Genomic DNA, 72,089 nt, shown 5'->3' with positions numbered 1-72,089 from the left:
TCTTTGATGCCTTAGGAAAAACATGAGGGTTGCAAGCACACCTTTTAGTGAAATGGCAAAACATCTAGTGGTGTTCAAAAATATGTTCATCACATTACTAGGCTTGACAAAACCTAGAGCTTTTCAGATACATTTAAAATAGTTCTTGTCACATTTTTGTAAGATAGGTTAATGCAGCGTTCAATTTTCAAAAGGGTATCAAGGATTTCCAGTCTTGTTAACTCAAGGCCAAAGAATTATGTTCTTGTAACAGAACTATTACAACTAAATCAATTTCTGACTCTGACAAGCAGCTGTTTTTCATTGCTGTTTGTATGGGACTAGCAACTGAGATATTTCTAGGTGTTTCCTGCTTGTGCCGAGACTAAGTTCTGGATTGTTCAACCATGGACAATTTGGCTCTCAACGGGATAGTTGAAGTATGTTGAATGACAGTTCACTTACCTGTATTAAAGTTAATCAAAACTTGATTAAAATGTAATAGCCTGCAATAGTTGCCTACATAGAATGCTTGAATACATGATAAAGGAAGAGGAAACCAAACTATATCTGTGGCTGCATTTAAGAATACCTTGGCCTACCAGTAATTTCCCTACACTCAGAACATTGCTTGTACACAGAACTGTTTGCTATAATTGAAGTCTCCTGGCAACATTTAGGTCCACAGCAATGCAACCTGACATACTATTGATTTGGCAGTATCACCTGTACAAGTGGAGGTATATCTACAAGTAATAATACTACTACTATACCCAGATTTTGGGTTCCTGTGTGGTATAGAGATATCCAGTTAGATCTGCAAGGTGTGAATCACTCTGCTGAGTGCACTTGAAAGCCGCCTCATTATCAGGAAACCCTTACACACTTTAAGCCCTCGTGTGTTTTGCTGAATGCCTGAATACAGGGTTATAGTGTCTTTATATCCATCTGCTCGCACTCTGTCTTTTGTGGACAGATTGCTTCCTTTTCCTCTCTATACAAGGTTGTTCTAGATAATACATCAATGGTGTGTGAGTAGTGGTTATTCCCAACCAAACAGGACAGGTGATTTTGCTTAAATGTGCCTTGCAGTGTGAGTAGTGTAACTGAATGTGATTCAGAATCTCAAAGAGATGGTCTTTAAAGGTAACCTCTATGGAATGATGACATCAATACCTCCATAGTCTCCCAGCATGTGACCATGTGCTATGACCAGGAGGAGGAGGATGACGACGACAACCTGTAGCCCTCCAGATGATGCTAGACTCCTCTTGAAGCCTCTAAAATATCAGAAAGCTGCTCCACAACAACTTGGGACAGGGCTTTCAGCGTGGCCTCTATGTCAGTGATGGGTGTAGCCTGATGAAAAGTGGGTGGAGCAATGGGTCTGACTCTCCCCTTTTGTACATTAGGCTACATTCCAATTATACAAAGCATGGGGGCTTTTTCAGTTCACACATTGAGCTGACAATCAAGTAATGTAGAAAAATTAAATGGCATACAGACGTGTGTATCAACTGGTAAAAATTCAGCTTTGATAAATAAGAGAAGTATTTAAGAGCTTAAACAGAGAACCACTCCCATGTTCAATCCATAACCAATGTTTTTAAAACTGTTTCTTCCTCTGCCCAAACCAAAATGGATAGTGATTCCTCCCACTCTTAGATCAATGAAAAACATACCCAAATACAGAACAAAACAGTTTTTCAACATTTCTGCTGCCTTGACTTTTGACATTAACCATTGTACAATGGATTGACTTCATAATCGCCACATGCCTTGCAGCTTGGAGCCAGTTTTGCAGCAGGGAAGCCAGATGGTCACCCAATGTGTTCCTGAATTGAATTCGCTGCCGCTCGCTGCACAGGAAGCAAAACAGTGCCAGCACTACCACACTGTCCCACAGTTTTCAGATTGCCTTTTGGTCCATATGCCCTCCCCCTTCATTTTCATTGCCTTAAAACTTGGCTTCTGGTATCAACAAGCACCTTCCTCCTGCCCAGAGAAGAATCACATTTCTAAAAGGGTAGGAAGTGTATTTTCATACTTCCACTCCCTTTCCCAATATTCCTGATTCTCCTAGAGAAACTACATGTTTTAACCCATTTCCTGAAATTGTATTAGCCTTTAGTGGCTGCAAGCTATGTTAGTATGCATGAGGCCCTGTGGTAAAAAACATGTGTTGTTTAATAAGGGATTCTTGCAAAGAAGGAATGTGGGTCTAATTTTTTTAATGTGGAATGCACAATAGAACATGATTATAAGGGATAGGTAGTGGACTCTGGCCTTTTTGTTAAACTTAAACCAATTCTCTACCAAACTGGGAGTTCAAAGTTTTTAATCTTAGTTTGACCTTTGCATTGTCCAACTAGTTTACATGTAGGCCACAATCATCATCATGTTTTGGCACCAAAAGGGGGACCTTTAACTCCATTGCAAATTAGGCAGGAGGTGGAGAAGTTCCAATTGAAACCACAGCAGGGGCAAGGGTTAAAGTTGTGTTTAGTCTTTTAAAAATTACATTCATCATGTTGTCCATTGACAAAGAATCAACTAATGTTCTTTGCCTTCCTTTTTTTTCTGTGGACTCAACTGCATTTGGTTCACTCTCTGGTTCATGTACTTAACAGTTTTCTGGATCCAATGTATGAGGAGCTGAGCAACAAAGAACTTAGAGATTGACATGGGGTGAAAATTAAGTTTCTTTGCATACATTGAGCTATTTTCCCCATCTGGCATTTCTTTTTAGCAGCAAAAGTTACAGTACTAAGTGAAATGACTTCTTTCAAATACAGCTGATCATTACATGTTTCAGGAAGGAACACTGTGTTTATTTTTATTTTTTAAAGAAACACTTTCAAGTGTTCAGTACACCAGGTCACATATTTTAACAGTTTAAAGAGCAGACTGATAGCATTACGGCTTACGTTAAATACATATCTCTTCCAAATGGGCTTGGGCCTCATCAGCTGCACTAGGGGGATCCTAATGGGGGACTCCCTAGTTCAGACAATTCCAGTGGGCTGAGGGGGAGCCCCCCTGCCAAAGAACAATAGGGAGTGCACTTCAAGCTCCAGATTTTTCCTTTGCAGGTATGTGTCTACCTGTCCTGCATGTGATATCACATAGGACATCAAGTGTGGGGCAGGTGGGCATGTTTGGGGGAATAAAACTGATAAAAGCATTAAACAGTTAGGAACTGAGTCTGCATGACCATTAGAATGTCAATTATTTTTTCATTTCTTGGAAATGGGTTTCTGTGCTCAGGTTAAATTTCTTAAAATCAAAGTTCATATTAGATCAGACATTTTTCTCCTCACACATCCATTTAAAATTATCATGACATGTCAGGGAGCAGGGAAATCTACTCTTCTTCTCCCTCCCAATCCTAGAAGAAAATCATGGATCTCTTTATTTGCTTTTGCATGTAACCAGTCCTTATGGAATGCCTAACAAGACATTATGATGATGGATAGGAGGTGGTGCCAAGTGAACTCTGACCTTTTCATTAAGCCGCAATTGATTTCCTTGATAAAGTGGGGACTCCAGGTTCTTAATCTGAGTTTGCCTTTAGTAGTTCTATTAATGGCTGCTCTGTCATAGCACAGTTGCCCTGTACATCCTTCACAGCCTTTGGTAATAAATCAAAGGCTATCTGCAAACCTGATAATTAATGGAGTTGTAGCTCCAGTTCAGTCTACTGATGTGTGCTTAATCTTGCTTCTTTTTGGTTACTCCCAAAGCTTTTACCAAATTGCAATAAATCTCTTGGTTCGCTGTGGTTTTGCTAACCTGAAATACTGGCCACTTAAAAAGAAAAAGTCTCAGCTGATAAAAATATTTCCAAGCCACTGAAGCTGATAAAGATGAATCCAGATTTGATCTTCAGGGCCACCATTTTCCCCACACACAATGCCCTAAGTCAGCTTTCCCCAACCTGGTGCCCTCCAGATGTTTTGGACTACAACTCCCAGCAGCCCCAGCCAGCAGTCCAAAACATCTGGAGGGCACCAGTATGGGGAGAGCTTTGCTAGAATGGTGTCACATCCAGGGCATTATGGGGGGGATGTCAGCTGGGCTGCCTAAAGAACTCTTGTTGCTGCCACAGTCTCTGGATATAATAGGGGAAAGGATGAAACCCGCCGCTGCTGCTGCTGGTGAGCTGCTTCTGATCCTGACAGCCAATTCCACAGGTATTCCCTGAAAAGCTTTGAATAATTGCTCCCCCCTTTTCAAGGAATTTGAATTTTACTACCCCCACCTAAATTCACCTGAAAGTATAAGTAGATCCTGGGGATACACAATAAATACATATAATATATTAAACACACATGTAGCTCATTTGCTCTCAGAATAAATATTTCCATCTCCATAGACTCAGATGTAGCTGTTATTTTCCCAATCACATGCCACTTTTAGCAGGAGGAAGCATTTGTGTATAGTAGTCACACTTCCCATATGACTTTTGTCTTCAGTATATCAAAGGTACAGCTTCCGAACAATTATCCTTTTAATAATTAAAAGACAATGGCAAAAGCATCTTCATTTCTTGTAGTAGGAAAATTTTCCTTTCTGCTTCCTCTGCTGAAGAGGTGACTTTTCAGGCCTTGCAGTTATTTCAGCTTGGAGTCTCTAACTTCCATCTTAGCAACATCAGCCAAGTATTTTTCACATTTACACCACACATTTTCCTCCTTAGATTTGCCTTCATGTTTAATGGTTGGTTGTGGGACCAAGCTGTACAATCCAAGGGAAGCATTTAAACTTTATTAATACCACTGGAGCCCAGGATATCCTTTGGCAGCGACGGTCTCTTCTTATTAAATAAGGGCATGTTTTCTGCACCTTACATGGTGTTAGAATGGAAGCTCTCAAAGTAAGTTAAAGGTCTCTAGAACTTTGTAAACATATTTTTGTTATATTTCATATAAACTAATTAAATTCTAGAAATTTGTTTTTCTCTTCACATCCTAATCTTAAATGAACTGATGTGTGTGTGCGCACGGCACTTCTGTGCATGTGGGTCCATGTCTGCAGTGGTTTGGTAGACAAAGTAGGTGGGGAAAACACAACTCTGGGATATTGTTTTTTTAGACCAGAAGCGACGGCATTATTTGCAGGAGTGCTAGGGTAACTGATGGACCTTCCTTGATCTGCCAAATGAATGAGGTGATCATGTACATTCAAGTTTCATTACTGTTTGTTGCAGATTACCACAGGGGAAGTTGGAGAATGAGGGAAATAAACAGAGAATGGGCAATATTTTTCTTATGGTTCCTTCTTCATGCTAGCAGTTTAAATGGTGACTCTGCTTTGCAAGATTGTTTAGGGGGTGACCGTGGGGGCTGTCACGATGGTTCCTGCACTTCAACATTTACTACTATAATACTATATGTTTGTTTTATTAGAAGTGGTACCAATCGGCAGTTTAAACAGTCATGTATCTTTGGGATGCTGGAACAATATTTTGAAAGAAACCAGATGCATGTTTGTAATCTCTAGGCATTAGTAGCTCCTGATCCCAGCTTCTTGCAGCACATCTACGTAGCTACTATTGAAGGCAAAATGTTGGACTAGAGTATCTGCTGGATCACCCAAGGCAACCATAGCTAGTTCTTATAACTATGGAGATAATCCAGTCCCTTGTTACTTTTTTCCTCCTGTCAGCTCAAGTGCAGGATTTCTCGTCTCTGATTCTCTTTTCTCCCGTCAGTCCCCTCCTGTGCATAGAATGCTGAGCGTCTATGTGTACATGCTGAATATGGGCTGGATCATACCATGGATTGGGTGCAATTTTTGCAAGCAAACATTTTTTGCTTCAAAGAGGGGCTTCTGTGAAATCCAAGATGTTTGCTGAAACTAAGGATTGGGGAGAAATCCCATTCAGTTCACATTGAAAGGTGAGTACCAAACTCCCACTAACCAAAATTCACTAATAGGCAAAAAAACCTCTTGCAGTTTAAGAACATACCTATAGCCAACAGATAGTTCTATCAAACTTTAAAAAGCAGGGATGCACCAGGGAAACAGGAGACCTAACCTCCTCTCTGAGATATTGTACTGCCCTAAAAATTTATAAAAATGCAAACAAGGGGAGAGGGAGGAGGGAGAGGGCAGATTTGATCATTTGCATGCTTATTGAGTTCAGGATTTACTCCTGTGCAATCATGCTTAGGATATGTGAAACTGACGATGAGGAGGGGAGGAAAGGTATGGGTAGGGAGGAAGTTGGAGGGGAGGGAGGGTAGGAGATAGGGTGGGTGGGCACTAGGCAGAAGAAAAGCCCCTTTCCAAAAGGAAAACGTTGTTAACAGTATTATTATTTTTTGGGTTTCCCCCCACCTTTTTATTCTACAGCAGACACATGTAGTCTACCATCCAAATTTAAATGAAAGCTGCCCCTGGCCACATCCACACCAGACATTTATTCCATTTTAAACAGTCATGGCTTCCCTCAAAGAATCCTGGGAAGTGCAGTTTGTGAAGGGTGCTGAGAGTTGTTAGGAGACACCTTATTCCCCTCACAGAGCTCCAATTTCTGAGAAGAGGGCCTGACTGTTAAACCACTCTGGCCACTGGAGCTCTCTCGGGGATAGGAGTCTCCTGATTAGCCAAACCAAACAGCTGTTACGTTTTTAGAACACCAACAGTTGGTTCTTACTAAGCATGCCTGCGCTTATCATAGACTCCAGTGTAAAATTTCTGAAATTAAAAATCAGCCATGCATTTCTTTTAACTTTTAAACTGTGGAAGATGAAGGTCAGAGTATGGGGCAACGTTAGTATTAAGATTACAGGTACTCTGTGAACATGGTTGATTTTTAATTAATTATAACAAATTATGAGACCACTAACAGAAAAAAAGTACAACGGGTCTGGATTTTTTTACTCTTGTTTTGGACTTTAAACTGACAATTGAGTGATTGACTATCTGAGTGTTTTATGTATTGCCATAAAAACTCAGAGGGTTGTTAAGCAAGCGTTTCTGAAATCAAGACTATAAGTTTTGCAAGTTTTTGTTTTGAAATGAGCATATGGGAAGCAGTAGGATGACATGGGAGGTATTTTCAATTTAACATGGTGAAATGCAAAAAATCCATGCTAGCTATAGTATACAGCCACTCTTGTGGCTGTATAGTACATGAAACAGAACCGAGCCACTCTTCAAAATTAGCATTTCTCTGAATGTTGCAGAGTTCTCAAACCAAGTAATGTGTACAAAAATGCATAAGCTAAAGAGTTCATAAAAAAGCATATACTCAAGGGAAATAACATCCAAAAATGTATTTTATTACAGAAAATTGGTTTGCAAAAATGTGTGTATTAGACAAAAATGCATACAAAGACATGTATATTGAAAGAAATTCACACTAAAATGCTGGTGAATTTTCATGAGAATGTTTTTTAAAAAAATGCAAACTGATGTGGAAATGTGGAGAATGTAACTTAAGATCTGGAAAATGAGAAACTAACGTTGACAGATCCATCCATCCCTAGCTGAAGCCTTCCAAAATCATTATTTTTTCATCTGTTTGCTAAAGCAGCTGCAAAGAGAGGCAGCATTAATAACAAAACAATATTTTTCATGCCAGCTATATGATTATCTAACTAGTGTGATTTCAGTGTCTCATCACCATTCAGATTTGGCTACATCATTATCTGCTTATGGTCTTCTGGTGTTTTATTATTTTATTACTATTGTTTTAACTATATTTCTGGTGTATATTTTAAACACCTTGATTTTCTATATACTGCTCTGATATTTTATGATGTGAGCAGTTTATACATCTTTTACAATAATGACATCTCCAGACCAACACAGACTGAACGGATTTTTAATGATTAAAAATAATTGAAGAAATTGTGATTAATTACTGTTGCTGGACTTTATATCAAAATAAACCATGATTTAGTGAAATCACATTATTTGATGGTCCCCAGAGTTAGGTGCAGTGGGGTGTCAAATTTTGAATTCAGGGGTAAAATCTAAAGGTGTCCATGTGTCTTTCTATGACCATAACTCTGTTTGAATCCTGATTGGCAGATTTAGACTCCAAACTTTTGAACGGCTAATGGAAGTTGCCGTGTTTGGCTTTTTAGTGCACAATTAAAGTTTATTGTATGTTATTTGAGTACCAGGGCTATTGTATTGAGAGCAGTAGTTCAGGTTCCTCAATAAACACTGCCATTGTTGATAAATATTTTAAATGGCACCATGTCAATGTTCATTGCAGATGAGGACCTGAAAATGAATATGGATGGTATGGCATGTTTAGATGTCCGAAAGCACAGAATATCTTTGTCAGTTTCACAATAGATATCCAGGTACTCAATATAAGAGAAGGGATGTGTTTCTCAGAAAATTGGGGAGGGGGGAACTATGATATTTTAGATAACTGCCATTTTTTCTTTAGCTGAGCATAAACTATTCTCATCACCCTCTCCATTGCCCGGTTCCAGGCACATCTATTGTACAGGAGTGTGCTTCCTTCACCACATGTGGGGCTGCTGCTTCTCTTCCCACTGACTTGTACTGTAATTAACCTGGTTCTAATTATATGCAGTACCTACTTTCACAAGGAGGCTATATGATGAAAACACTGAGGTATTAAGATTAAATTACTTCCACCAGAATCACCAGGGGTAACCTGCAGGAAGGACCCGTTTTGCCTGCAGCCTTGACAACCTGAGCTGGTATGTATCCCCCACTAGCTTGGCTGCCTATAATTCTCTGACAAACATAAAGACAAGACATTTTCATACTTACCTTTTTTCTTTCTTTTTTTGCCCCCTAGTGTAACTGCCTGATCTTACTTTTGTGGTAACTTTAATTATTTTGCTTCCATCTCATTTGTGTGCTGTAATTTAAGCCTCATCTAATTACTTGCCATTTGCATTATTTCTCTCACCCTGTCCTTCAAGCTGGGAATGACCTATCACCTGTATCTGTATATGGCTGTATATTCATTATTATTTTCTTTCTTTATTGGCATTTGTATCTTTGCCAATTTTTATAGAAAACAAACAGAATGGAAGTTAAAAACAAATATTAACTAAAACATCAATTAAAAGGTAGCAGAGAAGTAGCAGCAATCAGGAAACCTATTTTTAAAAACAGCACTGGAAAAATCCTACAGGAAAATATAAGAGGGAATCACAGGAAAATACTTTAAATCCTACAGCTTCTTTCTCTGCCTCCTAAGTATTTTATCCCTGGATTGCAAGTAGTTTCTGATCAATATCTACAGCTGTCTTCTGGTAATGGTTCCAGGCTTCATATACCATGGTTGCAGGGTAGAGTGCTTCTCCCTTTATGACCCGCTTTGATGCTTCATATTAAGCTAGAGTTTGGCTTGTTCAGACATGATGATGAACTCTGGCTTAATACAAGCCAAAAACAAAGCATTGGAGTGGTGTAAGAAAGGAGGACAACACAGTCCCAATGCTCATCCTTGGCTTCATAAACAATAGCTTATGAAATCTGAAATTATCTGCACCAGGCTTATATTGGACTTAAATATACAATGGAGAAGTGTGATCTATATGGGGTAAGGAGCAGACACTTACTATTACTAATTATACACTGCCACCAAAATACAAAAGTAGGTACAAAGTTATAGTTGTTGTGGGAGGTGCTTGTATATGCGAGTTTTCCCCAACTTGGGGCTGCTCTAGATGCTTTGGACTGCAACTCTCGTAGCCCCAACTAACATGCTAGGCCTGATGGGAGTTGTGGTCCAAAATATCTGGAGAGCACAAGGTTGGGGAAGGCTGGTACGCTTTCTAGGTGGCATGGTTCTTGTTTTGCTTAATATTTAATCTGGAGAAGAGTTCAGTAGAGCATAAAAGTCTGTTCGCTATTTTGTGGTATTTTAGTTGATTCAAATAAAATGTATTAACCTACTGTGGAATTTGTATTTCTTTTTTTCTTTTTTGATGGGCAGATAACACCTTCTGCAGTAAATGTTTGCTACATGTATTACGATGTCATCTTGAAAGAAAAATAGGTTCTTGGCACCTTTGCTCAGAGTCGGAAGGAACAGGTTTTATTTAGCCAATTATCCATTTCCTGGCTTCAGCTTCTCTAGCATGAAAAACTCCCAGGAGATGCAGGCAGTGGATGGTCTTCTTCACATTAAAGTTGCCTTAGAACATAGAAATCTGCCTTCTATGCTTAGTCAGGCCTTTGATCCATCTAACTCTCCAGAGTTTCAGACAGGGGATCTCTTCTAGCCCTACCTTAAGAAGCCAGGGACTGAACCTGGGAACTTTTGCATGTAAACTTTTTCATGTTCACTAATGCATGTACATGCATGTATACATACACACACAATCTTTTCTTGCCTACTGCAGTGCCAAGGCTTTGGCAAATAGCTCTGGGATGGGATGCTCCTCCTCCATGTGCTAGCACCCCACCGTTGCTTTATTAGGCCCTCACAGTTATGGCCAATTAATTTGGATTCAATCCATGAAACCAGAAGCGTCAAACCAACTGTAAGGGCAAGGGGTTCAAATTCTTTAAACCAGAATCCACCTCAAATAATCCATTACATTAACTGACAAAAGATAAAGATAAACTATTTTAAATATATTTGCTCAGTTCCATTTTTAAAGTATTACCCAGGCAATTGATTAATTGTTGCTTGAATTAATTGAGAACTGTTGGGTTCCCCCTCTCCCCTTAATTATCTAATCAGTAGGAGGGAGAAAAAATGCCCAGCCCCATAAGCAGAAGAAAGGAGAAGAATGTTTCAGAGACTCCCTGTGGAGCAGACTGGAGTAATTAATTGGTTTTTTGTAAAGCACACTTCCGAGAATAATAACTTCTGAACTTATTTCAGCCTCCAATTTAGTTGCATGTCCAGGGGATGAATTGGGGATTAAAGCGAGTTTAAAAGAAATCAACAATTCTGGGAGCTGGGACTCATCTCCATTTCCATGTAAACAAGAGTAAGGTAATAGCTCTATTTTGGGTGTTTTGCTCAGATGTAAAACCTACATGAGCATTCTACAGTCTGCCCCCATCACCAGCTTGTGGAAGTCTGAAGAGTCCTCTACTCATGGAGATTCCCTGTTTGATTTAGAACCTGAACCATGCAGGGTTCTCAATTGCACAGGAAGTCTCCATGTGTAGGGGAGGGGGAGGGACTTAGTGTGCTCACCCATTCTGCATGCAAGGTATGTTCTTCACCACTGAATCAGAGCTGTTACTGACAGAGCAGGGTAAGATCTCTGACAGCATGGATGCTGTTGCTGTGAAATAAATGATGTGAATCCTATGAGGATTGCAGCTAGACAAGGATATGGAAGATGGGGAGTGGGGCACAGAAGAGGAGACTAAACATCAGCAATGTTATTGGCGTGAGGTATACTGTATTTACATCAGTCAACATTAAAGTCAGGATCATTCAGACCATGGTATTCCTGATCTCTATGTATGGATGTGAAAGGTGGACAGTGAAAAAAGCAGATAAGAGAAAAATCAATTTGAAATGTGGTGTTGGAGTAGAGCTTTGCACATACCATGGACTGCGAAAAAGACAAATAATTGGGTGTAAGAACAAATTAAACCAGAACTATCAGTAGAAGCTAAAATGATGAAACTGAGGTTATCATACTTTGGACACATAACAAGAAGACATGATTCACTAGAAAAGACAATTCTGGGGGAAACAGAAGGGAGTAGAAAAAGAGGAAGAGCAAACAAGAGATGGATTGATTCCATAAAGGAAGCCACAGACCTGAACTTATAAGATCTGAACAGAGTGGTTTATAACGGATGCTATTGGAGGTTGCTGATTCATAGGATTGCCATAAGTCTTAATTGACTTGAAGGCATATAATGACAAAAATTCTAAATCTCATCCCAGTTTAACTGTATAGATTGGAATAGTTTGCCACTGGCAATTCATCCAGTATACTAGTTTTAGCTTTGGGTTAGTTTATTATTTGTATCCCACTCTTCTATTAAAACAACCACCAGAGTGGCTACAGTTATAGAATAAAAAGTAAATTTGCACAAAGGTGCCTGATGCATCTTAGGAAGAAGTCTCTTTTGCTAAACCATAGCCTAAAGAGAACAAGGAAATATATGGTAGAAGGGAAGAACTTAGCCAGCAGGTTCTATAACAGCCTTAGTTTCTTTCCATCTTAGGCTGGGTGAAGGTACTTTCTTGCAGCCTAATTTTGGGGCTGCAACCTTCTTTGCATCATTTCTATCCATCTTCAAAGAGGCAAAAACAAAAACAAATCATCACAAAGGGCATTTCCAGACTGTCGATATTGTCAGGTGGGGTTCAGTCACATACTGGCAAATTTGAGTTGTACAGTTATAGTTGACTGGGAGGCCTTGTAACAAATGTGCTTCCCCCAATATTGGACTTTTTGCAATAAGGAAAGTGATGGGAAAATGCAATGGAAAGAGTTGCTCTGACACGTCTTCTAACCCCCCTGCAAACAAATTACAGCTGTGCACAACCCTCCTGATCCACCCGACGGCCCCAACCTGTGAGCCCCACCCTGGATCCATCACCAAAGCCATTTGTGGGGAGATACAATAAGTTTTAAAAATCTTATTCAACTTAAAATAGAGTTTAAAAATATGGCCAGGAATGGGGCGGGGGGGGAAGACATTGCACCACGTTCTCCTCCTCCCCTTGAGAGTAGGCGGGTGATACAGTACTGGTCACTGCTTCTTCACAAGTGGCTTCTCTGCACACAGAAGCTATCCTTGAAGGAATGGTGACAAGCACCTCCAGGATGAACCCTCCTGCTTACCAGCTGATTAGTGGAAGGATTCCATCCTCCTAGGTCCTGCTCCTTTTTGAGTGGCTTCACTGCACTCAGGGAAGCAGCTTGCAAAGGGGACTTGGATACTGTGTGGGACTTGGTGGGAAGAAGAGGTTTGGGCAGGAAAGCCACCTACCTTCTCCTGCAAAGAGGTGCCTTTTTCCACTTGACCTCCTCCTTCCTGCCTCTCCTTTTGGCCTGACACCCTGCCCCCTGATAGCCTTGGGTCACTCTGGGCTGCCCAACCCACAGAGATCTGGGGCTGTTTCCACCCTGCTTGGCCAGGGCCCAAATGTCTAGGCCCAATTTGGCTCAGGGCTCAGCTGAATCCAGTGCACAGCCCTAAAACAAATAGGGATGAATGTTCATTAAATGGCGAAGTTGCCTATTCTTGCAAAGACATCAGGATGAATACTCAATACACAGGCCATCTGGAAGTGTCAAAAATGGATGCAATTCTAACTAATCAAAAACAAAATAAATTAAGGTTTCACATCCTTGATTTGTTCTCTTCCTTCCAAACACAGGTAACATACAAAACTACCATTTCTACCCAGCAAAACAAACAATGCTCTCCAAGACTTCTTAGTAGCTATTGTATGTATGTAATTGCTGGCACACAAAATAGCAAGGAACCCTGTGGGTCTTTTTCATAATGATTGTATAATTCCTTGTAAATGTGAATAAGCAGCTCAGCATGTAAATTAACCAAAGTGTTCAGGGTTGATGTTGTTGTTTGTCTTCATTAACACCCTTGAACAGGCTTTATATTAAACACCAATTGCCCTTGCTATGCAATACATCTCGTGGTGGTGGAACCATCCCTTTAGTTCACCCTGGTCTACTGTGACTACTTTGCTGCTTATTCACAGTAGTATAAATCTTGGCCAAGCTATACTTTGCTGTTTTCTCTACTGAATTATTTACTTGCCTCCAGTCTTTATTTCCTCATTTGAAATCCCATATTATCCCCTATTCATCAAGGAAACTGCCTTTATTGTATAGTTTTAAAAACTTCTGGCTCTTGTACTGATGTGTGTGTAATTTCCATGATTTATTGAAAGACAGAGGTTATGGAAGCAAATGGTTTGCCTATTGTTTTTCTTATTATTTGTGTATTTAGCCTGAATGGACAGCCAAAAATCAGCCAGGTCAGAAGAAGGATCATAGAACAGTAGAGTTATAAGGCCATCAAGTCCAATCCCTTGCTCAATGCAGGAATCCAACTTAAAGCATACCCAACAGTGCCTGTCCAGCTGCCTCTTGAATTTCTCCAGGATTGGAGAGCCCACTACCTCCCTAGGTAATTTGTTCCATTATCGTACTTCTCTAACAGTTAAGAAGTTTTTTCCTGATGTTCAGCTGAAATCTGGCTTCCTGTAACTTGACCCCATTATTCTGTGAAATTCTTTCAACTAGGCTTAAAAAGAAATGCTAGGAGCTCTTAAAACACACCTCATATAGGAGGTAAGCCTTTAGAGACCTCAAATTTTTCTTCAGCTTGGATTAAGATATTAACTTGTTTCCCCCTCCCCCGGATCTGTAGCAGTACCTGGGGAAGATGTGGGGGGGGATTGCCAGGCTACAGGGTTTGAGTTGTTCTTGCCTTGGGCCCCTGGCCAGCTAAGCTGACAAGATCTCACAATGGCAGAAGACGCTCTGCCATCTCAGCTGCACAAATCTCACAAGATTTTGCAGTGAGATTTGTGAGACCCTCTTAAAGGCCTCATGATCTGGCCTCAGTTGGGCGGAAAGAGCAACACGAGGAAGTCACATTTGGTCTGCTTGAAAGATGGATCAGGCCTATTCAGCAGGCCATGTGTAACACTCGATGTGACTAAGCTGCTCACCACAGCTCATTTGCCATCAGCAAAAGGATTCTTGCTCACTTTCCCGATCCCCGGAGCAGCTTCTTCTGAAAGCGTAACTTGCCTTGGCATGGGAGCAACTTTCAGAGAATGTGGAGAGAGATGAGGGAGAAAGGAGGTCTTTTCATTCTCCAACCTACTCAGCATCTTGGTGCCAGGGCATGCTGACATGCTATGTATCACCACACCTGACGTAGTAGATGGCATGGGGTGGCTGGGGCTCACTTGAGGTGGTACCCTCCAATCCACCCACCCCCACCACGAAGGAGGAGGCAAGAGAGGAGGACTCTGCCCCCAGGCTGAATGTTACAGCAGACACCTCAGCAACAGCCTCTCCAAGTGAGGCCAGACCACAGAGGAGGAACAGGAAGAGGAGGGGCAGGCAGGCAGGGCGACCAATGGGGAACCTTCTCTGGCAAAAGACAAGGAAAAGGCAGCCACCCACTGGCTGCTACTGCTGCTGCTTACTTTAATGGCTGTAGCCCCAGCTGGGAAGCCTCTGCTGGTGCAGGTATGTCTGTTCCCTCCATATCGAGGTGGCAGCAGCGTTATTACCGCTCAAGGCTTCTTGGGGATTTGCCTCCCTCCTGGCACTCTATCGCTCGACTGGGAGGGGTGCTTCTCTCCTACCTCCTCCTTCTCTGTGGTGGTATGGGGGGTGGGGGTGGATCAACAGCACCAGCAAATCTGGGGTGTGTGAGAGAGGCTATGGGGGCATGGCCTGAAGAGACCCTACACGTCTAAATTTGCCACTACGCCACTGGTCACTGCTAATTCCTAGATGCCTGACAAGGGGAGAATAAACAAAACTCCTTCCTTACATGTCTGAGCTGCAGCCTTGCCATGAGGGCTGGGGTGAAATTCAATTCAGAACACACTTAAAGGTGAACCTACCAAATTAGCACTTTCCAAACAATATGTAAACCAAAACACAGCCATCTCTCAACAGGGCCGGTTCTAAAGGGTGGCTAGGTGGGCCTCTGGCCAAGGGCCCTTGGGGCTGCAGGGCCCCTTCGCTCCCCTTCCGCAATCCGTGGCAGGACTGCTGCCACAGATCACAGAGCAGGAGCTTCCGCCTATCCACCATTCCCTCGCCCCACCTACCTGTCTCCTGCCTTTTAGCATTGCCCTTAATGAAGATGGCGTCTGAGGTCTGAGGCGCCTAAGGTGCTGAAGCCCCTGCCGCCATCTTGGTTGATGGCAGAGATGCATGCGCATAGCCCGCACTCGTGCCATCAACTAAGATGGTGGCAGAGGCTTCATCCCCTTAGGGAAACTGTGGCCGCCATCTAGGTTAATGGCAATGCTAAAAGGCAGGAGACAGGTAGGTGGGGATGTGGGGGGCACATGCGCACACACGCTGCAGCCCAGGGCAAGCTGATGCCCAAGGGCCCCGTCTCAATATTTGTAGTTTTCCCAGTTTTGCAATATAATTTTCCAGCCAAGTGATGTTTACAAAAATGCATATACTATGGGAAAGTATGCATAAAAATGCATGTATTAACAAGCAAAATGCATTGTATTAGGGGAAAATTTCAGACACAAATAAGTGTAGTAGGAGAAAGTCGCACTAAAATGATGATGAATTTTCATGAGGATTTTTTTAAAGCAAACTGTTGAGCAAATGTGGAGAACTGAATTTAAGACTGGAAAAACAAGAAACTAAAATTGACAGTTTTGCCCATCCCTACTTGCCATCCACTGTGCATGCTTTGTATGCTGAAGATTTAATCCTTGGCATCTTCAAGTGGCAAGTCATAGAAAAGTTCTATGTGGGCTGGAATGGTAAGAACGTCTGATCTGGTATAAGGCAGCTTCTATATATTTAAATAGAGCAATGGGATTAGCTTTCATATTTGCAAGCCACTCAAGATCTGTTCATCGTTCTTGCTCATGAATGTGAAAACTGTCCAAGTCCTAGTTTGGAAACCTATACAGAAAAGTGGGCTGTTCTTGAAATCTGGAGTAAATTTTGTAGTTCATATAAATAATGTTAGTGGAAATTCTAACAAATGCTTTCAAACGCCAGGCACACATTTTAGAGTGAATGACTCATTTTCTGTGGCTGTCTTCAAAAGCCTTGTATTGATGTCAAGACACCATGTTTTGTCTGATACTATTTGCAAACTGACTGGGAATCAGTTGGTGAAATCTCAATTTCAAAATCAAAGGAATTCAGAAACTTAATTAAAAAAAAAGAAAGAACAGCAAATTAGATCCAGAAGCTATGTTTATTGAACACTCTTACCCAGAGCCTGCTTCTGCACAAAAAAAGAGAAGATCCTGATTAGTCATTTCTATTCAACTCTGGTGAAGTATGTTGATTCATGGAACAAGCAAACTGGACTGTGGTACAAGCAGAATGTAACTGGACAGGAAATATCAGGGTTAGTCATCCTTGAAGAGGCGTGTTAATGGCTATAAGAAGCTCAGTATAATTTCACTGAAACAGTACATCTTTAGTGATGTCAGCAAGCTGTGCGAGGGCTATCTTTTCTGTATTAGGTAATGAACTAGTGGTTGCATGTGGACCAGAAAATGGATTCACATCCAGGCTAGAAGAAGGTGCATATGGTTGTTGCATGTGTTTGGATTGGGGTTTAGTGGGTTGGGTAAGTATTACCTCCTGGTGATTTTTTTGGGGGGAGATGTCTTGGTCAAAGCACCTTCAGTGAGCTCCCCTTCTTCAATCAAACTCCTCACCACCATTTTCAGCAGATGCTGCATTTACCATTGCTGTTGCTGCTCTCTCGCCCACAAACCACTGAGTAAGCAGGTGGTAGTTGTTGTGACTCAGGTTGGGAGGGGAGGCTTTGAGATGCCAGACTGTGACATTGAGGACTGGGATGATGAGCTGGGGAAAGGGATTAGCAGCAGGGATAGACCACAGAGTTCACACATCCTTGTCACTGACAGCTCAACTCCCCCGATTCTGCACCTCCCACACACACTGAAGAGCAACCAGAGCTGTCAAAGACTGCCCATTTGGAGACTGCTCTGTTAGACACACCCCCAGTGCCTGCTTCCCTGCCAGGCACCCCACAGCTTCCCACGGTCAATTAAGCCGACTGCCCACAACTCTCAGGGGGAAGCTGAGAGCCAGCCTCCTTCACCCCACACATGGCGATGGCTGAAGCGAGAGATTCAAGAGATGTTGGAGAACAGCCAATGTTTACGTGTGAAAGCCAATCCTACTTAAGTTGACTCAGGAGATGGGTTCATTGCTGAATCAATGTCAGAGCACTACAAAGACATGCTTAGTCAGAGTTAGCCAGGGCAAAAGTTCCTAGAAAGCTTAGCTAGGTTAATGAGGGGTACTGCTTTTGATATAACTGTAACTTTAATAAAAAGATAAACAATTGCAGCCCCATCTGAGACTGAAACTCTCAACTTTGGGCAGCCCAGTAGTAGCTGCTGATACTGCTACTCTTCTGCCTTGGATCTCACTGCCATTGTTCAGATCATCTTGGAAAGGAGGGACATTGGTGGTGCCACCCCAATTTCAGTGATCATAGGTAGGGGGAGGTATAGCCAGGGGGAGGTGATGGGCTACCATAGAACATGAGAGCAAGAATATCTATGCCATGCTCCTTGTTCCCACTCCTCCCATGGACGGGTTCCTTGTTGCTCATCTGCTGTGCCCACTGGGCTGTGTGTGCTGTTGTTTAACACCAGATCAGTACACAATAAGACCACACTCATCCATGATTTGATCATGGATGAGGGTGCCAATTTGGTGTGCATTACAAATACCTGGGTAGGTGAGCTGGGAGGCGTTCTGACTCAGCTTTTTCCACTTAGATACTTGGTGCAACACCAGCACAGGCTGCAGGCACGCAGGGTGTTGCTGTAGTCCATAGAATTTCCATCTCTGTCACCAGGAAACCACTCTGTCTTGGAGCTGGCTATGAAGGCCTACACCTGGTGTCAGACCAAGGAGACAATAAACAGGTTGCTGCTGGTGTACCATCCACTCTGCCACCCAGCAGTTTCTCTGACTGAGCTGGTGGAGGCCTTCTTGGCTGTGATATTGGAGGGGCCCAGAATGACAGTCCTGGGTGATTTCAGTGTCCATGTTGATGCTGCCTCTAGTGTGGCTCAGGACTTCATGGCCTCCATGATGACCATGGGGCTGTCTCAAATTGTCACCAGTCTGACACATAGGGCACAGCATACCCTCAACTTGGTTTTTGCTCCAGATGGAGGAGGGAGTGGTGTGGAAAGAGGGGTGGTGGATATCGCTCCATTCTCATGGTCAGACCACTCCCTGGTAAAGGTTAGACTTATGGCTCCAATATCTCCTTGAAGGGGTGGTGGACAGATTAAGATGGTCCGCACCCAGAGACTAATGGAATCCACAGGATTCCTGAATGCCCTGGGGGGATAGAGCAGGTGACCCTGTTGAAGCCCCTGTCACACTGTGGAACAACAAGACGCGTCAGACTCTTAACATGGTTGCCCCTGAGTGCCCTTTCCGGCATTGTGGAGCCTGGTTTGCACGTTGGTACACTAATGGCAATGAACAGGCTGGATGACAGCTAGAGTACAAATAGTGAAAGACTGATTGGACACAAGTAAAACATCATAACCATGCCTATTGTGTGGCAGTGAGGGCAGTGTAGGAGGCCCACTTCTCTGCCTCCATCGCATCCTCAAGTAGACATCCAGTGGATCTTTTTCATATTGTCATGGGTCTGTTCACATTAACACCAGGAAATGGAGTTTTAGATCCTTCAGAGGTGCACTGTGAATTGTTTGCAAGGCGCTTTGAGGGTAAAGTTGCTCGCCTCCACAGCAATCTTGATGCCCCATCTACATCTATTGTAGTCCCCAGTGAGGTGTCCAGTGCAACATCTGCTGCATTTTCTTGGGATCAGTTTCAGTTGATGTGACCTGATGATGTGGACAATGTGCTTGTGACGATGTGAGCAGCAACATGTCCTCTCGACCATTGCCCTTCTTGCCGAAGGAGTATGACCGAGAGGATCCAGGGTGTAGCCAACCCGTCTTTGTGGCAGGGAGTGGTTCCAGCCACCCTGAAAGAGGCAATGATCCAACTGCTCCTGACTGAACCCATTGGTTTGTGACAACTACCACAAATACCCTCTTTGCAGAGGAGGTGATTGAGAAGGTTGTGATGCAGCAATGCAAGTACTCTTGGATGAAACGGATTATCTTGACCCATTCCAATCTGGGTTCAGGCCTGGTTATGGGATTGAATCAGCCTTGGTCACCCTAATGGATGACCTTTATCGGGAGGACAGGAGGAATGTGACCCTGTTGTTCTTACTTGATCTCTCAGCAGCTTTTCATACTATTGACCATGGCATCTTTCTGAGCCGACTTACTGAGAAGGGTATCAGACTAGTTGCTGCAACAATGTCTTAGCGCAGTAGAGTCGTGTCTAGTTCCTCCAAGTAAAGATGCTGAATTCTGTGTAACCTGATTTATGAAGCTGATTTATGAAGCGCTCTGAACTGAAACTTTCTTATTAAACCTACTAAAGAAAAGCACTCTGCCTCGTTTGTGTCTGACTTCAGGACAGCAACAGCCAGGCTGGCTCATTTCACATAAATCACTTAGAAAGATACCTGCACGGTGCCATGGTGCCCATAGGCAATGGGTTGGCAATATCCTGTTGTAGGGTGTCGTACCATGAGTAGAATTTTTCCAGATGATTTACGTGATCTTATAGGTCTGTACAGGGCAAGTGGTCTATCAGGTAAACTGATTCTGAGTTGTTCAGGGCTTTGTATGTTAAGACCTTGAACATGGCCCAGTAGTTGATCAACAGCCAGTGAAGTTCCCTCAGCACAGGTGTAATGTATGCAGGTCCAGATGCTCCACTCCGCAATCTGGCCACAGCATTCTCTACTAGCTGCAGCTCCCAGACCAATCCAATATAGAGCCATTACAGCAATCCAGTCATAAGGTTACCAACATATGAATCACAGTGGCCAAGCTATCCTTGTATAGGGAAAAGTATAGTTGGAAGTTTGGTTTGCACTGGTTTGGCTCTCCTGCATTGAGCATATTTCCTTAAACATGCCCACGCTTCATTGTTTGCCAGGATTTGACATCCACCCTCCCTTTCATTCTGAACAGAGGAGAGATGCAAAGAGCTTCTTTCTGTGAGTGAATATAGCACTGGCTGATGTAGTTCCCCATTGACTGGGATGTATGAATGAACACAACCATTTTGGGTTCCTGTCTCTTTTTCCACTCTTTTAGATGTATCAGCCATTTTGTGTTATATCATGCCTCCCTCCACAGCCACCATTTTGTGTTATGCCCCATGGCAGCCATTTTGTGACTGATGCTCAACAATTTCTCAAAATTCTAAATGTGCCCTCTGGCCCAGAAAAGTTGGTGATCCCTAGTATGGAGGCAGCAGGTTAATCTGAAAGTAACAACAAGGGAAGCACACTTTTTGGTACTTGTTCTTGTTTTATGGAGTTTATGGTCTGATATTCATGTTTGCTGGGGATCATTTCTAGGCAAGTTATGCGCTGGGGAAGAAAACAGTAAAAGATAATTTGCAGGAGAGTTTAAAGAACAGGGAATTAGTGAATAGAAGCATGAGCCAAATGTCTCAAACAACATGCAGTTTCATCACACTGGTGTTCGCCACAGCAGTCAGGCTCTATACATACAGCCAGGAAAATTAATAACAATTTCATTTTCTACAAAGGTTAATTTAAATACACAGGGCTCTTCTAAGAAGAAAAGAAAGATGTTAAAGAGAAAAGTTAATCATGCTCACTGACTTGCCTCATTATGCAACAGCTGTTGGACTCTGTTATTTAGTTTCCACTGAAGGGGGATTATAGAACTTCTCAGCTGCATCTGCTTCTGTCCATTTTGGAGATGTTCCTTTATTATCTAGGGACCATTTTTGCCATGATAGAACCTTTTGTGCTTCTGTGATGTCTTTGCATCATTAGGATAAGCTATTTTCTATAAAATAATATAGAACACAGCCTGTGTGGTCCAGTGAGGAAGAGATTTGGGTTGGTTGGCAATACAATGTTATGCATTCTACCAGGGCCGGCACCAGGCATGACTGAGCCTTTTCATGTTGTTTGTGGTGAAAAACTCAAAAGACTCCCTCCTTTCATGATCTGAAGTGGTACCCTCCATTCTCTTATCCCATTTCCATCTCATACTGCAGTAGGTGTAGAACCAGCCTCAGTGGCTCCTAATCAACTCTTAAGCAACCCAGTGGCTCCTAAGTGGTAGCCTTGGAACAGGAATATGGGAGGGAGGAAGATGGAGAGATAGATGGTTAGTCACCTACAGTGTAAAAATATGACATCATAGGGATCAATCAGTTTTCAAGAAGCATGCTGGAGTGTGTGTTTGAAGTTTCCTCTTATACCAGAAGTAATTGTATGATGACTGACAACACAAGTTGAATATTTATTTTATTTATTTATTATTTAGGTTGGTGGGTTAAAATCTTCCACAATGATAACATGACTTCTTCATGCTTCCCTCACTCTGCTCTGTTCTTGCTGTGTCTGTTTCGAGCTGTACACAACAAATAGATGCCACATTTCATGAGGGCCACAGATATAATAAGTAATGTACCAGCTATTTTGCAGCATATCCAGAATACATGGTTTGTTGAATGTCCCATTAGTGACACGTGGCTAAGATTTGCCCACACAGGAATAACATACCTTCTATTTCAGGAAACTCTGCTATGATAAAGCTGCAGGGTATTTACAGTTCCAACTTCTGAAACATCAGTTCTGACATCTGAAATCTTTATAGTGCAAAGTGAATTACCACAGAATGATATGTAGACTGGGAATTATTCATTTTTTCAGCAGGTAGTAAAACGTATATAAAGCTCTCCTCTTTTACAATTTTACCTCTGTAGATCATGAAGCAACCAAGAGACTTGTCATCCTTCTTCATGGGTAACTATCACTTATGAATTACAACAATGTCACCCAACATGGTGCTCTTCAAATGTGGTTGGAGCTGAATCCAACAATATCTGGAGGACACCTGGTTGGAGAAGGCTGCACTACAGCAGAGATATGGGGGTGTGTGTTGGTCTACAACTCCCATCAGTCCCAGCACCATAACCAATGTGACGATGGAAATGGTAGTCTAGCAACATCTGACTACAGGTACACAGAATCATAGAATAGCAGAGTTGGAAGGGGCCTATAAGGCCATCAAGTCCAACCCCCTGACCAATGCAGGAATCCAAATCAAAGCATTCCCAACAGGTGCCTGTCCAGCTGCCTCTTGAATGCCTCCAGTGTCGGACAGCCCACTACCTCTCTAGGTAATTGGTTCCATTGTTGTATGGCTCTAACAGTTAGGAAGTTTTTCCTGATGTTCAGTCGAAATCTGGCTTCCTGTAACTTGAGCCCATTATTTCGTGTTCTGCACTCTGGGACGATCGAGAAGAGTTCCCGACCCTCCTCTGTGTGACAACCTGTCATGTACTTGAAGAGTTCTATCACATCTCCCCTCAGTCTTCCTTTCTCCAGGCTAAACATGCCCAGTTCTTTCAGTCTCTCCTCATAGGGCTTTGTTTCCAGTCCCCTGATCATCCTTGTTGCCCTCCTCTGAACCTGTTCCAGTTTGTCTGCATCCTTCTTGATGTGCGGAGACCAGAACTGGACACAGTACTCAAGATGAAGCCTAACCAGTGCTGAATAGCAGGGAACTAATACTTCGCACAGTTTGGAAACGATACTTCTGTTAATGCAGCCGAATATAATATTTGCCTTTTTTGCAGCCACATCACACTGTTGGCTCATATTCAGCTTGTGATCAATGACAATTCCAAGATCCTTCTCACATGTCGTATTGCTGAGCCAAGTATCCCCATCTTACAACTGTGCATTTGGTTTCTTTTTCCTGTGTAGAACTTTGCATTTAACCCTGTTGAATTTCATTCTGTTGTTTTCAGCCCAATGCTCCAGCCTATCAAGGTCCCTTTGAAATTTGTTTCTGTCTTCCACGCTGTTAGCTGTGCCCCTCAATTTTGTATAATCTGCAGATTTGATAAGCATGCTCTATACCTCCTCATCCAAGTCATTAATAAAAATGTTGAAGAGCACTGAGCCCAGGACTGAGCCCTGTGGTACCCCACTCGTTACTTCCACCCAGTTTGAGAAGGAACCATTGATAAGCACTCTTTGAGTACGATTCTGGAGCCAACTGTGGATCCACCTGATAGTTGTTCCATCCAGCCCACATTTAGCTAGCTTGCTAATCAGAATATCATGGGGCACTTTGTCAAAAGCTTTGCTGAAGTCGAGATATATTACATCCACAGCATTCCCACAGTCTACTAGGGAGGTTACCCGATCAAAAAAAGAGATGAGATTAGTTTGGCAGGATTTGTTCTTCATAAATCCATGTTGGCTGCTAGTAATCACTGCATTGCTTTCAAGGTGCTTACAGATTAACTGCTTTATAATATGCTCCAGAATTTTTCCAGGGATTGATGTTAGGGTGACTGGTCTGTAGTTCCCCAGTTCCTCCTTTTTGCCCTTTTTGGACAACCAGCCAGATGGGCGACTAATAAATTTAATAAATAAATAAAGATGGTCCGCCTCCAGAGACTAATGGAATCCACAGGATTCCTGAATGCCCTGGGGGGATAGAGCAGGTGACCCTGTTGAAGCCCCTGTCACACTGTGGAACAACAAGATGCGTCAGACTCTTAACATGGTTGCCCCTGAGTGCCCTCTCCGGCATTGTGGAGCCTGGTTTGCACATTGGTACACTAATGGCAATGAACAGGCTGGACGACAGCTAGAGTACAAGTAGTGAAAGACTGATTGGACACAAGTAAAACATCATAACCATGCCTATTGTGTGGCAGTGAGGGCAGTGAAGTAGGCCCACTTCTCTGCCTCCATCGCATCCAGTGGATCTTTTTCATATTGTCATGGATCTGTTCACATTAACGCCAGGAAATGGAGTTTTAGATCCTTCAGAGGTGCACTGTGAATTGTTTGCAAGGCGCTTTGAGGGTAAAGTTGCTCGCCTCCACAGCAATCTTGATGCCCCATCCACATCTATTGTAGTCCCCAGTGAGGTGTCCAGTGCAACATCTGCTGCATTTTCTTGGGATCAGTTTCAGTTGATGTGGCCTGATGATGTGGACAATGTGCTTGTGACGATGTCAGCAGCAACATGTCCTCTCGACCATTGCCCTTCTTGTCTTATTAAAGCTTGCCGAAGGAGTATGACCGAGAGGATCCAGGGTGTGGTCAACCCGTCTTTGTGGCAGGGAGTGGTTCCAGCCACCCTGAAAGAGGCAATGATCTGACTGCTCCTGACTGAACCCATTGGTTTGTGACAACTACCACAAATACCCTCTTTGCAGAGGAGGTGATTGAGAAGGTTGTGATGCAGCAATGCAAGTACTCTTGGATGAAACAGATTATCTTGACCCATTCCAATCTGGGTTCAGGCCTGGTTATGGGATTGAATCAGCCTTGGTCACCCTAATGGATGACCTTTATCGGGAGAAGGACAGGAGGAATGTGACCCTGTTGTTCTTACTTGATCTCTCAGCAGCTTTTCATACTATTGACCATGGCATCTTTCTGAGCCGACTTACTGAGAAGGGTATCAGACTAGTTGCTGCAACAATGTCTTAGCGCAGTAACCTTCCGGGAAGGGTTGCTTTGCCTGTGCTGCCTCTGAGCCGAGCTCTTGTCTCAGAAGAAGCTTTTTCAGCTTTAAAATCAGTCAGAACATCTTTTTTGACTGGTAAAGATTTTCTCCCGGTCAGGGAGAAACGTGAGATTAATCACAAAGCCTGTTTTTGTGGGGAGGACTGGATTTCATTTATTTATGAGAAAAGGTTCAAACTGCAATGTCGGACGGACTTTCATCAAGCTCTAGCTGATTATAGTGACACGTTTATCTTTTCTTCAAATAAAAAACGGATTTTAACAGGCAAACAAGCATCCTTCTTTCTTTTTTCTTTTTTCTTTTTTCACTTGGTTTAAATTGGTGCAGTTAAAAAAGAGATTTGTCAATGAATCAGCCGTGAAGAATTCCTAGGTGAGTTATGGCTTTTCTCATTCACTTACAAAATTAAGGAGGAAAGAAATCAAAAAAGAAGATAGGGACAACATTAGCTGTCCTCCAGTCATCCGGCACTACCTGTCCTCCATGATTTTGCAAAGATAATAGACAGCGGTTCTGAGAGTTCTTCAGCCAGTTCCTTCAATACTCTAGGATGCAGTTTATCGGGCCCTGCCAATTTGAACTCGTTCAAAGCGATTAGGTATTCCTTGATTGTTTGTCTATCCATCTCAAGCTCCAGTCCTGCCCCTTCTACTTCATGATTCCTGGGAGGGTCATAGACCCTTTTTTGGGAGAAGACTGAGCCAAAATAGGTTCACCATTCCTGCATTAGAAGAGAGATAAAACTACATGGGAGAACTCCAAGGACAACATTATGTACCGATAGCCATTAAAAACACAGGTTTGAAAGACTAGAGAATGCATGCAGCTACTGTTACCAAGAAGCTTGGTTTGACTGGAACTCTTCACGTGCCCCAGAACTATTTTATTTTGGCTTTGCTCTAAGCAATCGGTGCAGTGCTATTACAAGGAAATCAAAGAAAGCTGTGGTGGTTCAAGATGAGCATTGTCCTATCAAGAGAAGCCCTAATGGATTCCCACCAAGAATCGTCTCCATAGTAGCTGCTGTACAACAAATTTCTCTACAGTAACAGATGTGCACAAGGAACTTCTGGATGACGTAAATGAAAATGTTTAAGTCCTCAGAACTATCACCATAGCTAATGTATGTAGACACTCTCACTCAGTTATTCTTACTTAACTCCAGGAAATTAACAAAAGGCATCCTCCAGCAAACATCTTCCATTGGTAATTGGATTAGGTCTAAATTCCCATTTCCTTGGAAACACCTCCACTGTCTCCCACAAGGGACATCTCAGTCATCTGGCTGCTACTTACGATTGACTAGAAACCCTTCATAACCTTCCTGTCACTCTGCGGTGGGAAAATTGTGTTGTGATGCCTACTAACAGCTCAATCCCTGTCCTTTTTTCCATATAATATCTCTTCCATCCACCCCTTTCCTAACAAGATAACATTTTATATTAGAGCTAACACTGGTAAGGACATCTCTTTCTTATAACTGGGTGCCTCTCCGTTCCATCTTTGTTCAACCCTTTGGGTTCTCCAGAAGGCTGCCTCACATCACTTTGGTTCAGTTCTTTGAGTCCCCTGGACTGTTCCATGTCTCTTTTTCAAGCCCACTCTGACTCTGTGGATGCCTGAACAGGTTCCCCAAGTAATTCCATTCCCCCAATAACTCCGTTACATTCCTCATCAAAGGCCCTTCTCCAAGTCCCCTGCCTTCTGAGGTCCCCCAAGTGGACACTGGAAAGACTGGCGTTTTCAGCGGTGACACACCAGCTTTGGAATGCTCTTCCTAGAGAACCTCATCTGGCACCCATTCTGATGTCTTTCTGGTCCTAGGTGAAGACATTTTATATTCCAAGGTTTTTTAATATTTCAACTTTTGTTGACATGTTTTATTTGGAAGCTGCTTTTATAGAGTTGCTGTCTTATTTTAATGTGTGGTATTTTAAAAGTTTTATTGTAATCTCCCCTGACAATGTATGTAAGTGTGAAGGATAATTCTAATCAATCACTCGTGTGTGTAGCTAGCACAGTGGTTCTCAAACTTTTTTGGTTCGCGGCGCACTGTAAAACATATGAAAATTTTCTGGCGCACTTCGTGTACAAAATTAAAAATATATTAATATATTTTAAACTATGAATAAAAATAAACTATAGAAAACTATTACTTACCCTATACAAATGGGTTTCTTCTCATTTTTAAAATATACTTTCATAATATTTGAGGCACACCTAGCCACCTGTTAGGGCACACCAGTGTGCCTGGGCGCACCGTTTGAGAATCACTGAGCTAGCATTAACATAGGACCTTAAAACTGGGGAGACGGTGTGGAAGGGGAATTTGGTAACGTGCCTCTGAGTATATGGTGAGTGGTGGCAACACCTGCCATCTCCAAAGATGGAGAACGCCTTCATTTCGATTGTCAACACTCCTGTATAGTTCGCTTCTGATAAAGCATGGTGATTGTCCAAAGCCTCTGGAAATGTTTGGTTGTGTCACACTATGGGCAAACAAAGGATGGTAGCTCAGTGATAAGAGCATTTGCTTTGCATGACAAAAGTCCTGGGTTCAATCCCTGGCATCTCCTGGTAGGTCTGGAGGAGATTCTGTCTAAAATCCTGGACAGCCCTGGCCAATCAATGTAGATGACTGAGACAGATCGAACCAGGGTCTGACTCAGGCTAAGGCAGCTCCCTCTGTTCCTGTGAGAGTTTCCACAACTCTTGTGCTGTGGGGACTTCCTCCCCCTCTCATCCGTCAGCCAATTATGACCTTCCAGATCTCAAGGATGGAGCATGTTTTCCCCATCCATCCAGCTTTGGTGGTGCAGAGTCACCCTGCTTTATAAAATCCGCAAACTGGGCTACCTCTTCATTTTGATTGTCAACACTCCTGTGCAGTTTGGTACTGATAAAGCATGGTGATAAAAAAGTGTTTTAATTTTTTTTATGCCTGTCTGAAATGTCTGACAAGAAGATAATTAAATGACATGTTGTAAAGATGACATACTGTGAAGGCAGTGTGTAGGAGGCTGACACTGAAGCAGTCGGTGCTGTTGCAGACCCACTGACAAGAATACTTGAATCTCATTTAGCTGTGCTGATCTTTTAACCAAATTAAGTCACTGTACTTAATGTGCTTGGAGGTGGTAATTTTTAGATAATGAAGAGAGCCAGGCCTTGACTAAAACTGGAAATTGTTGTGAAACATCCATCATTGCTTTGTATTAAATTACTTCCTCATTTGTAGAAGTCCTTGTGGATGCAGTGGCTAAGGTACCTCAGACTTCATGTTTTCTATTGCTTCAAGCTCCCAGTATAGACTGGGGAGTATTTTCTCCTATATGAACCTCTCCATTCTCTGAGATCAGCAACCAGAGTCTTACTCATGCACCTTCTGTACAAGGAATTAGATCTACTGGAGCTCATAGCACAGTCTTATCAGTGATAGCATTGAAGTTATGGAACATAACCGGGAAAGGGTCATAGCTCAATGGCAGACCACATTCTTTGCATGTAGAAAGTCCCAGTTTCAATCCCTGGCATCTCCAGGTAGGGTTGGGAAAGACTTCTGCCTGAAACCCTGGAGAACTGCTGCCAGTCAGTGTTGATAATGCTTAGCTAGATGGACCTGTGATGTGACTCAGTATCAGGCCACTTCTTAGGATCCTACATTCCTAATATTGCATTTCAGAAGGCTCACAATGCTTACCTGTTGGCTGAAATGTCCTTTTCCCCTAGCTTTCTTTACTGTAGCTTGGACAAGGCTTGTACTGTATCTTTCTAAGTGTGTTTCTGCTGTTGCTTTTATGGCTTTGTGTATTGGCCTTGATGGCAGCAGTGGTTTCAATTAGGGTTGCCTCCAATGCTTGTACTTTTGCACTGAAATCTAGATGTCCAACAAGGGCGAATCTTTCTTCAACCAGGTATGCAGAAAGCTTGAACATTGACAGAGTTCCTGTTTTTCACCCAAGTCCTGGACATCAAGTACTGCTCAAAGGATTATGCAAAACTGAAATAGTGCCACTGGGTGTGCACTCCACTCCCCCTAGATTGGATATTTATATTCAGTCACAAGACCGCCTCAAAAATAAGTAGAAATAGCCCACCTGGGCTGAACTCATAATGTGCCCTGTATCATAGGTTAGGCTTCATTATTTGTATCCGTGGAGAGAGATCCAATGTCATGCCAGTGGACATGATGGGACCTCTCCTTCCTCTTCTCCCACTACACTCCCCATCTGTTTGGAGGGAGGGAGACAGGGAGAAAATCCTATTTTCCCAAGCAAAAGACCCTTGTGCAAGTGGGATGCCACAACTGGATGTCATTTGTGTACCACCCAATGTCATCTGGGTGGTTAACAGTAATAAATAACAACAATCATGCTAAAACCAATCATGTGTACTTTAATTGTGGCAGTACAATGGGGAGGCCTAGACCCAGGTTCATCCAAACTCAAATCTATTTTATGAGCTCAAGCGGTCATGTGGATGAACTCTCATACTTCACTGCCTGGATGTTCATTGGTGCTTAAAATCTTGTATGCCTGAAAAGGAGTAAAAACAAAAGAAATAAAGCAATCAAATTATGTAACCACACAACAGCACAATAGAGTTCATTTCAGTTGTTTAGTTCTGTGAGAAGCACAAGGAGGCTCAACTAGCAAGCATGAATGAATAAACACAAATGCATTCAGTACCGTATTTTTAATAAATACCATAAATGTTCTCCTGTTTCTTTTGAGAACTAGCAGATTTGTAGCTATAAGTACTGAGCTGGAAAAGTTATGTGCTCTCTTCTTTATTCTGTGGTCAAATTTCTTGTGTAATTCATTTTATCGTGTAACTTTATAAACTGACACTTGAAATGCCACAGTCAATTGCTGCTCTGTTTGCTTTTAATTTTAGACAATTAGAATAGATTCCACTTAACTTGTTGCCCTATATTTGCTCCCTTGCCCCCTCTGTTAGGTGAAAAGATGTACTAAGTAAGTTACTGGCCTTTTGGGGGGAGGGGGAAATCTCTTGCCAGCAGCCTTGATTTTTTTATTGGTTTGGAGGGTGCAAAGCATCAAGCTATCAAATGTTTCTGTCATAAACTGTCTCAGTATTATGTTACAAAACTATCTTCTCTATTACCACGGTGTTGCTATTACCTGTCATTCAGTTTCTTTCTTTTTTTCTCTCCCCCTCCCCTACACCGTAACATCTCTGCTTAATTTAGAGAGTTGCCAAAGGAAAGAGCCTATACAGCACTTTCTGTGACCTCCAAAACAGAACAAAGGGGTACTTTCTAGAACATTCTAAATAGAATACTTCATTGTGGCTGCATGTTAATTTCTTGTACTTCCCAGGTATGAATTCGTGCTTGACAGCACCAATTTACAAAGTTGCAAGGTTTCCACATTTTGGCAACCTGTATGTATGCTGTTGCTGTTGGATATTTGAGCATTTACCCAATTTTCTGTGTCCGCAAGACATTTTACATCTGACGAAAAAGCTACCAGAAACGGTTTTGTTTGTTTGTTTTGCAGGATGACTAAGATCTGATTTTCACATGTAAGCAGCCAAGTGGATGTCCAAATGAAACACAACTAGATGGAGGCAGAGCTGCTTGTGTGAATGCTTCACTGTGTGATTTGGGAGATTTCTACCACGTTGCTGTTCTTTGTTATTTATATCGCACCATCTGTGTATATCAGGGACAGTTCATCTTTTTCAGCCTGAGGGTTGCATAGCCCTGGTGCTACCCCTCTGGCGGCTGCATGTTTGTGGTGGTTATGACTAAAAGGTGCGTGATCTCCACACTGTCACAAGCATGCACACAACACAGCACACAAACAGGCACCTCAGGTTCAGAACAAGCATAGTTAAGATTCTTAATTTTAAATGTTTTAAGGGTTTCAGGGTTGTTAAAGTTATTATTTAGTTACTGAGATCTTTTGGATAGTAAGCAGTCTATAAATGGAAATAATAATAATAATAATAATAATAATAATAATAATAATAATAATAATAATAAAATATCTTGGGTTACATTGTTTTCCTGTTTTCTTTGCCACCCTGGGCTCCTTTGGGATGAAGAGTTGGATAAATGGATTGATAGATCTGATTGGAGGGAGAGAGAAGTGTGTGTGTGGGGGGGGAATAAGGGTATGTCAGCTGCATTGATAAGTAATGACATTCAAGTCCTTAACTAGCTTCAAAACCTCAAAAATATTCAAAAGCATACTTCCTTTGAGTCAAAGATGGCAGTGGTGCTCAGCCACTTACATTCCTGATGTTGAGAGACAAGGCAGGAGCTGTAGTCTAAAAATCTCATAGCAGATCAGAGTGCTCAAGAATCAGGAAATCTGCTATGATGTTTCCTGGGCATTCTGGAAATGCTGGAGCACATTGTTTCCTGTACTCCTGTATCTGGAGCTCTCCGATCTGCTCTGAGGTTTTCAGTGTTGCCTCTTTACACAGTGTCAAGAAAGGCCCTCCAGGCCTCCATTGCAAATGGTTTTGTCTTTACTGGATTTTCTGTACATCCCCCCCACCCGGCAGCACTGAAAGGATTGAGTCTAGGAGTTCAACCCACTTTTCCTGTGTCACTGATGATCAGATTACTTCCTTCCTTCAGCCTCACATCTGACAGTGCTGCAGTTGCCATTATATATGCCACTGTCACAGGCAAGTTGTGGGGGTGATTGGGAGGGTAAAAATGGTGTTGGGAGTTGAACTCACCCCGCCCCTGCCATACAGCAAGCAAATGAGACAGATGGAAGTATTTTAGTGTGCCTTCACAGTTGTGAGGTACAACAACCCTATGTTTTTGCTCCATAAATGGAAGGAGAGCAGCACTCATGGAAGCTCTTTGGGCTTGTGGAAGAAAAACTTGGGATTCAAATCATATACTTCTGTACAATTCAGGTGTATGTGCTGCTGCTGTGCAGTTAACTATCCCCCTAGTATGTTGGTGTATTTGGTAGAGTGCCATGGCAATACCCACCTCTGTTTCAAAACTTGTTAGTGTGTTTTGCTTTTCTAAGAAAAAAAATCTTAAAGCAAACTTGAGCACAGTAAAACTGCAATGCAGATTTTTGCTGCTGTGGGGTTTTCTTCAAAACTGACAAAAAATGAAAAGTCTATATGTCTTTTTTCCTCCTTTAATATGGTCAGTAAATTGGCATAATTTTTGAAGATGTTTTTCATTCATAGTAATTAAAGTACAGTTAAGCTTTGAAGCCTGAAGCTTTGGTTCAGCCTTCACCGCTCAAACTCCCCAGCTATAGGGCAAAAAAAGTCATCTTCAGAATTTAGCAACAGCATTATTTCCTTGAAGGCCTGTTCTTTAGATCTCAGAATAGTACTAATTAGTGGTTAGATGACTGATCTGAGAGATTGGTTGCCCACTTCTTCACATCAGCAACTTGGTGATATTATCAACGAATGACTTTCTTATTACTGCCACTATGTTACTTGATCTTAGCCAGGTTTGAAATACTAGATAATGATGACCTGCCTGAAGAAAAAAATAAAGGAGCAGAACGGTAACGAGAGAGGAAGTTCTAAGCTTAATGGACAATATAAAAACTGACAAATCACTGGGCCCGGATGGCATCCACCCGAGAGTTCTCAAAGAACTCAAAGGTGAAATTGCTGATCTGCTAACTAAAATATGTAACTTGTCCCTCGGGTCCTCCTCCGTGCCTGAGGACTGGAAAGTGGCAAATGTAACACCAATCTTCAAAAAGGGATCCAGAGGGGATCCCGGAAATTACAGGCCAGTTAGCTTAACTTCTGTCCCTGGAAAACTGGTAGAAAGTATGATTAAAGCTAGATTAACCAAGCACATAGAAGAACAAGCCTTGCTGAAGCAGAGCCAGCATGGCTTCTGCAAGGGAAAGTCCTGTCTCAGTAACCTATTAGAATTCTTTGAGTGTGTCAACAAGCATATAGATAGAGGTAATCCAGTGGACATAGTGTACTTAGACTTTCAAAAAGCGTTTGACAAGGTACCTCACCAAAGGCTTCTGAGGAAGCTTAGCAGTCATGGAATAAGAGGAGAGGTCCTCTTGTGGATAAGGAATTGGTTAAGAAGCAGAAAGCAGAGAGTAGGAATAAACGGACAGTTCTCCCAATGGAGGGCTGTAGAAAGTGGAGTCCCTCAAGGATTGGTATTGGGACCTGTACTTTTCAACTTGTTCATTAATGACCTAGAATTAGGAGTGAGCAGTGAAGTGGCCAAGTTTGCTGACGACACTAAATTGTTCAGGGTTGTTAAAACAAAAAGGGATTGCGAAGAGCTCCAAAAAGACCTCTCCAAACTGAGTGAATGGGTGGAAAAATGGCAAATGCAATTCAATATAAACAAGTGTAAAATTATGCATATTGGAGCAAAAAATCTTAATTTCACATATACGCTCATGGGGTCTGAACTGGCGGTGACCGACCAGGAGAGAGACCTCAGGGTTGTAGTGGACAGCACGATGAAAATGTTGACCCAGTGTGCGGCAGCTGTGAAAAAGGCAAATTCCATGCCAGCAATAATTAGGAAAGGTATTGAAAATAAAACAGCCGATATCATAATGCCGTTGTATAAATCTATGGTGCGGCCGCATTTGGAATACTGTGTACAGTTCTGGTCGCCTCATCTCAAAAAGGATATTATAGAGTTGAAAAAGGTTCAGAAGAGGGCAACCAGAATGATCAAGGGGATGGAGCGACTCCCTTACGAGGAAAGGTTGCAGCATTTGGGGCTTTTTAGTTTAGAGAAAAGGCAGGTCAGAGGAGACATGATAGAAGTGTATAAAATTATGCATGGCATTGAGAAAGTGGATAGAGAAAAGTTCTTCTCCCTCTCTCATAATACTAGAACTCGTGGACATTCAAAGAAACTGAATGTTGGAAGATTCAGGACAGACAAAAGGAAGTACTTCTTTACTCAGCGCACAGTTAAACTATGGAATTTGCTCCCACAAGATGCAGTAATGGCCACCAGCTTGGATGGCTTTAAAAGAAGATTAGACAAATTCATGGAGGACAGGGCTATCAATGGCTACTAGCCATGATGGCTGTGCTCTGCCACCCTAGTCAGAGGCAGCATGCTTCTGAAAACCAGTTGCCGGAAGCCTCAGGAGGGGAGAGTGTTCTTGCACTCGGGTCCTGCTTGCGGGCTTCCCCCAGGCACCTGGTTGGCCACTGTGAGAACAGGATGCTGGACTAGATGGGCCACTGGCCTGATCCAGCAGGCTCTTCTTATGTTCTTATGTTTTTAACAGCCTGTTCCCTGTCCCAATAAAAAAGCACAAGGAGCACATGTAGGGTCTGCAAAAGGGATCCAGAAAATGATCACCAAGGAAGGCTGCAATCAAGGCGGAACCAAACATACAAAGATGAACACCTTTCGGCACATTCTCAGTAGTAATAGAGAGGCAAAAAAGAGGTGGGGTGGAGAATGTTTAGTGGTGGGGGAATTAATTTTATCTATCAGGTGTGAGAAATTAAGGATGGAAACTGATTTCTCTGTTTCTCTTTTTTCCCTTAGTCTTAAATTCAGTTTGACTCATTTCAGCATCAATTTGTGATTTTTTTAAGTCCTCATAAAAATATTTTAGGCTGCAACATATTTGTGCAAGCAAATTTCCTTAACGTAAAGGAGTTTTGACTGCTATTTTCATGAATATATGCATTTTTATTCACATTCTTCCATAATATACCCATTTTTCTTAACATGTTTTGGTTGGAGTACTGCATTGAGAAACTTGGAGAAATGCAAATGTCGAAGGCTAGCTGTGTTCCAGTTCGCCTATTGTTTTGGGAAGTGCAAATTAAGTAGGTTTGCATTAAAAAGCAAACTGAACTGAATTTCTCCTCCATCCCTATGAAATGCAGACACAGTCAGAGCCTTCCCCTTTTTTAACCCCCTCCCCCACTTGCTTTTTAAAAAACCGGGTTTTTGCCTCTGCTTTTCCACCCCTGGACAGCTCTTTGAAAGTTTGGACTAAACCTTGGAGCTGATTCACTGTTCCACTGGCATCAGAGTGACCAAGCTCCACAGCCTACAGTGATCCTGCTCTGTCCATCTGGGACCTTTCTAAAATACATTGTGGGTGAGATGACTCCAGATGGAGAGAGGTAGACTGCTGTTATTGTGGGAAAGCAGAGGCAAAAAACTGTTTTAGAAAGCAAGCAGGCAAGAAAAAAAGTTTAAAAAGAAGGAAATACCTCTGATTACATGCTGCTGTCTTGGGGGGTCTTAGACCCCTTACTTTTTTGGGAACAGGGTCCCCATGTCTCCAGCATCCTATGAACATATCAGCATGAAAAGGGAGTATGTTGGCCACTGAAAATAGTCTTCTAACATATTTCCTTGTCCTCCTCTGCTGATTGGAGCCAATCAGAGTGAAAGGAAGCGAGATAGCCACTGAGAAGACTCTTTTCAGTAGCTAACACTCTCCCCTTTCATGCTGAATGCCTCCTGGGGATATTTATTTATTTATTTATTTATTGCACTTGTATACCGCCCCATAGCCGAAGCTCTCTGGATGGTTTACAGCAATCAAAAACATTAAAAACAAATATACAATTTAAAACACATATTTTAAAAACAATTTAAAACACAATTTTAAAATTTAAAACAATATAAAAACAATTTAAAACACATGCTAAAATGCCTGGGAGAAGAGGAAAGTCTTGACCTGGCACCGAAAAGATAACAGTGTTGGCACCAGGCGCACCTCATCAGGAATATCATTCCATAATTTGGGGGCCACCACTGAGAAGGCCCTCTCCCTTGTTGCCACACTCCCAGCTTCCCTTGCAGTAGGCGCCCGGAGGGGGGCCTTTGATCTTGAACGTAGTGTACAGGTGGGTTCGTATCGGGAGAGGCATTCCATCAGGTACTGTGGTCCCAAGCCATGTAAGGCTTTATAGGTCAAAACCAGCACCTTGAATCCATCTCAGAAACATACAGGCAGCCAATGCAAGCGGGCCAGAATCGGTTTTATATGTTCAGACCGTCTGGTCCCTGTTACCAATCTGGCCGCTGCATTTTGCACAAGCAGCAGTTTCCGAACCGTCTTCAAAGGCAGCCCCACGTAGAGTGCATTGCAGTAATCTAATTTGGAGGTTACCAGAGCATGGACAACTGAAGCCAGGTTATCCCTGTCCAGATAGGGACATAGTTGGGCCACCAACCGAAGTTGGTAGAAGGCACTCCATGCCACCGAGGCTACCTGAGCCTCAAGTGACAGAGATGGTTCTAGGAGAACCCCCGAGCTACTAACCTGCTCCTTCAGGGGGAGTGCAACCCCATCCAGGACAGGTTGGACATCCACCATCTGGTCAGAAGAACCACCCACTAGCAGCATCTCAGTCTTGTCTGGATTGCGCCTCAGTTTATTAGCCCTCATCCAGTCCATTGTCGCAGCCAGACACCGGTTCAGCACATTGACAGCCTCACCTGAAGATGATGAAAAGGAGAAATAAAGCAGCGTGTCATCAGCATACTGATGGCAACACAGTCCAAAGCTCCAGATGACCGCACCCAACGGTTTCATGTAGATGCTGAACAGCATGGGGGACAGAACTGACCCCTGCGGAACCCCATACTGGAGAGTCCAGGGTGCCAAGCAATGTTCCCCAAGCACCACCTTCTGGAGGCAACCTGCCAAGTAGGAGCGGAACCACTGCCATGCAGTACCTCCCACTCCCAACTCAGCTAGTCTCCCCAGAAGGATACCATGGTCAATGGTATCGAAAGCTGCTGAGAGATCAAGGAGAATCAACAGAGTCACACTCCCGACAAAGGTCATCATACAGAGTGACCAAGGCACCAGGCCTGAAACCCAACTGAAATGGATCCAGATAATCGGTCTCATCCAAGAGTGTCTGGATATCTGTTGTTGTGGGAGAAGACATTAACAAGGATCTCATTCTCAACTCAGCAGCAAAAGAAGGGGGAGGGGTGTGACTGTGACTATCAGGAAGGGACCCTGCACTTCTGAATCTGGCACTACATTACTGGGTAGAACCTGATGTTTATTTGAATACAGTTTGGAAAATCAAATTGTGTGCACTTCCTCTCCCCTCTGCCATCCCCACAGGGTTATAGTTACCAGGGACTGGTGCTCTGACTGCTAGATGGCCAGTCTAGGAGTCCAGAGTGAGGAGGAAGGGATAAGGCTATGGCCTTAGATGCTTCATCCTCTCTTCAATCTTGCCCAAAGGATGCTCTCTTCTGTCCAGGCTCTCACATGCTTTCCCCAAGCTACCAGGGGATCAGCTGCTCAGGCCTCCTTCCACTCTCTTTGTTATCTAGTCTACAGTCTGTCAGTACACAGCCAGAGAGACGTCAGACCTGCAATACCAGTGATCAGATATGTGCCGATATTGGGGGTTCTGAGATCACACTTACAGAAGCCTGACTGCACGTTGTTGCTTGCCGTTTGGAGGAGATTAGGTATCTGAGGCTTTGAAGTGTGCCTTCAGCCAGTTTTGTTGTGCAATATTGAAATACCAAGCTTTGTGATGAATCCAGCGCTGCCTGTTGGTGTATTCCTGATAGCACAGTGTTCTTTTCTAAGCTAAACACTCATTCCTCACTCACACTATTTACAACTGATTCATATAGCAGCGAGAGCATTAAAGACTGGTATCCTTTGAGGAGACTAATGGACTGATATTGTAGAAATGAAAGGTAGTTTATAAAGGAAAGATAAAGAATTTATACTAAGACGCTTGACTGGAGGCATGAAAGGAAAGCATCTGCATGATTACATACATCATACAAACATTTCTAACATTAAAAAGCATAACATTTTGGCTAAAAATATAAATCCCCTGCCCACCCAAGTTATCTGAAGATCTTCTGCAGCCCACCCACAGATGTGCAGAAATTGACACCACACCTTCTCACTTGAGAATGGGATTGCAGAGGTAGGAAGGCATTTTATCATCAGCCCTAGTTAGAATAATCTTTTCATCTTTCAGAGAGAAAATGGGAGAAAGTAATTTGTTGCACAGAGTTCTTTGCTGTAGATGGGAACTGGCAGATTGAAATCAGACTGCAATTTGATCTTAGAAATGAAAACAACATGATCAATTGGCTAAAATACAACAGCGAATCAGCAGTAACAAAACACAAATTGATTTTGTGAAAATCACAGTTGATTTTCATGACAAGGTTCATATCTTAACAGCCATGAAGCTCACTGGATGACCATGAGCCAATCATGCTTTCTCATTTTATACTCTATATTTTTAATATATATTTCAGCAGAGTGTGGAAATAACTAGCATGTTAAGACTGGTAGTTGAAAGAAGAAAGAAACGTAAGATTCATTACTATAAAGAAATAAAATCATGCATGCTGTTGCAGTCTTTGTGGAGCCATTATTATTATTATTATTATTACCACCACCACCCTCCCGTTACCCAGAGGTACGGGTGGGGGAGAGTTACACCAATTTTAAAAAACACAGGCACTATCTCTGACTGACTAGAAAGGAAGAGGAAATAAAGCTGAGAAAAACAAACAAGAAGTTTAAAGAGAGAATCAGTGTGGGAAGATTAGATTGCCTTGCTGAACCTGCCCCCCTCCTCCCACTGGTTCAGGTTACTTGTTACCAGTGTTGGTGTTTTTTCCTGACAACCTCAAGGGGCCATTAACGATAAAATGGGGATGCATAAATATGCTTCTTGGAGGAATAGTGGAATACAACAACAACAACAACAACAACAACAACACCCAGGCACCCCCAATACAGACAGTGCATGAGCTTCAACAAGCCCGCACACAAACCCCACCTACCTCTCCTGTTGCTGTGAATGCCTTGCATGCTGCGCATCTTCCTGCCAGACTAAGATGAGAGGGCTTCCCTAAGGGGCTGACAACCCCACTGCTATTTTGGTTGATGGCCAGCATGCGTGCTATGTGTGCATGTCATTCACAGGAGACTGTGATGCAAGAGGTAGGTGGAATGCATGGGTGGGCACCACGGGCCCGGGGCAGGCTGGTGCTCAAGGGCCCAATCATGCCTGGCACTGGCCCTGAGTCTCAGCATCTCTACCCACTTTGCCACCAACAACCTTTTCTTCCTTGGTGTATTCCAATATTCCAATATATGTCCTTCCTTTCACTGGTTTGTAATTCTAGGACTTCATAGACATTGGCATAGCCACGACATCGCGCATAGCAAGAGAGAAGAGTGTGCAGACAGAGCTGCTGGAAATCACCATGGTCTGGTTTGCAACAGGGCTAAGCATGTATTGGAGGTGTAGTTTATAGTCCAAATTAAACCAATATGTCTAGGTCTTGCTTGCAATCCTAAACATTTGAACTCTTTGGGACTTATTTTCAAGCAAATAGGCATAGGATTGTACTGTAAAGGTCTAGGAGTTGACCCAATCAGTGAAAGTGAGAATGAATGAATGAATGAATGAAGAATTTGAAATTCAAATGAGAATGTTTAATCTTTAATTTTTGACTTTTCAAACTTCACTGTTGAGTTTGGCTCCCCCCCCCATCATCTCTTGTCTCAGAACTTTGGTGTCTGTTCCCACATCAAATTATAAGGGAACCTTGGCCATATTTACCAATTGCTGCAATCTGTAAGAAATAGTACATTTCAGATTTCAGCCTAGTGGGATGTAGGAATTGTGCTTGCCTCTGTTTATGACTATGTGACCATTTCTGTGTGAGTGTGGGTAGCACATGTTTCAGAATAGCATGGGGCCCCAAATATTCAGCATACATCTAGCATTGGTTGGTTTCTTTCACTATAAAGGGAGTGCATTCTTAGAATACCTTGCAACAAACTTCCTTTTCCTCTGCTAGTCCCAGCTATATTGGAAGATCATGAGTAGCAGCTGCAGTGACGTTGTTCTCTGATATAGATGCTCTGGGGAACCATTGGTAATAGGAGAGGCTGGGAGCAGGATACGTTACAATGATAGCTGCTAAAGAAGCTCAATCCATCTTTCTAAGTTTAGACTAGACCCATTTGAGTAGCAGTAATTCAAATAAACACATAGAATCATTGAGTTGAAAGGGACCAAGTAGTCCCACTCCCTAATCTGGACCTGTGCCCTAGCAATCAGGAAAGGGGCATGTGACACCCTTCAGGGGTTTGTATGTGGCCAGGGGTAACCAGTTGCTGGTCTTTATAGCAGGGGATGGGGAACCCTTTTTAGCCAGTGGGTCACATTTCCGCATGGGTAACCGTCCAGGGGCTCCCTGCCAGCTCTGGGTGGGACCAGAGACAATGGATACACCTCTTACCTTTGCCCACCAGGTGATATTCCAGCCATGCAAATGCCAGAGGTTTCTATACACTGCATCATCCTCCATCCAGGAAAGCAAGAGATGTTATCACAGATCAAGGACACATTCCAGACAGGCAAAAGCACAGAGCAGGGCTGGTGACAGGTGCGGCCACAGAAGGAGGTGTGGCCTGGGCAGAGTCTCAACCCCCCCACCTGAGGCTCCCCACTCCTGCTATTCAAAGTGTTGATATTGATTATGTCTTCCACAGCTGGCTGCTGGATATCTGGCAGTACCTTGGACAGTTCCATGATCATTTGTTGTTGTTGTTGTTGTTGAAACAGATCCTCTTGACCCCAAAGCAGCAAACATAGCTTTGCTTGACTTATTTTGATTCTGGCAGCGTGATACCAGACGATTAACAATTCATCCAAATCCATAAAGTAGCTGATAAATTTGAATACGCTGACTCAGTTTTAGCTTTGCATGCCTGTCCAAAGTAGTTTAAAATCTCATCATTAAGCAGAAGTGGAAAGTGCCTTTTTCCACCAATGGCTGGAATCAAAATAACTTGCCAGGAATAATCAAGTTGCTTTATTTCTTCTATCAGAATTGAATTGATAGTATATTAAAATAGCATTGCATGCCTTAGCCTTATTAGCACTTCTGCTCATCATCTTGATTGGGTGTGTGTGTGTGTATTGTAAAGCCGTTTCACAGGCAGACTAGGGTTTTTTTTAATACTGAGTAAATTGAAGGCATTTTATTGCCCAGAATTAAGAGTATAAAATTAAGGATTGTGACATCAACAGAATCATAAAAGGATAGCAGTAAAAAGTGAGCTCTTTCATATTTACAACAGTCAGTTTAGAAGTATACAGATGCTTGTTTGTGTAAATTGGCGCCCCCCGGCAGCCCCACACATTCAGCATTAATGTGAAAGTGTTGTACATGTATACAGTTTTTTCTTATGACCAAGATCACTGATTGCTCCAGGCTTCCTGAAGATATGTAGCCCTTTCTCATTGTACCCACCAAAGGGGTGTGAACAGCCAATGCATTTGTATCAGGACTAGTGGGCATGATCCCATTTTCTGCTCATGCGTTCAGTGAACACATGGGGAAGAGAGAGTTGTAGGAAAGCCCATGGTGTCAAAATTATTTTGATCTCCATGTTTTGTTATATGCCTTCAAGTCGGTTATGACTTATGGCAACCCTATGTTACTGAGTGTAATTATGACAATTTGATATAACTTTATGCATGAAATTCTGTTCCATATGTCATGTTCTTTGGCTGCAATCCTCCTTCTTGCTCAGAGGAAGCCTCAGAGGACGAGGAGTCATCAGCCATGGATACTCCTCATCTCCCATTCCAGGACCTTCCAGATGAAAGAATGATCTTACCTTGTCAGACTCAGAGGGCACCCCCCCCCACAGTACTCACCACCTCCATGCTATGGAGCCAGCAGCTGCAATGGAACTTTAAGAAACAGAAAGCTCCTCAGAGGGGTGAGGAGAGGTGAACAGCAAGTCTACAGTCACCAGCCTTCAGAACGCCTCATCAGGTCTCAACATGCTGATGAGACCACAGCTCTCCTTGGGTGAATTCCAGCCAGTATCTGCCACAGTAATTTGTCCAGGGTCAACAGGCCATGCTTTGCCTTGCCTGTTGCCTTCCTGCATAGCCTAGCTTGGTTCTACTATATCAGACTTGCTCTTGCCTTTTTAATGTGACTCCGCCCTCCTGTTAGTGCCACTGATTCAACCTAGCCTCCCTGGACTCCTCAAGCCAAACTAGCATGGCACAACGTATTTTTGGCAGTCTGGCATAATCTGGCATGAATGGTTTATATTTGTATTAATTGGTGATACTTTTTGTTGTGACCTATGGCCAAGACGGAGAAGTCTTAACTGTGAATAATCAACTTTGAGTAAATGTTGAATTTCAATAATCCTATAGGGGAACCCAGTACAAGGCAACTCTTTATGTTTGTATAATCACACAGTTATGAATGTTCCATGAGCACAGATAAGCAAGGTGCAGATTACAGCTATGTGCTATAGGTAGGGAAGAGATTTAGGCAGCCCTAGAAGCCCTGATTAAGTATGAGGTGGCATGTGCGATGGTGGTGTGTGAAGGTGGTATGTCAATAACACGTGTGTGTCTGGGTTAAGTGAGTGTGAAAGGGAAATGAGACCAGTGGGGAGGGTTAACAGGTTCTTGTTGTTGTTTTTCTTGTCAAAAATATAACGTGGAACCCAAAGCATGCAATGCATGTTTGTATTTTGGAAAATCAAAATCATCATAATTCACATCCACAATATATAGAGGGTTGCACATTAGCCATGTCTTCTGCGGGCTAAACTAGTTGAGATGCCAAACACGCAATTAGCTGACTAGATTTTTTTAAAAGATTGCCTGACTAGATTTTTTAAAAAAAGTAGGTTGCAGGAATGGAAGGCCCAATCCGGATCAGGACTCTGGTCTGGAGACTTTAACCCTTTGCCTCCATTGCAGTCCTGATCTGGATTGGGACCCCTACACCTGCAATTTGCATTGGGGTGGGAGGGAAGCCAATCTCACAATTGCTCATTCCTAATCATGCAATTGGTGATTTGTATCTCATCGAGTCTGGCCCTTAATTAAGGATTTTTTTCACGGTGGACTCCCACAGTCACAGATGACAGCTGAAAGACACTAGAAAGCATGCAGTGTATAGGTCTGTAGCCACAACACCAGGTATTGTGTTCTGTGTCTGTAACTAATTTGATCGTTGTCATCACTTAGTGAACAAACATGTGTCCATGCTGTGATGATAGCCACAAAGGACTGCATGTGGATGATAAACAGCAATACCTCCGGAGCACTGCTGCTTTTTAAGTGTTTTGTAAGCACCTTTAATTTCTCTGCCACCTTTTGTTTGAGGAATTCAAATGCATTGCTACAAAGGAAAAGAGAGACAGAAGAACACAAACTCTTTCTCTCCCCCCCCTATTTGCCCTTTCAGTATTTGTGCTACTTAAGCCTGTGTGTCTTACTGTGATTGTAGCTTTGTGCTTTGAAGCTGTGACCTTCAAGATCTAAACAAAAGTCATTGTAGCTTAAAAGCAAGAGCAATGAGCTAACAGAATGCTAAATCTGCTCAGACAGGGACTAGGAGAGTTGTTCTGAGAAGATGTACTGGCTCTTTAATGTTCAGTAATCTCCTCCTTGAGTTGTTAACATGTAAAAGGTGCCTCTCTCCCTTTGTTTGGAAATAACTATGCAAGACGTGGTGCATGCCTAACTGAAGTTCAGACTCTCTCTGGTCTCTTTGTAGTCAAGGACCTCTACCACTCCAAGAACACATTCTCTTGATTCCGCAGGAGGTCATGCCACTTTAGGGCCAAACTAGACATTTGTTTGATATGTAGTGTGCAACTATATCACTTTGGGGAGTGGCGATTCTTATCAAGAAGGCAGTGTGTGAGGGCAGAGAGGCTTATCTTTTTCCTCCCCAGTGTGATTGGCATGAATTTCCCCTCAACAGGGCTAGGAGTTAAGGAAAGAGTTCCCATTGGTGCCAATAGGACAAATGGGGATGGGGTGATCTTTTTTCCAATCATTGGGGTGATTAAAAATATACCTCTCCAGTATGTGCGTGCAGGCACACACATTCTGCTTTCTGAATAAAGATTTTCTTCCCATCCCTGCCATGATGCCTGCAATTAAGTAAGAAAAAATTGATATGTAGCTGCATGCTTAATATTTAGTTTGGCCCTTAAATATTTCAATGCCCCTACATGCTCTTTTGATGCAGCTTTCTTAGGAAGGATATTCGCAAAAACATGGGCCCATACATCTTCCCAGAATAGTACACTCTGCTCAACATGGGAGGATTTGTAATTATATAAATCATTGCTTTGCCCTCATCCAAAGTCAACCAGACCAGGATGTAAAAAGACTAAGTGCCAGCAACTCCATTCTCTGCCATCCAAGGAGCTTACCATGTTTAAACAGTTTCTTGCAGTGACAGTGTTAATTAAAAATCTCTAGTTGATATTTCATTGGCTCCCTCCTGATCACTTTTCCCCCTTTTTAAAAAAATGACCCTTGCCAATAAATTCCTGATCTAAAAAAGATTTAAAAAATGAGAATCCATTTTTTTAAAAAGAAGAAAAAGAGCAAAGGTTTTCACCCAAAACATCAGACAAATGAAACTTCTGTATCTTATTTTCTGTGCAGGCTTTGATATTCTCACTTTAGAAAATACATTTTTATGTTTCCCTTTGAAGTGTGCACTATGCATTCAGCCCAGCTTAGTGGCTGATATATGTCAAATACGTGGCATTTAAAATATGAATGGACTCAAGATGAGTCTTTGAAGCAAAATGACGGATCTCAGACAAAAGTGAACTGGTAGATCTCACAGGACGTGATAGCCAGGCTGCTCTTGTTATATAGAGCAAAGGGATGACCTTCCCTCTGCACTTCTATAAAAAGCTATACTGATTTAGTCCATGGGTCAACCTTGCACAGTAATGCATTCACTCATTGGCAGGACCATTCCAAGATATCAGACTAAGGTTAATGATGTGCTGGTTCCAGCCTCCTGATTTAGGGCTCCAGTGATGTTCACTGAAGAACAACTGGGTTTGGAGGCTACCACATTTGTCACACCTTTCCTGGCATAGACCAGGACCTCCCTGTCCCCTTCCATTATTCTGTGGGGACAGTGGGAAGGACCAAATTCAAGTCAGAGCAAGCACAGCAAGTGGTCTACAGGCTCTATGATGGTCTTGATCGCTAGTCGGGCGGTATATAAATTTAATAAATAATAATAATAATAAATAATAATTGGAAACATAAGGGGACTTGAAGCCTTTTGAATCTTTTTTTTTTTTGCCCCCTTTCAGAAATTGGAGCTTACACCTGAATTTCAGAATAGGGAGGGACACTAGAGAGGCTTCTTATCAAGCAGATGCCTACTAAATAAATTAACTTTATTTTGAATTACATTGAGTGTCTCTCTCTTCATTACTAGATAAGGCCTCTTCCAGTCTAAGATTGAGGTTGGTACCTTATACTAAATGACATGCTCTGCTGTTGACCTGTTGTTATTTTTTGCTTGATTTTGCTTCAAAGAACCCTAGATTCATCACATAACACAAAATGGCTGCCACATCTAAAAGATCAGAAAAAGAGACAGCACTGCAAAATGATGTGGACACAGGGCCACTGCCAGGCATGACTGAGCTCTTGGGCACCAGTCTGCTCCAGGCTACAGTGCACTAAGGCCAAACAACCCGCTCCATATCAGCAGCTCAGGGCTTAAATTGTTGGAATAGGCAAATACTGCATGTTCACCTTGGGGGATATTTGGGGAAATATCCCATGTACCTGTTCACCATGATGTAACTTCCTTATGGGTGGGGTTAGTTACCTGGTTTCCTCCTTCCTTTGTCCTGAGGATTCTTTGAATATTCTCCTTTGCTGATCTATCTACCACTGGGAGAGGCCGTATGGCGCATGGCTCTCTGCTGAGAGCATCAATACTAAAGACTAAGATGGACTGAGACTATTTTTCTTTCATCTAAGCTAGAGCCTATGTTTCTGAACATATGAAGAGGCCGTGAGTAAATGTTCTTTATCTTTTACCTAAGAAGATTGTGCCTGTTGTTATTTGTATAGAGAAAGGTATGGACTGCTTTATCTCCCTCTGCTGCTTGTTTTTATCTCTGCTAAGAAACAGGACCACCAAACTTAGTTCCTGTTTCAGCTTGGTATATTTTAAAATACCGAACATAAATAAGCCCACCTGCCTGACCACCCACCTGCCACATCAGGGAGTACGCATTGTGCACTGTGCACACACTCCTGCCATCACCCAAGATGGTGGTGGAAGCATGATGGCAAACCTATGCACACAGCACACAGGGCATTCATGCAGCTGTGCTGATGCAACAGGTGGAGTGGGTGGGCTTATTTAAGCCCTGTGCCACCTGTGTCAGGGGGGCTCCATGGGGGCTCCCACTCTGCAATCCATGGCAGCATCAGGTCACAGAGTCTTGCAACCTGTCTCTGTTGTGCCCGACGCTGCCACAGATCTCCAAGTGGGAGCTTCACCATCCCATTGTAAAGAGGGGCCCTTCAATGCTGCAGGGGCCCTCAGCCAGGGACCAGCCTAGCCTCCCACTGGCACCTGTCCTGTGTGGGCATGATCCCCCCTGATCAATGGAAAATGAGGCACCTAAATCAGCCACTGCCATACTTGCTTACAAAGAAAAGCTTTTTACACCATTCCCCAGTACACAATGGTCCTGTTCACACGTTACAGTCAACGAGTGTACAGTCTGTGTACCTGGGTACAGAAGTAGTCGGGCTGAATAAATTGTTGCAATATTATTTTCAATCTTTCTGCCAAGATCATTGTAAAAATTTTATAGTCATTATTCAATAGAGATATTGGTCGATAGTTTTTTGTTTTAGTTAAATCTTGCTCCTCTTTAGGTATTAATGTTATATTAGCATTTTTCCAACTATCCGGTATCTTTCCCTCTTGCAGAATAAGATTCATTGTAGACTGTAAAGGTAGTAAGAGTTCTTCCTCCAAACATTTATAATACATTGCAGATAACCCATCTGGTCCTGGTGCCTTTCCTAATTTAATTTTGTTTATAGCTTCAGATATCTCTCTTGACGTAATAGGGACATTAATAGCTTGTCTCTGAAAGTCTGTAATTTTAGGCAAATTCTGTTTAGATATATACTCTTCTATTTTTTCAGATGGAATTTCCTGACAATTTATTCAGGAAGATCAATCAGGGTTTTTACCTAAAAGACAATTACGTGACAACGTCAGGAATGTCTTGAATGTCTTGGAATATTTAGAACAACGAAATGATAAACAAGCAGCTTTGATTTTTTTAGATGCTGAAAAAGCATTTGATAATTTGAATTGGAAATTTATGTTTCAGGTTTTGGAGCAAATGGATTTTGGAGACAATTTTATAAAATGGATTAGATCGATTTATACATCTCAGAAGGCTCAGATAATTGTTAACGGAGATTTAATGGATTCATGTGAAATACAAAAGGGTACAAGACAGGGATGTCCTTTATCTCCCCTTTTATTTATTCTGGTCTTAGAAGTGCTGCTTAGAGATATAAGGCAAGATAAAAGAATTTCGGGATTAAAGATAAAAAAAGAAGAATATAAATTGAGAGCATTTGCTGATGATTTGATAATTGTACTAGAAAACCCTTTGGAAGGAATTAATGTATTGATGGATAAATTAAAAGAATTTGGACCATTAGCAGGATTTAAGATCAACAATCAAAAAACAAAGATGTTGGTGAAAAATTTAACTTTAAGGGAACAGAAAGAGTTAATGGACAAGACAGATTTTACAATAGAGAAAAAGTTGAAATATTTAGGTATCATTATGACAAATAAAAACTCAAAGTTGTTAATGGGTAGAATATCTGTGATAAAAATGAATGTATTACCGAGAATGATGTTTTTGTTTCAAACAATACCTGTAATATCCTCTGATTTACCTTTTAAACAATGGCAAAAAGATATCTCTAAATTTGTATGGCAAGGAAAAAAACCAAGAGTTAAATTTAAACTACTACAAGATGCCAAAGAAAGAGGAGGACTGGGATTACCAAATCTGAGACTTTATTTTGCTGCCTGCTGTCTAGTCTGGATAAAGGAATGGATCTTATTGAGGAATAAAAGACTATTGGATTTGGAGGGCCATAATTTGAAGTGGGGATGGCATGGATATCTATGGTATGACAAAGTAAAAGTAAATGTAGACTTTAACAATCATTTTATAAGACGTCCTCTGTTGAAAATATGGAATAGATATAAACCAAGGTTTTACTCGAAAATACCATTATGTGTCTCAAGTCAAGAAGCGTTTCACAGAAGAGAAATGGCTGGAAAAGAGAAATGGTTAACTTATCAAGAACTATTAGAAAATGTACATGGAGAATATATAATGAAAGAGAGAGAACAACTGACAAAGGAAGGATATAGTTTTCAATGGTTTGCCTATTTACAATTGTTAGAAAGATATAAAATGGACAAGAAAATGTATGGGTTTGAAATAAGTAAATCTGATTTTGAAATAGGATTGTGTACAAATGATGAAAATATAATTGTGAAAATGTATAAACTCTTACTGAAAATGGATATGGAGGAAGAACAAGTAAAAGAGTGTATGGTAAAGTGGGCAAAAAATTTTGGCTATAACATACAAATGGATCAATGGGAAAATATGTGGAAAAAAGGCTTGAAATTTACACTATGCTATAATCTTAAAGAAAATTTTTATAAAATGATGTACCGTTGGTACATGACTCCAGAAAAGTTGTCAAAAATGTATATTAATGTTTCTAATGTTTGTTGGAAATGTAAACAACAAGAAGGATCATTTTATCATATGTGGTGGCTGTGTAAAAAGGCAAAATCATTTTGGGCACAGATAGGTAGGAAGATGCAAAAAATTCTAAAGATAAATATTCAGTCAAAACCAGAATTTTTTTTATTGGGTTTTATGGATAAACAAATAGAAAAGAAATATGGAAGAATAATATTATATATGATTACGGCAGCAAGATTATTATATGCACAAAAGTGGAAAATGGAATCAACACCAACAATGGAAGAATGGCTATTGAAATTAATGGACTTAGTAGAAATGGATAAATTGACATGTTTACTTAGAGAAAAATCGACAAGATACATTTCTTAAGGAATGGAAGCCTCTCTTAGACTTTTTGTTGAAAGATCAAAATAAAATGATGATACTGGGATTTGACGATTAATTAAGACAGCCTATGGAGAAAAGGGATTCTGTATGTATATATTAAGGGACAGGTTTGATGTATATTATATACTTATAGCTGATCTGCGACAAATCGGAAGTCAACTATTTTATTTTTATTTTTTGTTGTATTGTTATGTTTTTTTGACTTTGTTTTGTTTGTTTTTTGAAAAATTTGAATAAAAATTATTAAAAAAAAAAAAAAAGAAGTAGTCGGGCTGTACACTCGTACAGTTATTCACATGTAATAGTCAACGAGTGTATAGTCTGTGTACCTGTGTACCTGGGTACACAAGTAGCTGGGCTGTACACTCATACAGTTATTCACATGTAACATTCAATGAGTGTACAGTCTATTATTTGCTGCCAGGGAAAGAAAATGGCTTCAATGACACTTATTAAATGCGCCATTGAAGCAATTCCCTTTTACTGGCAACAAGGCAAGGCATGCTGGGTCTGTTATACTTCCTGAAACTGTTTCCTGTCAAGGGGTGCATTCAATAGAAAGAGTTTTGGCAGAAACAGGAATGTAGTTTTACTCTTTTCATTTTTCCTGCAGATTCTTAAGTTTTTAAAATCAAAACACCAACTTTTAAAAAGAAAATACTAACCTGTAACTACCATAATTATAGTTATTAAAATATTCCATTTTTCATTGCCTGTTATTAGAGTATGTATGGGTTTTGATGTAGGCTTTCATGCAACAATCCTATACATGTCTATACAGTCCTATAGAGATCAATAGGACTTACTCATAGATAAATGTGTGAAAGTGCAGACCTAAATATATTGAATATATGAAAATATTTTGAGGGGGCTGCAAGAAAAACAAGCTGCTTAAAAGATTATGAACTGAAACTATTCTTCCAACATGGTACACCTGATTCTTTCTTGAGGATATCATGCGTTTTAATACACAAAACTACACTCAAAATATAAATGTGGGGAACATTATTTAACAGTTGGGCTTTCCAGCCTACAGCGGTATCATCTGCAGCGGCAGTGGAGAGCAGACAGAGTCCAGGGAGTGCAGACTTTTAAAAAATAATAAATTCCTTTACTGTTTGCAGCCCCTTCTGGATTACTTCACACACCCCAGGTTGGGAACCACTGATCTATGTCATAATATTTAGCTTTTGGATAGCACTTTAAATGCAGGGTGGGCAGAACGTAGATCAAAACGTATTGGTGTATCTCAGGATGACTCACAGAAGATCAGTGAGGATTTCAGACTCCTGTTTCACAATGAAAACAAGAAAATGACCCCCCCCCATTATACTGCTGAAATGAAGAAAGTGGGGGGGTAATCTGAGTGGATTTTTGTGTGGAATTACTGTGAGCTCAGTTCAGTTTTGGAACTCCAAACAAATTCCGGGGCTAAGAATTATTTAACTCTTAAGTGCATATATTTTGTGGCTTGCTCTGGTTGGTGGATCTTGGGTTTTTGTAATAATAATAATTAAAAAATCAATACCAAAAACCTGAAGTCTAACCATCCTGATCTAGAGTATTAGATCCTGATCTAGTCTAACCATGAAGTCTAACCATCTGAACCATAGAGTATTTGCCATCCTGGGCTCCTGCTGGAAGGGCAGGATATAAATCAAATAATAAATAAATAATCAAAACATTACAAGCCTACAAGGCAGGTTTGTGTTACCATAAAACCATGTGATGCAGCTACTTCTGACAGCAGTTTCTAATGGAGGCAGCCATTAACATGTCTTTGACCATCGGGGTGTTGACATAAAAAAGAGCTGCGGAGAGATGAGCAAATCTACAATTTTTTTCTTCTCAATTTCTGGATACACAGTAGAAAGGTGACATTGCTTTTTTGAGAATGCCTTCTTTGGCAATATTTTGAAGAGTCTTACCTCTGCTATTGTAGTTTCATTCTTGCAAGCACTCCTTTGAACCATGCTACAACAACCCTGCAAGGCAGGTCTGTGCCCATACAAATGATTTAGTGCAGGGATGGCCAGAAGATAGACTGTAATCTATTGGTAGATCCCTGGGAGATTTGTAGTTAATTGGCAAGCACTTCTGGCTTCCAGTTGTTTAATAGCAACAAAAGGACACACATCCGTTTTGAAATTTGACAACTGAAATTAAGAATATTTGTGGAAAGTAGGAATAGATCTATGTGTGGAAAGACTGTGAGCTCATCTCAGTTCTGATAACCCTGTGCTCAGCAGCTTCACAGAGACACCATTTTCTTTCATACTAGACGTATGTCTTTTGCAGCTGGCTGCAGTTGGTGGTTCTTGAGGTTCTAGTAAAACGCAGGGTGGATCCCTGACTCTGCAATAGCAGTGCTCTCTCAGTAATGGCAACATTGCCACTCACTGAATGAGGCAAGGTGCCTGCAAGTTCAGGGCTGGTGGCTCCACCATCCTGCAGCACGTGGGCACACACCTGCAAGCTTGTGCTGCATTCCACCAAAGTACCCCCAACCTTGCCATCTCTGTGCCACTGCCATTCTCCCCCCCCCCATGTATCACTGCTGACCTGTCATCAAATTATTGGAAGAGTCTTGGCTAAATTTCTCTTCTTGACCTTTAAGAGGAAATAGAAAGCACACAACAGAATTTACCTTACCATTGATTTCAATAGGTTTTAAAAGACCAAGGAAGAGAAGTATAGTGGGTAATTTATATTGGATTTATAGAGGTACTGTAGTGTACAAGTTCTGCAAAAGCCAGTGTGGTGTAGTGATAAGAGTACTGGGCTAGGGCCTGGGAGACCTGGATTCAAACCCTAATTCAGCCATGAAACTCACTGGGTGACTTCTGGGCTAATCACCTTCTCAGCCTAAACTACCTCATAGGGCTGTTCTGAGGATATATTTGAGAGGTGCAGGACTACGTATTCCACACTGAGCTCTTTGCAAGAAAGTTGAGACGTAAAGGAAATAAGGCATTAAATAAGATTAAGGCTACAATCCTTTGCACAATTACTTGAGAGTAAGCTCCATTGAACTGTGAAAGTTACTTTTGATAAACCTGTTTGGGATTATGTTGTTAAGATACAAGGGATAGCTATTACCCAAAATTTCTATTATTTATTGATAACTATCATTTCTGAGCAATGCGTTACCTAGCCATTAAAGTATTTTATTATTACAGTTGTGATAGCAGCTATTATTCATTACCTGCACAGGGGGGTTGGAGCAAGTTTTGGAATCTATTTGTGGCACTATCCTGAATAGTAGGTGTACTACTCGTAACAAGCAACAATAAGAGTCACGTGATGACACATTGAACATTTAACAGACATTATAAATTATAATATTTATTGATAAATCACCTAATATTAAAGGAAAGGATTGAATTTAGAAGTTAAAGGCTGTAATTCTATATTCATTCACTTCAGGAGCAAGCCCCATTAAACTCAGTGGGACTCACTTCTGGGTAAACATGGGTAGGACTGTACTGGACTGTGAGCAGACACAGAGGCAAACTCCCCTCCCTTTCTCTGCCCCCCCCCAACTGTTTATTTTAAGAGGCTGGAATCCTAATGCTTCTTACCTGAGAGTAAGTCCCACCAAACTGAATGGAATTTACTTTAGAGTAGGGATGGGGTTAGGATTGTACTTTAACAATGTAAACAGTCCTTGCCTAGCTCTAGCTTCTCTGGCAGAACACTTGCTTTTTTTTAGGCAATCCTAACTCCACTTACCTGTGAGTAAGCCCCATTGAACTCAGTGAGACTTACTTCTGAGAAGACATTTTCCCTCCTTCCTTCCCTCAGGCACGTTGCTGGCACAAAGAAGCTCCACTCCACTTACCTGGGAGTAAGCCCCACTGAACTCAGTGGGATTTACTTCTGAGTAGACCTTTTTAAAATTCAAATGTGAATTCTCCAAAGCTTTCCCTCTCCCCCATTTTTTTCTCCTTCCTTTCCTCAAACTCAATCACTGCCAGCACACAGAAGCACTGAACTCAATGGGACTTACTTCTGAGTAGACTTTTTAAAAATTGCAGTGAGTCCTTCAAAGCTCTCCCCCCCCCCGTTTTTTTGCCTCCCCCTGTTTTTTGCTTCTTTCCTTCCCTCAAACTCTTTAGTTGCTTCAGGCTGGTCTCCCTTTCCTCTTCCTTGCACTTGCCTCCATTTTAGTTTTATTCTTCTTTCCCTCTCTGTGGCTCCAGCAACTGACGTTTTTCTTCAGCCCATTTCTGATTGGCTGCTGCTGCTGCTGCTGGAACAAGGCCCAGGCTGTCCCCAGGGAGAAAAACTGATTGCTCAAGATCAGCTCCACGGGGACAGCATGCAGGGAGAATCACCACGTGAGCAGAAGATGGCTTTTTTCAAGGTACCTGTTCTCGTGGTGATTTTTGAAGTCACCAAGTGTACACTCTTTCTCACGAGCAGCTGTACCCAGGTACAGGGGGCTTCTACCTGGGTACAGAGTAACATGTGAATACCCCTTAGAAGAGGGCTTTTTTCAGGAGGCCTGTACACGTGGTGATTTTTGAAATCACCAAGTGTACACTCTTTCTCACGAGCAGCTGTACCCAGGTACAGGGGGCTTGTACCTGCGTACAGAGTAACGTGTGAATACCCCTATTGTAAGGAAGGATGGGTGTCCAATCTGGGCATCCAATGAAATGGATGGAATGTGGACATGTTGGGGGGAGGTTAATGTAGGAAAGACCAAGCCGGTGCAAACAGGAACTGAGCAGGAAGAGCAAACAGTGTCTTGTGCATTGTGGATTTTTGAGGCATATTTACTGGATCTTTCACATAGGAGGTACTGGCACTGGGTTGGCAACCTTCTGTTTTCAGTTAGGTAACATAGATGATGTTGACATTTCAATTGGATATAGCCAAGATCTTCAGCACAATGGACAATTCCAGCAAGGCATGCCATACCCGGAATCCCAAAGGTCCTTAGCAGCAGATTGAGCAAACAGTGAATTAAAAGGCAAAGTCAAATATTAACGTTTTCAGGTTATCAAGTTTCACATAAATTTGAGGATTACCTTTTCTTGATTTACTTACTTAAACTCTCTCTTAATTAAGTGAGTTATCCTTCTGAATTCCATCTGAATAAAAAATTGGACAAACTTTCCAAGTTGCTGTTCTCCCCCCACTTTCAATTTAGTTGTATGTGGGAAAGAAAGTGGCATAGCACTGAAGATTTTTTTTTTTTTTAAAGCATGGTTGTCATTTCCCCATTTAGTCATTGCCCAATCAAAAGTAAAATGAATGTTTAAATCCAAACTCTCAGCAACGTAAATGAACTTAATTGTTCTATTAGAATACAAACACATTTATTTTATTTTTTAGTTCGTTTGCAGTTATAAACTGCTTCACAGCCAAAAGTTACTGAAGCCATGTAAAATAAGTTCTCTTCCAGTCTAAAATTGAGGTCGGCACCTTATGCTAAGGGACATGCTCTACTGTTGACGGGTGGCTAATTGTTGCTTGATTTTACTTCACTGTGCACACACTCCTGCCATCAGCCAAGATGGTGGTGGGGCATCAACCCGCTAGGGTAAAATAAAATAAAACTAAGATAAAATCCACTAATAGGCAAAAAACCTTGCAGTTTAAGAATGTACTTATAGCCCACAGATATTTCTATCAAACTTTAAAAAGAAGGAAAATTGGGCAGCTATAGTGAATGTACCAGGGGAGTATGAGACCTGACCTCCTCTCTGAGATATTGTACTGCCCTACAAAATTGTCAAAATGCAAACACAATTTGGGTTGGTCTTTCACAGTCCAATCCACTTCCTGTGTAGCTTGGAAGACTTTGGTAACATGTGCCTCTGAGCATATGATTCCTGAACGTGACCTCTCGACCCTTGTCCTTCTTAGCTTATTAAAGCTTGCCAAGGGGATTTGACCGAGTGGATCCAGGGTGTGGTCAACAAATCATTGCAGGAGGGAGTGGTTCAGCCACCCTGAAAGAGGTGGTGATCCAACCACTCCTGAAAAAGTCCACCCTGGACCCATTGACTTCTGACAACTACTGTCCGGTAGGGAAGGTGATTGAGCAATTGCAGCAATTGGAGGTACTCTTGGATGAAACAGATTATCTTGACCCATCCCAGTCTGGGTTCAGGCCTGGTTATGGAACTAAATTGGCCTTGGTCGTCCTGATGCATGACCTCTAAGGACAGTGGGAATGCAACCCTATTATTCTTACTTGATCTCTTGGTGGCTTTTGATACCATTGACCATAGTATCCTTCTGGGCCAACTTGGTGAGATGGGTATCAGAGGCACTGTTTTACAATGGTTCCTATCCTATCTCCAGTGTTGTTTTTCAGAGAATAGCATTGGGCAATTATCTTTCGGGCCCCTGGCACTTGTGTTGTGGGATGCCGCAGGGTACCATCTTTTCCCCTATGCTGTTTTACATCTATATGGAGCCCTTGGGAGTTATCTCATCAGGAGATTTGGGGTGAGGTGTCAGCAGCACACTGATGGTACCCAGCTCTATTTCTTTGTAACATCTGAATTGGGAGAGGCTGTGCAAGCCCTGGACCGGTGCCTGATCTCGGTGGTGGACTTGATGAGGGCCAATAAACTGACTCTCAATCCTAGCAAGATGGAGGCACTGTGAGTTGGTAGTTCCCAAGTTGAGATAATTGGTCAGCTGCCTGCTTTGGATGGGGTCTTACTCCCTCTGAAAGAGCAGGTTCATAGTCTGGGGGTGCTCCTGGATCCATCTTTGTCACTAGGGTCCCAGGTGACCTCAGTGGCTAGGAGTGGCTTTTACCAGCTTTGGCTGGTAAGACAGCTGCAGCCATTTCTGGATGAGAATAGCCTGACCACTGTTGTCCATGCACTAGTAACCTCCAGGCTGCATTATTGTAATGCACTTGATGTGTGACTGCCCTTAAGGTTGGTCTGGAAGCTACAGCTGGTGCAAAATGCTGCAGTGAGACTGCTCACTGGGGCAGGGTATTGCCAACATGTCACCCCACTGCTGAATGAAATGCCATGGCTGCCTATAAGCTACTGGCTAAGTTCAAGGTTCTGGTTTTGGTGTACAAAGCCCTATACAGCTTGGGACCAGGATACCTGAAAGACCGTGTTACCTCTTGTATACCCAGTCAATCACTGTGCCTTACAGGTGAGGGCCTCTTGCAGATACCATCTTATCAGGAGGTCTGTTCTGCCAACCAGTTTGTCTACATGACAGTGTGAAGAGAAGACATAGTAAAAAGGGGAGTGTGTCCATTACACAATGCTAGGATGCTCTTCCTTCCTTCTGCACAAGGTGAACATTTTGTCCCTGTTTGCAGGTTCCCCTACCCCAAAGTACAGCCCCTCTCACCCGAGAGAGATAGTTAGTGTTCTCATTCAAAGAATTATTTTTTGCCATGGTCTTCCAAGGAGTAGTGGGAAGAAGGTGGAGGAACACAGACAAAATCTTGCCGGTGCAAGGGGAGTTCCACTGTGATACCCTTGTTGGTGTTTCTCCTGCATAGGTGGTGAGGAAGTACTCCAAGAGGAGCATGTGATTTGACGGAGGAGCTCTGCAGTTGCAATGAAGTTTGTGGGCATTTTCACAGTCCCTGTGGTTTTTTTAAAAATATATTATATTTCTGTGTTATTGAAATGTATCTACTAATTTGTACAAGAGTAAATGGTGGATATCTTAGCAAGAGGACTACTAGAGCAAGGTCTGAGAAGATATCAGCCCCGCTGTCACTAGTCTGCCAAGCTCCATCTGCAGGTGGCTTCAACAGATTGTGCGTCTTTGACATGGGGAAGACAATCTCACTGTTACTTCTGCCTCACTCCATCATCCACATCTTTCAGAGACTGTTTTATCATTTTAATTCTATTGCACCAAGAAGAGCTTCAGAGCTACGGGACCAAAAATCTCTCCAGTACTGAATCTATCATGGCTCTGTTACTGGCTTTAGAGTATTTTCTGTTTTTATATGGCTCTTTGCTTTAGCAATGCATTATGCTAATCTGAGGTTAGAAATTCAAATGTGCTGGTACATTAATCCGAGGCATTAACATTAAAAAACCCCACCACTTTTGTGTGTTGATGGAAATAGGATAATAAATACTCCTGAATTACAAATGCCATCTGTGAGATGCGTCCTTCCCTGGCTCTCCCTGTCAGGTTCCTACCTGCTCGTGGTTACTGCCTCTCTCTAGGCACCACCAGGGACTCCACCATTCCGGACCGCACACTCTTATGGTTTACCTATCCGCTCTAGCACAGATCTCAACAGATCCCCCTGCTAGGCAACCACCAGTAACGTCCCAATACTAGTGTTCCCAGAGACTCTGAATACTGGTATTGTTATTCTCTTCACCGCTGCCACCATTTGTTACAGTTCCCCTTCAGCCTTGGTCATTACCTTACCCTCCCTTCTGGTCTGTGAAACCCCAGCCAAGGATCAGGCCTTTGGTAAACCAAATTAAGTATTTATTACAGATAACAAAGCTAACAAGATTAACAAGATTTCTTCTTAAGGCACATAAGCATATGGTTTTACTCAATACTAATCCGAACTCCACCTCCCTCCTTCTCCATGCTCTCCTGGCAAACAACTCTCTCAAACCCCACCAAGCAATCCACTCTTTCTCTTCTCCCCCCCAGATTCCACTCTCACTCTTCCTTTTATACGTTCAGCCATTTTAAACACTCAGCCAATCATCTCGCATTCTACTGCCCATTCACTCCCCCTCTTTCACTCCACTTACCATGTATCTTCTAAAACAACAACACTTACCATATATACATTAATATAGGAACATCACATTTCCCCCCCCCCTTAAACAACAGCAGAGTATTATTCCTGTTCCAGGATTTATACGTCGCATTAACAAATAAAAGTCTCTATGGGGAAAATGTCTTTCTTTGTTCCTCTGTCTGGTCACGTCACTGCAGTCCCAGCCACTTGCCTGGAAAGTCCATCGGCCAGTACATTGTCCTTGCCTTTTATGAACTGGAAGTCCACTTGATAGTCCTGTAGGGCCCAGGACCACCTCTGCAGCATAGTGTTATGGTTTTTCATAGTCTGCAACCATAACAAGGCCCGATGATCCATAGTCACTGTGAATCTTCGTCCCCACACGTATGGGCGCAACTTGTTCAGTCCCCACACGACCGCTAGGCACTCCTTCTGGACCGACGAATAGTTTTTCTCCCTCGGCGTCAGCTTGCGACTCAGGTATGCCACTGGATGTCTGGTGCCTTCTCTGTCCTGTAGCAAGACGACTCCCAGCGCGAGGTCCGACGCATCTGTAGCCACGATGAATGGTTTCTCATAGTCTGGTGCTATTAATATGGGTCCTTGGCACAAGGCTTGCTTCAGTAGATCAAAAGCCTTCTGACATTCATCCGTCCATACCACACGCTCAGAACACTTCTTCTTTGTTAATTCATGCAAGGGGGTTGCTATTTCCCCAAAATTTCTCACAAACTTCCTATAAAATCCAGCCACACCCAGAAATGCCCTTACTTGTTTTTTGGTTAAGGGGATCGGCCACGCTTGTATTGCCTCCACCTTGCTCCATAAGGGGGTGATTTTCCCACTCCCCACCTTATGTCCTAAATAGATTACTTCCTTTAGTCCAAACTGGCATTTCTTAGCTTTTATTGTGAGGCCTGCTTTTCTTAAGGCCTCCAATACTGTTGTCAGGTGTTGGACATGCTCAGGCACCGACTTGCTAAAAATGGCCACGTCATCGATATAGGCCACTGCAAATTCTGACATGCCTCGCAACACAGTATTGATTAGCCTCTGAAATGAACTTGGTGAGTTCCTTAGTCCCATGGGTAAGGTCACAAACTCATATAACCCATCTGGTGTCCTGAAGGCAGTTTTGGCTCTGGATTGCTCGTCTAGTTCCATTTGCCAAAATCCTTTACAGAGATCTAGTGTAGAGATAATGGTTGCTGCCCCCAATAACTCTAACATTGCGTCTACCCTAGGCATAGGATACGCATCTGGGACAGTAATTTTATTGATTAGCCGATAATCAATGCAAAACCTTGTCGTTCCATCTTTTTTCGGAATCAGGACAATAGTTGAGGCCCAGGGACTGATGGATTCCCTGATCACTCCTAATTCCAGCATATGTTCCACCTCCTTTTTGATCTCATTCAAAACTTTCCCATTCACACGGTACGAAACAGATCTGATTGGGGCGTGATCTCCAGTATCAATGGAATGTATAACTATACTGGTTCGGCCAGGTTTGTTGCTAAAGAGATTCCTATAGGTTTTCAAAACTCTCAGAATCTCTTCTTTTACTTCCTCCTCTACCTCCTCTGACCATTCCACTTGATCTACCCCTCCTTTGTCTTTGCTTTCCTGTACCAAATCTGGAAGTTCAGGCCCACTTCCCTCAGGGAATAAGGTAACTTGCAACACCTTTGCATCCCTGGTATGGTAAGGCTTTAACATATTTACATGAACCACTTTGCTTTTGTTTAATTGGTCTGTGGTGATTACATATGTCACTGTGTCAAGCCTTTCTCTGATGGTATATGGTCCTTCCCAGTTAGCCTGTAATTTGTCATGTTTCCTGGGTATGAACGCCATAACCATATCTCCCACATTATACACACGTTCTCTGGCTGTTCTGTCATACCAGTAACTTTGCTTCTCCTGTGCATGACTCAAATTCTCTTTCACTACTTCCATCATTGATGTTAATTTATTGCGGAATTCCAATACAAAATCTACTACAGAAGTTTTGTACTCTCCCAGAGTTCCTTCCCATGAATTTTTTAGCAGTTCCAAAGGTCCCCTCACTTTTCTAGTAAACATTAGTTCAAAGGGTGAGAAGCCTGTTGACTCCTGAGGGACTTCTCTGTATGCAGATAAGAAGCATCCCATCATGCCCTTGAAAACTCCATTAAATCTGGTTCTGTATTTGCTAGGTACTATCAATTGCTTCACTGGTTCACATTCATCCTTTCTCTCAGCACGCAACCACAGTCTATATAAAATCCCATTCTCACACACAACTTGATTCCTCAGTTTGTCAGTGAAAGGAATCTGTTGGGTCAGGGCTTGTTCCTTTATCTGCTATTGGAGGCGAAGTGATCCGCCATCTCTGTGGCCTCCTGCACCGATGTAGGGGAACGGTCTTTGACCAGGAGCCTTATTTCTGGTGGTAACTGATGGTATAATTGATCCAATATCATGAGGTTTTTCACCTCCTCCACAGACTGAGCTTTTGCACTTGTCAGCCATTTCCCAAATATGTCCATCAGTTTTGCCCCTAGCTCCACGAAAGACCTCCCTGTCTATATCTGGCAGTTTCTGAAAAGATTTCTAAAATAATCAGGCCCCAGTCTGAATCTTTTAAACACTGCTTCTTTGAATTCAGCATAGGTGACGGGCCTGTCTGAGGGGAAATATTGGTATACCTCAGCCAATTCCCCTTTAATCAGGTTTGAGAAATACTGCATGTATTTATCTTCAGGTAGCCCCCACAACTGAGCTGCTTTTTCAAAGGTGCTGAGGTAAATTTGAGGATCTTGACCAGGCTCATAGACAGCAAAGTCCTTTGGAGTAATTTTTATTTTTGCTCCATCTCTGTCCTTTCTTGTTTCATCGGAATGAAACTTCTCTCTTTCAAATTTTAACTTTTCTACTTGTAATTCGGCATCCACTCTCATTCTCTCAAATTCCAACTCCCTCTGTTTTTCCTTCTCTGCACCTTCCATCCTCAATCTCTCAGCTTCCAACTCCCTCTGCTTGTCTTTCCCATCAGCTTCCATCCTCAATCTCTCAGCTTCCAACTCCCTCTGCTTGTCTTTTTCCTCAGCCTCCCATCTTAACTTCTCTCTCAAGTACTCTATATAAGCGGGATTGCTTAAATATCCTTCTGGGGTCTCTTCCCTGACAGGTTGTTTTTGCTGGGCAGTTGCAAATCCTATAAGTGCTACCCTCAATTCATCTACCCCTTTACCCTCGTGAGGTAAATTGAATGTTATGCACTTCTCCACCAGCTCCTCTCTTTTCATTTTTATATATTCAGCCATGGTGTTTGAGTTCACTCACTCTTTGCCACACACTCTTTGCCAGTCACTCTCACAAATAATCTTGTTTTGTTATTTCTGTTTGCCACACCACTGTATCTGGATTCTCTGTTGTTCGTATCCCACCGCTACTGACACCACGTGTTTGGGACTCTCTTTGGTTTGTATCCCACCACTACTGCCACCACATGTGAGGTGCGTCCTTCCCTGGCTCTCCCTGTCAGGTTCCTACCTGCTCGTGGTTACTGCCTGTCTCTAGGCACCACCAGGGACTCCACCAGTCCGGACCGCACTCTCTTATGGTTTACCTATCCGCTCTAGCACAGATCTCAACAGATCCCCCTGCTAGGCAACCACCAGTAACGTCCCAATACTAGTATTCCCAGAGACTCTGAATACTGGTATTGTTATTCTCTTCACCGCTGCCACCATTTGTTACAGTTCCCCTTCAGCCTTGGTCATTACCTTACCCTCCCTTCTGGTCTGTGAAACCCCAGCCAAGGATCAGGCCTTTGGTAAACCAAATTAAGTATTTATTACAGATAACAAAGCTAACAAGATTAACAAGATTTCTTCTTAAGGCACATACGCATATGGTTTTACTCAATACTAATCCGAACTCCACCTCCCTCCTTCTCCACGCTCTCCTGGCAAACAACTCTCTCAAACCCCACCAAGCAATCCACTCTTTCTCTTTCCCCCCTCAGATTCCACTCTCACTCTTCCTTTTATACATTCAGCCATTTTAAACACTCAGCCAATCATCTCGCATTCTACTGCCCATTCACTCCCCCTCTTTCACTCCACTTACCATGTATCTTCTAAAACAACAACACTTACCATATATACATTAATATAGGAACATCACACCATCCTGAAGTGCTTGGGCAACAAAGAACATAGAAGAATTGAGTATCTGGTAACAAGGACACCGCTCTTGAGGATCAACTCTTGTGGACCTACAATTTGCAATTTGATCTTTGTTATTTCAAAACAGGCTTTATTTAAGCCCATTTACATCCCCATGCACAGATGCCCAAGGCAGCTACCAATATAAAATTCATAAAATTTAAAAAACAATCAAAATACAATCAAATCAATATATAAAAGCAAGTTAAAAAGTAGACGCTGGTTATAGACTGCTTTCTATCATGTGCAGTGGTGGCTAGTCTCCTTTGTCACTGGTGGGGCAGAAGGCAGAGGGGCCAACAGCAGATGGAGCTATAGTTGTACCTGAGACACATATTAATTCTCCCACTGGTGTACAACTAAGGATAGACAGGAGCATTTGGTTGTGGATATACACACTCATATCAACAGTGCTGTAATGTAGTGTAATTGGCTGCATGTATAGAGGTATGTGACAATTGTGTTTTAAATTGTTTTTAAAAGATGTGTTTTAAATTTGTATATTTGTTTTTAATGTTTTTCGTTACTGTAAACCGCCCAGAGAGCTTCGGCTATGGGGCGGTATACAAATACAATAAATAAATAAATAAAATAAATAAACAATGCAACTCAGGAAGAGGAAGCTCAGAGCCAATGCCACCCCCTGGATTGGATGTAAGTTAGAGGGCAGGCAGGAGGGGACTGGCTGAGGGCAGACTGAAGTTGATAGGGCAGTGTCCCCATTTGCCCTATTGGATCAGCCTCACCTGATTGTGTGGGGAGAATGACTGAATAAGGCTTAATTCATATTTAGATCAGTTGACAGGTCTGACAACACTTCCAAGTGCTCCAAGCCTGTGGGAAATGAACTCGAATTTATGTTGATTGATTTTCTACCTAATCGTTTAGGAAAATATACATATTCCCAGAACCTCAATATCTCCTCTTTGCAGAGGTACTGAAACATATGTGAGAATGTACAAAGTTAAGTAAATGTTGTCATTTATTATTAGACAGAAAGGTCATCATTGTTTTGTCTTTCACAATTTTGTTTGCTAACACACCAGACCCTAAATAGCTTCAAATACACACACACCTGCGCATGCATGCACACACACATGGCTCAGATGTAAAGGCATCATGTTTTCCTTAAGCTGATTTTAATCAAATGTGAATTTAACCATTATTCAGGTTATTTAACCGAGTGGGTCTCATGCTTCCCCCTCCTATCTATCTTACCCTATGCAATCACTGTATTATTTCTAAAAGATCTGCCCCATCCCAGAAGGACACAGGCATTTAAAACAGTTCACATTATTCCTCCATGTCTATCTTTTTCTCCATCTCCTCACTGTGAGCCACAGGGTCACCAATTCTCCTGAGGCTCCCATCAAAGGCATGACCCACAGTCTGAGAACTGCTGCTCTAAAGGAAGATTAATTCCCCATCCACCAACCCTTCTTAAGCTACCAGGTCTGCTGGAAGGCAGGGCAGGTTACTGCACTTTCAAATTTCTTGTACTGGTGGGCTGTATTTGGAGAGTATGCAGATGCTTCCCATAGGAATGCAAAGGCAGACATTTCCTCCTTCTCCCACTCTTTTTGTGTTAAAGGGTTGGCAGCTGCTTTGTTCGGCAGATAGCCCATTACAGGCAAAGCTTTCAGACTCCTGCTACAGCCATATGGATAGAACATAAAGATCTACAGAGAGTGCGTCAACGTTCAGCATAATGTAACGAATGTTTCCATTGGATTGCGTTAGGCAAGAACATGATTTAAAGTGTTTTTTTAAAAAGACAATTGCGAGAAACTATTAACATAAAGAACTTCCATTTATTTATTTTTTAAAGGTTAGTATTTTTACAACATTTCTTGGTTAAACTATAGGAGGAGCTCTTAAGGCAGCCAGTTTGTCTTTATTGTTTATTAGTATTTTCTGTGACTAAATTTCTAGCTTTGTGCAGTTGGACCTCTTTTGGGGCTCAGGGTTGTGACTAGGAGAGGGAGGAAGAGACACAGTTGCTTTAGTGATCCTGTGTCTGAACCACACTCTAAGCAGTCCAAAATTGATGATTACCTGTCCCCCAAAACAGCATGGGTGGACAAAATGGCTTTTACTATCCAGTTACAAATATTGGTTCAGTATTTATTGATGATAATGAACCATCCCCAAGAGATGTTGCTTCCTCTGTCTCTCTCTCTCTCTCTCTCTCTCTCTCTGTGTGTGTGTGTGTGTGTGTGTGTGTGTGGCCCAAGGGGTCCCTAAAGGGCCTCTCCTTAGGGTAGGTGGGCAGTGCTCACTTCTGTGATCCGCAGCAGTGTCGGCTCCCGACCCTGCCATGGATAGCATAGAGGGAGCTCCCAGGCACCCCCCTACTACCGTGCAGGCCCATTATGCCTGTCTGCATGCCCCTGTTGATAGTGGCGGTTCTTGCGTGACACAGCATATGTTACTTTGGAGTTAAGTTGAGCAAGAAACTTCTCAGATGCATTAGATCAGGTTAAGAGTCTTTATTAAGACATTAGGGCCAACAGGCTTAAGAGTAAATACATGTAGAGTTTCTTCACCCCCCTCCTTCTGGTACATCTCTCTCCAAAGGTAAACACAGAAGACAACCTCTCAGTTCAGAGGCAAAATACAGAAGACACAACTTACAGACTCTGTTAGAACTTTCCCAGTTGCTATCTCACGTTACCATGACAACCGCTGGCCTTGGATGTCTGCTCTCTCTCAGGCCAGGAGATAACAGTTACTTCTCCAAACTTGCAGGCTTCATGGAAAACAACTAGAGACAGTAATGCCTATGGGTCAACAGCCCAACATATCTCCCTTTTTTCCATTAAGACTGCAAAACGTTCCATTGCATCTATAACTTTTCCATTTCAGCAATACATTTCTACAATACAAAGGCAATACATTTCAATACATTGCATCATACAGATCCATATTACATCTCAGTACATTGCAGTACATTTCAGACCATCTCTGTACATTTAGCTAGAACTTTATTCAATCAAATTTTGGCTGAACACAAGTCAAATACAGTGTCTCAGGATCCATTTCAACTTGTTTATGCATACCTGGGCTGGTAATTACCCCCACAGTAAATCTTTCAGGCGGTTTCCCTATGTTTGATCTTGTAGCACGTCTTAAAGGCACTAGGGCTTCTGCTCTCTCTGCCCCCCCATTTGTACTTGTGCTTGGCACAGCTTGATCAGATTCCATTTCTTCAGCCTTGCGTTTCTTATTTCTACGTTTCCTGCAAATGAGTTCATTTAACGCATCCCTGAGAGGAATTTGTGTGCCTTCCACCTTTATATCTAGATTTGGCTTAAATGTCAATGTCGGTGCTTGTGTTTGTGCTTGTGTGTCACTTGACCCTGTGAGAATGACTGTTTGCCTCTGATCCCAAGGCTTTTCTGCAACTTTAATGCTTCTGCTCAGGATTAATTGCTGTGTTTCTGGACACCAAACTCTGAAATATGCATTCTCTTGTGCTCTAGGTGCACGTTTGCCACGTCTCTTACCCTGTGGCTTGTCAATTCGGCTGCGATGCACTCTTTCAGGCATCAGCCTGACTGCATTACATGAATACTGTGGCTGTGTGCTTTTAACAGCTGTCTTCTTACAGCTCTGACTGTCATTCTCTTTCCGCCCCATTAAACTCAAGGCATCAGCACACCTCACACCCATGGTCATTTTAAACTGCCCTTGTGTCATGAAACCCTGACAGACAACTTTGCCTCTTCTTTGCACAAAACATTTCCCTCTGTCAAACGTCACACAATACCCAGAATTCACCAGTTTTCTTACTGACAATACGTTATGATCCAATTCTGGTACAAACAAACAATCTGACAGTATTCCAAGTTTATCAAATCTCACCAATCCTCGAGCCTCCACATTCTTCTGCAATCCATCCGCAAGTAAAACAAAGTCCTGCACATCTTCTGAAGTGTAAAACAAACTCCTGTCTGTGATTAATATATGGCTTGCACCGCTGTCAAGAATCCAGTCAACAGGTCCTACATCTTGAGACTTCGGTTTACAAACAAAGTTCACACTTCCCTGTTTCCAGCCTCCGTCCCTGGAGTTTCACTTGACTGCACAGTCTCTCTGAAGATGCCCACGAGCTCCGCAAACAAAACAAGCCTTTAGCCGTTGCTGTTCCTGCTTGCTTCCGGCTGCCTCCTTCGGCACGGCACTTTTCGCCTCCTTTCTCCGCTGCCATTCCTGGGTCAGCTTTTCTTCAATAAATTCAACGTTCAGGCCTCCATCAGGCATGGCTTCGATTCCCATAACAAAATTATTCCAAGACCCATCGAGTGAAGCCAGGATCAAATAGGTCTTCTGAAGGACAGAGTGTTCCATGCCTCGATCCTGCAACTCAGCAAATAGGCGCCTGAATTCCGTGAGATGCTCACTCATTTCGCACTCACCCGTGAAGCGCATCTGGTACAGCTTCCTTGCCAAACACAACTTAGATCCCGCGGTCTGTTGCACATGAATGCCTTCCAACCGGTCCCACATCTGTTTGGCGTTTGTAACATCTCTCACGTGTAGAAGTTGAGAGTCTGATAGAGCCAGAATAATAAAAGCTTGAGCCCGCTCATCGTTCCTAGTCCAAGCCGCTGTAAGGGGTGCAGGGGGTGTTCCATCAATAGCTTCCCATAAATCCTCCTTTACTAGGAAAGCACGCATCCTTGGCTTCCAACTGCCATAATTCTTTTCATTAAGTCGTTCCATCGGCAAGCCTCCAGACATGTTTACAGCCATCCTGCTCACCTCTGTCTGGCACAATCAATCAAGCTGCCCTCTCTGGAACTCCGTCCGCCGTTCAGACCAGCCACTTACTCCTGTGTAATGCGCTGTGGATCTGGGCCCATCACCCTGTTGATGGTGGCGGTTCTTGTGTGACACAGCATATGTTACTTTGGAGTTAAGTTGAGCAAGAAACTTCTCAGATGCATTAGATCAGGTTAAGAGTCTTTATTAAGACATTAGGGCCAACAGGCTTAAGAGTAAATACATGTAGAGTTTCTTCACACACCCCTTCTGGTACATCTCTCTCCAAAGGTAAACACAGAAGACAACCTCTCAGTTCAGAGGCAAAATACAGAAGACACAACTTACAGACTCTGTTAGAACTTTCCCAGTTGCTATCTCACGTTACCATGACAACCGCTGGCCTTGGATGTCTGCTCTCTCTCAGGCCAGGAGATAACAGTTACTTCTCCAAACTTGCAGGCTTCATGGAAAACAACTAGAGACAGTAATGCCTATGGGTCAACAGCCCAACAGCCCCACCCACCTCTCCCTTGAAGTAAATGCTGGTTGCACTGTGGGCACAAGCCTGCCATCAACCAAGATGGTGGCCGAGGTTTCCCTAAGGGGCTGATGCCCCTGCTGCCATCTTGGTTGATGGCAGATATGCACACAGATAGCATGCATGTGTGCCATTAACCAAGATGGCGGTGGAGGCATTAGCCCATTAGGGAAATCTCAGCCACCATCTTTGTTGATGGTAGGCATGCACACATAGTGCAGGCAGCATTCACTTCAAGGGAAAGGTAGGTAGGTGGGGTGTGCATGCATGTGCCAGGGCCTGGGACAGGTTGGTGCCCAAGGACCCCAGCATGCTTGGCACTGGCCCTGTTTAGGGCTTATCCACATGGGAGCATAACTTCGTGCTAAAGAAGCTGTTTTTACCTCCATTTTCTGTTTGCACCATCTACAGTATGGGATCAATGCCAGCTGTAAACAGGGTGTTTTCTAGTCAAACTTCAGGGGAAACATCAATCACACAGTTTCCTAAAGAACACACCCTCTAATTTAACATTTCCACTCTCTCTGTTTACCTGGCAACCGAGCATACTCAGTTTGTTCTACCTGTAAGTTTCATTGTTTAAAAACCAAACAACCCAGAAGTGCAGTTATTTGTATTTTCACTGATATAATACCGATGAAATACAAATCTTTGTTTGAGCAGTGTTATGCTTTTGTACACAAGTTAGGGGGGAAATAAAATAAAGGTACAGTTTGCAGCAACATAAAAGAAGCTTGCAGAATGGGAGAGAGAAGTGGAAGTTTCTCTTCAGCCCACAGGAAATGAAATGAAGGAAGGGAGGAGGAGGGAATGGGAGTGGAGAGGGGAACGATTGACACACCCACCTAAAAGCATTGGAGCAAAGCGTCTGCAAGCCCTAGAGATACAGAATGAAGAAGTTTTTTCCTTTTCAGATTATCAGAGGATTGGGTTAGTACGGATTTACAGGGGGGAAACTATGATAGCGTCTCTTTGCCAGTAATGTCATGTGAACCATGCGAATTTAAAAGGGATGCAAGTAGCACCAGACACACAGTAAAAGCCTGTATAGATGAACCCTTAGTTAGTGGTGGATCCTGTTTTAAATTTACCGTTCAAGAATTATTGCCTACAAAGCAAATGCCAATAAATTTGCTGGCTGCTGATACAATTGCTGTTATGATTGATGTGTTTTATTATTATTGGCTTTTAGGTGTAAGGATTGATGAAAGGATGTGTAATTTTAAAAAAATCTGGGTGAAGGTATAATGATTGTTTATATGGGTGGGTGAGAAATTGGGACAGTGATTGTGTGGGTAGAATGTTTTCAAGAGCTTGATTTAGTATTACTAATTAATTATACTAAGCCAAACCCTTCAAAATTAATTAATTAAACTTCTGCCCACCCTTCCTCTCAAACTTATTTGTTTAATGTTTACACACACATATATGTCTTTTTAAAAAAAATTATATTGATATTATTATTGTTACACTGTATTGTATATCTATGGACTTGCCATTTCTTTTTTCTTAAACAGCTGAAACTATATACTTATATGTCTGGATTTTCTGATGTAAACTGCTTTGAGATCCATTTGATAGAAAGTGGTGTATAAATGACTTAATAATTATTAAAAAAAAAAAATAATACTGCCTGCAAGTTTTGAAAATAAAAGGTTATAATGGGAAAGAACCCAGTGCTCAAATTACAGTGGGAAAGAGGGAGTTTGGCCCCCTTAGCAATCTTCAACCTTTTCAGATCTCAGCATAGCCTTTAGTCCAAACATGCATTTGGTGTCCCACTTATAATAATATATAATAATTATTATTTTTTTTTACCATATATTTGTATAGTGGCAGTAGTGCTGTGTTGTGATCCACTTTAGGTTAGGCTGTAAGGGTCCCGAACCACCAGTTGAAGACCAATGATCTAGAGCAGCCTTTCCCAACCAGTGTGCCTCCAGATGTTGTTGGACCACAACTCCCATCTTTCCTGACCATTGGCAATGTGCTAGCTGAGGCTGATGGGAGTTGTGGTCCAACAACAGCTGGAGGCACGCTGGTTGGGAAAGGCTGCTCTAGAGCAAGGGTTGTTGATGTGGGTGCCTTCCAGATATCATTGGACTACAGCTCCCATCATCCCTGACCATTGACTGTGCTAGCTGGGGCTGATGGGAATTGGAGTCCAGTAACATTTAGAGGGTGCCTTGTTGGCTCCCACTGTTCTAGTGATATAGCTCCCTCTACTAATTGAAAATGGTTTCAAATGACTGTCACAGGTAGGGTTGCCAGGTCAGAAGCATCCATAACCCTGAGATTTCAGGGGTGGGCCTGAGTGTTGTCATTAAGCACGATACATTAAGCATCAACCACAGTTGCTTGGTGCATACAATTCAAGCAAAAACATTTCTCTGATTGGAAATTAAGATAGAAATCTTAGCTAAAAGATGGAGCCTGGGTAGGGAACATTTAATCTAGCCAACTTGATTCAGGCAAGAAGGGTTTAAGTGCCCTCAGGTCAGGCCACTCACCAGAAGGCCAATTGGAAGAAAGGAGCCTAGTGTTGTGCAGATGTTAGATGGGAGCATTCAGGAATAAAGATGGATGCCCCTGAAGGCTGCAATTACTAAGAGACTAAGCCCCATTGAACTCAACAGAACTTACTTCTGAGTAGATATAGTTAGGATTGTGCTGTTGGTAAAGCTTGACTGGGGATACTCTGCAAAGATATCCATATCCAAAAAGGGTTGGCAACCCCCTGCCTGGAATGCCCTGCCCCTACCTTTTAACATGGCTGCTCCAAACTTTTTTACAGATTTGACCCTTCACATCAGAAAGAGGTCTGAGAAATGAATAAGAGTAAGAAGATTCTCTACCCTTTTCTGTCTACCCTGTGAGCTGCTATAAACTCACTTTGACAGCCGACCCAATTCCAGTGAATAACAATTGACAGAGAGAAAACACACATGATTTGGTCTACCTTCACAGGCCACAGCTTGGGAACAGCAGCAATTGCAGCCACACTTCCCAGAATGTAAAGTCTCTTTTACCACTATTGGGCAAGAAACAAACCATCATGCAACCAACAAGGTGCATCATCAGTGGGTTTAAAGGGGTTGAGCTAAGCGCATGGAACCATAGTTGTTGCTTCTATGGATGTAAGGGATTGAGGATAAAAGTAAACCAAATGCAAACAGAAAAAGAAAAAGAAAAGATGGTGATGATTTCCTAAATGCAATAACATATCAACCACAATGAGATTCCTGTGAGTAAGGAAAAAACCTCAACATTTCATAACCAGTCAGGATTCCTAACCAAAACCCAAAACTAAACAAAATCCGGGTAGCCAGTCAGCCAAGGTCACAGAAATCCCCATGCAGCACAACCTGACCCAGGAGCTGCAGTTTGTACAGAATGCTGTGGCACAAATGCTGACATGAATGAGAGCCTATCAGCACATAATACCTCTGCTCTGAAATCTGTACTGGTTGCTGATTTGCTACCAGGCCAAGTTCAAGGTGTGCTTTCCATGGTACATGTTCCACATAGTGCTTGTTCTGCTCTTGTAACAAATTAGTCTTTTAGTGTGGCAGCACCTATACTTTGGAATTCTCTGCCTATTGACATTAGGCAGACACCTTCATTGTACTCTTTTCAACACCTGCTAAAAACATTTTTGTACAAGCAAGCCTACCCAGGCAGGTAGAAGCTATTGTGTTTTTTATCTGTTTTAAACTCGTTGTTGATTTTATTATTTTGAATGTTTTTAAATATACGTATATGTCTGGATTTTCTGTCTTTAACTGTTTTTGCCAATGATTTTATTGTTTTAATTCCTTCTGTAAACCCCTTGAGATTTTTTACAATAAATTGGTACATGAATGTTGTAAATAAAATACATAAATAAATTTTAGAGTTGCAATGGCCCTTGGGTCTCTTTCCATTTTTAGGAACAAAGGAATCTTTTGCCTTTGGTGTAAGGTTGGCTTACACCAACTCAGGCCATTTGGTACCATCTAGCTCTGTACTGATGACATGGACTAGCATTGGCTCTCCAGGATTCCAGGCAATAGTCTTTTCCAGAAATTGAATTTTGGACCTTTGCATGCAGAGCATATGCTCTACCACTGAGCTACAACCCTACCCCTGTTTAAAAAAGTATCTTTTAAAATTGCTCTTTTCAGTTCACTAACGAATGCACATCATACCTAGGGTAGATCCACACACCATTCATTTAAAGCACATTCAGCATATATTTGAAGACATGAATCACACCACAGAATCATGTGAACTGTAGTTTGTTAAGGGTGGTGGGAACTATAACTGTGAGGGGTAAACTACATTTCCCAGGATTCTTTAGGGGAAGTCATGTGCTTTAAATGCGAGTGGATGTGCTTTAAACATATGGTGTGGAATCTACTTCATAAACTTTGCCTGCATGTAAATTGTTTTAATTAATTTTTAAAAATGGAAATGAGCTATAAAGCTTACTGGGTCACCATGGTCTGCTCACCGTCACTCAGCCTAATCTGCCCCTCAGGATGAAAACAAC

The 72,089-nt window shown here is 42.3% G+C and overlaps 1 long non-coding RNA gene across 2 annotated transcripts; it reads right to left on the bottom strand.

The window, feature by feature from the left end:
• Window positions 1-29,706: 29,706 nt before the first annotated feature.
• On the bottom strand, window positions 29,707-53,489 carry LOC133385938 (uncharacterized). 2 transcript variants are annotated; one of them, XR_009763024.1, is made up of 3 exons: window positions 53,156-53,489; window positions 36,574-36,749; window positions 29,707-29,847 (listed from the first exon to the last, which is right to left on the bottom strand). It is a non-coding gene; the product is annotated as an uncharacterized LOC133385938 (long non-coding RNA). The 2 variants fall into 2 exon arrangements; XR_009763023.1 differs by having other exon boundaries at window positions 53,324-53,489.
• Window positions 53,490-72,089: the final 18,600 nt, after the last annotated feature.

The sequence above is a fragment of the Rhineura floridana genome, chromosome 5, assembly GCF_030035675.1.
Source record: "Rhineura floridana isolate rRhiFlo1 chromosome 5, rRhiFlo1.hap2, whole genome shotgun sequence".
Classification (NCBI taxonomy): domain Eukaryota; kingdom Metazoa; phylum Chordata; class Lepidosauria; order Squamata; family Rhineuridae; genus Rhineura; species Rhineura floridana.
Note: the sequence above shows the minus strand (reverse complement) of the source record. Positions and strands in the feature narration are given on the sequence as shown.